The sequence below is a fragment of the Elgaria multicarinata genome, chromosome 8 (genome assembly GCF_023053635.1).
Source record: "Elgaria multicarinata webbii isolate HBS135686 ecotype San Diego chromosome 8, rElgMul1.1.pri, whole genome shotgun sequence".
In the NCBI taxonomy this organism is placed as follows: Eukaryota; Metazoa; Chordata; class Lepidosauria; order Squamata; family Anguidae; genus Elgaria; species Elgaria multicarinata.
The window spans coordinates 29559316-29631404 of record NC_086178.1 but is presented as its reverse complement, the minus strand read 5'-3'; the positions used below and the strand labels follow the sequence as shown (position 1 = coordinate 29631404).

At 41.7% G+C, this 72089-nt stretch overlaps 1 protein-coding gene across 1 annotated transcript; it reads right to left on the bottom strand.

Annotated features, from left to right (window-relative positions):
- Positions 1 to 36658: 36658 nt before the first annotated feature.
- On the bottom strand, positions 36659 to 50694 carry CCNL1 (cyclin L1). Its single transcript, XM_063132056.1, has 11 exons — positions 50367 to 50694; positions 49868 to 49942; positions 49448 to 49557; positions 43323 to 43443; positions 42949 to 43013; positions 41334 to 41433; positions 41119 to 41223; positions 39845 to 39986; positions 39226 to 39337; positions 38940 to 39038; positions 36659 to 37423 (listed from the first exon to the last, which is right to left on the bottom strand). Exons 1-11 carry the CDS (start codon positions 50637 to 50639, stop codon positions 37075 to 37077), a joined length of 1551 nt encoding a protein of 516 aa, XP_062988126.1. The 5' UTR covers positions 50640 to 50694; the 3' UTR covers positions 36659 to 37074.
- Between the last annotated feature and the right edge of the window lie 21395 nt (positions 50695 to 72089).

Here is a 72089-nt window from a genome sequence, read left to right as displayed (position 1 = left end):
AGATAAAGGTCAGAGCAGGGACCGTTAGAAGAGGTTGTCCACCAAACCACTGTTTGTCCAAATGCACATGGAAGGGGTGGTGGTGCAGGACTACAATTTCCCCCAACCCTATACACTGTCTATTCAAAGATACCCCAGTTACATGGATGGAGTGTTCATGGTGCATACTTTGTATATGCTCTCTCACACATTCATGTCCTGCTTCCCCTTCAATATGTGTTCAGACTTACATATGAATAGTGCTAATGACTTGTACCACAGGGAGCTTTGGCTATTGGGCGGTATAAAAATGCAATAAATAAACAATCCCTAAAAGGGTAATGCAGAGCCATTTTTAAAAAATATTTCCTGCCTCCCCCTCCGCAGGGCTACTATACTATATAGCAGCCTTCCTCAAACCACTGCCCCCTAGACGGTTTGTACTACAACTTCCACAATCCCTGCTTGTTCGCCATGTTGGTTGGGGCTGATGGGATATGTAGTCCCAAACATCTGGAGGGTACCCAATTAGGGAAGGCTCTTACATGGAATCAGTCAAATGAAAGAATAAGGGTTCATTGTCACCATCAATTCTTCTGAAGCAAAAAAAAAAAAAAACCAGCTTCCTCCTCCTCCTCTTCTTTCCTTTTTCTTAGAGCCAAGCTGGATCAACAAATGTGGGCCGTCTTGGCAACACAAGCTGGTGGTTTTGGACAGGAAGGAAACACAATTAGACCAGCCAGAAAACTTCCATAGGGTGATTCACACCAAGGTTCATCTTGGAGCACTGAATGGAGCACAAAGGAGTTCATATTTGTATTAGTAGGTCCTGTGGAAATCAGGCAAAGGAGATGCGGGGAGTTCAATCAGACTGCTACCAGATTAGGGCAGGACAGCCTCCCCCAACCTAGTGCCCTCCAGATGAATTGGAGTACAACTCTCAGCCATATGCTGGCAGTGGTAGAGGATGCTGGCAGTGGTAGGACTCATTTTCTATCTAAACATGCATAAGATTGCGCCTTAAGCATACGTTAAGATGAATGACTTGCTCCCCAAACTCAAATTTGGATTGTTCTGCTATTTAGGGGACATCTATGCGATGCTGCTTTACCTACTGATTCCTCCCCAAACCCCACAGTATCACTGCTGCGAAGTGCCATCGATAGGATTACATGGCAGGAGTGATTTTCTGGCCAGGAAAATCCGCAGCGCCTTTGTCACATGGCAATAAGGGACAGCAAATATCAAGGGACCAAAATCAGGCAAACCTTTTTTGTCTGTTTTGTTTTCTGGCAACTCTGCGCAACGTCGCACCTTTGAAAGTCTGTATCTGCGCATCTGTACTGCTAAGTTCATTGAATTTATGTGTTGTGCATAGTAACTGACCTTACTTTCGTTCCAGACTTTAATATTGCCATAGCGGCCATTACTAAATCCTCACTGGGGTTTGTCCAGCCCATCTCTGTCCCCTGCCCTGTATTCCTGCATCTACCCTGCACTGGGATCCACCCCTGTCTACGCCCACTCTCTTAATTCAAATTGAAGCCACCCCTGACACACAAGCAAACAAACATGGTTATATAGGACCAATGTAAAAGCTCGCGGTAAAATGAGACATCGAAAATGCACAGCTTTGCAAGGAACAGCACAATGTGGCTGTGAGTTGGCGGCTGCGTCATACAAACAACAGGGTGCAACTGCACAGCCATGACAAAGTATATAGAGTGAATAGACAAGCCCTTAGTTATTGGTTTCTGAATCGTGCCTTTTAAAGTGGCTTGTTGATATAGTTCAACATAGCTGCCTGCAATTTTGGATAGACCTCAGTGGGGGGAGCATTCCATAATCAGGAGGCCACCACTAAGAAGGGCCACTCCCTCGTTGCCACCTTCTGAGCCTCTCTCAGAGGAGGCTCTCAGAAAAAGGCCTCTGATGCTGAGTGTAGTGTCCAGGTAGGCTCAGGTCAAGACAAGAAAGGTGCTCCATCAGATATTGTGGCCCCAAGCTGGGATAATGTGATGGATGCAGAAACTGGTGATGGCCATTAACTGTCTTACCATCCACATGCCCAGAAACGGAGGCAAGCTTTTCGAGAACCCTCAGGATACACTCGAGGATTTCTGACACGGAGGTGGAATGGCAATCCGATTTTTATTTCCAGTTCAAGAGAGGGAGTCATAAGTGTTCAAGAACGAATGGCAAGTCAATTAGAAGCCTGAATCTCAGTGGGAAGCATAACGGAAGGGACACATTGTCACTGTTAGGTTACATGTGCTGTCATCTTGTTGTCATGGTATTGGGAATATCATTTCCAGTTACATTCCTACTCAGCAACTGTTTCTGGATTCCCCACCCCGTGTTTGTTTGTTTGTTCTGGGACCCTGCAAATGTACACTAACTCTTATTGGGTGCTAAAGCTGGGGATACCTGAGGCCATTTGGTTCTGCAAACACATAACTTCTTCATAGCTCTGTGTGGAGTGGGATGAGGTCACCCCACTACAGTTTTATGATGTAATAATTTAGCCCGCAATAAAGTGGCTGCTCTTCAATAAAATAGTGAACGATCAGACTCACTTCAGCACAGTAGTTCCATTGCTCAGGGGTGAGGTAAAAAAATTTAAGGGGTAGGGGTAGAAATAAGAGCCGCAGATTGCCCTCACGTCCCATTTCCATTGGGATGCTGCCGGGGGCACAAGTATGAGAGAGACTGGAAGAGGAGCTGCTCTCCTCCGAACTATTGCTTTGCATTGATTGCCCAGCACGTTCAACTGGGAACTGAAAGTGTTGTTATAGCTTCATTGAATCTTTGACACTCACACACACAGCCTTGGGCAGAAATTCTCTAAGCAATGGTAAGGAAAAGCAGCGTTTATTAACTGGACACTGGCATTGTTCTTTTAACAGGGAGAGCCAGTGTGGTGTAGTGGTTAGAGTGTTGGGCTGGGACTCGGGAAATCTGGGTTCTAGTCCCCATTCGGCCATGAAGCTCTCTGGGTGACTCTGGGCCAGTCACTGACTCTCAGCTTAACAAACTTCACAGGGTTGCTGTGAGAATACAATAGAGAGGAGCAGGATCATGTACCACACTTCAAGAAGGATGCAGACAAGCTGGAGAAGGTTTGGAGGAGGGCAATGAAGAGGATCAGGGGTCTGGAAACAAAGCCCTGTGAGGAGAGACTGAAAGAACTGAGCATGTTTAGCCTGGAGAAGAGGAGATTGAGGGGAGACAATGATAGCACTCTTCAAGTACTTTATTATTTATTTATTTATTTATTTAGCACCATCAATGTACATGGTGCTGTACAGAGTAAAACAGTAAAATAGCAAAACCCTGCCGCATAGGCTTACATTCTAATAAAATCATAATAAAACAATAAGAAGGGGAAGAGAATGCACAGAGGAGGGCCAGGATCTCTTCTCGATCTTCCCAGATTGCAAAATACAGAATAATGGGCTCAAGTTACAGGAAGCCAGATTCTGGCTGGATATCAGGAAAAACTTCCTGACTGTTAGAGCAGTATGACAGTGGAACCAGTGACCTAGGGAGGTCGTGGGCTGTCCCACGCTAGAGGCATTCAAGAGGCAGCTGGACAACCATCTGTCAGGGATGCTTTAAGGTGCATTCCTGCACTGAGCAGGGGGTTGGACTCGATGGCCTTATAGGCCCCTTCCAACTCTACTCTTCTATGATTCTATGTATGGTGCCTTGGGCTCTTAGGAAGAAAGGGTAAACAAACAAGGAGACATAATTCACCAAAACAATTATGCCAGCCTTGGTATACAACAGGGTGAAATGACTTGCTTCAGATACCATGTATCAGTGGGGAGCAATGAAGGACCAAATTGGTATCTGAATGGTGCTGGGGTGGTGGTGGCATTTGGGCTCCACTTCAGGCAGCAAATGCCTTGGGCTGGCACCCCTTTAACAATTCCACAGTGCTTTAGAAACCAACAGGTCAATCCTTTCCCCATTGCCACTAGGGGTGGACATATTTCACATATGATCATAAGTCTGTTTTGTCCCATTATTTCCCCAGTTACCCTCACCAGCCGCAGGCTGTCATGATGTCTGAATCCAGCGAGGATGGCTGGTTGGGTTGGTTAACAAATCACCCAGAATCCATGGCCTGTTATAGGGTTGTGGGGTACTTAACAAAGAAGCCGCCCTCACTGGGTTTGGACATGAGAAGCTGTGATGGAGAAGTCACAGTGAATCGGCAATCTGGTGCCTGCTGGCGTCACTATCCACCATGGCTTGAATAAGCTTAAATAAAGTGTTGGTCAAGTCATTCTATTGCTGGCATTATACAATGCTGGCAGTGTAGGATTTTTTTCTGTTTAGGCATGTATAGGATTGTGCCTTAAGACCGGTTTAGCCTTGCATCCAGTTACAGAGGGCCCAAAGGAGTTTTGGCACTTTATTATGCCCGATGGGCCCCTTAGCATTTTATTTTTTGGAATACTATGGGATGGGGGCATGACTGGGCTAAAACTGGAGGTGAGGAGTCAGGGGTTGGACCAGTTTCATCCACGCTGGCAGGTCAGTGTGGTCAGTGTTATTACAACACTTTTTAATGCAATATAATGCCTTATCCAAAACCTCTCCATTTTAAGACAGTCCTCAGGTCCATGCAGAACACATTGTACCTCTTGGATCAAAATCACTCCATAAGTGCTCTCCGGCTTAGCTTTTCAGTATTATTGCAGCAGTAACTTCAGCTATAAAGTGCTTTGCTTTTTAAAAAGTATTTGCACTGTCCCTCCAGTTATGAGATTTGCAACACAGATATGCCCACAGGCTACTGCACAGCAGTGATGAAGAGTGGACCATATACAGCATCACTTTTCTCTGTCTGCAACAACCCTGATGCACTGCTGTGGAGTATGGGTGAATCAGACAAGGGTTGATCAACATTTGATTTTTGTTCAGATTTTGCACTTCTTCAAATTCTGCAATGCAGTTCTAGGCTAAAAGTTCCAAGATGCATTTTAAAATGCATAGTTTAGGACAAAGTATGCTCATAAATATATCCATATGTATTTTTAAGGCATCTTTATATACACATTTCTGTGCTTTCTTTTTCTTTCCACATTGAACCAGTGCACGACCAGCATGGCCGGGGGTGGTTAATAACCCAACGTAGGTTATTAACCACCTTTGTGTCATATGAACTGGGCCTGCATGTATAATGTACAGGAAGTGGGATGTGTGTGGATTCTGTAATTAAATAGTTTTATCCCTAGGTGGCACCTGATGCTAGCTTCAGGTTTTTGAGGGCCATGGACAAGATACCCCTTCATCAGTGAGTCTACATTTTTGTCACCATTGTCACGAGCTGCTATTGCTCTGAAACCACTTTCTTGTCTTGTCTTGTCTTGACAGATAAGTGAGCAAGTAGGCAGTGGTATCTACTGCTCCTCCCTCTCATCACCACTGTGTGGGCTAGAGTGAGAGGCAGGTGAACAAGCAGGTTGCCATGGTGAAGAGGAGGAGCAATTTGTTAAGTATATGAAAAGAAATACTTGCTTAGTCATTAAAATTGTGTGTGTATGGCTATCTCAGGGTTAAACAGAGAAAGTCTATCTGTGGGCAATTACCTTGAGATAGAGGCTGTTCTGGGAACCTTGCCAAGATTCTAAGTTAGCCTCATCACAGCTGTATGTAATGTAGATAAGAATTGTGTAAGATGTGTATATAGTTTCTCACTTGTGTAAAATGGAACTGATCACTGATTACTGATCACTGCTCTCTGATCACTGCTCTCTGTGTATGCCTCAGTGTGCTGATCTGATTTGGACTGCACAGAAGCCTGAAGGAAATAAACCAGCTCTGCTGTGTAAGACCTGCGTGATGTGTGTTTGTTTCTGAGCACAAACAGAGTTCCAGAGAGAGAAAAGTTCTGGCACAATAACCCAACAAAGGTTATGGGCCCAGTCTAGACCAGCCTAGTCCAGTCTAGCCTAGACCAGCCTACGCCAGCCTAATCCAGGCAGAAGAACCAGAACTTGATGGAAACGGTGCAGTACCAGAACCAGGAGTCTGCTAAAACAGAAAACTGTTGATGAAGGAAGACATCAAGCTAAAGCCAGTGCTGCAAAGTGAGGAAAAATCTCAGTCGGCTGACTCTGAGGAGGACTCTGAGCAGGAGGACGGTGAGATACCAATTCCTAAAGCAGAGGAAATGGCAGGAGCTAATATGTCTGGTTTGCATCAATTGTTAGAAAAGCTGAATGACTCTAACTATGCATTATGGTCTTACAAAATGCAAATGTATCTGATTCAGGCTGAACTGTGGTATGTAGTCACAGAGGATCCACCAGATAGAGCAGATCCACAGAATGCTAAATGGTTTAAGGACGATGCAAAAGCAATGGCAGTTATTGCATTAGCTGTGGAAGACTCTCAAATTTCCTTCATTCAGTTTTTGAATACATCAAAAGAGTGCTGGAATGCGCTACAAGCTGTATATCAAAGAGAAACAGCGGGCAGTAAAATAATTCTAACCCGGAAGCTGTATGGAATGAAGCTGAAACCAGGGGAGTCTATGTCAAACCATTTGAAAAGCATGAGAGAAATCTTCAATCAACTCAGGGCACGAGGGATGGAGTTTACAACTATACACCAAGTCTATGTGATTTTGTCAAGTCTTGATTCATCGTACGACGCGGTTGTCACCATGATGGAAAGTCAAGAGGAGAAAAATTTAACCCTTGAGTATGTAGCTGGAAAACTACTGGAAACCTATGAAAGAAGACAAGCTTCAAAACAACAGAGCCTTAAACATCCTGTGGCTGAATTTCAACAAAGCCATAAATCTTCTGATGTGGTGGCTGCATTAAAGGCAAGGAAATGCTTTAACTGTGGTTCCACAGAACACTTAAGGCGGGATTGCAACAAGAAGAAGAAAAAGCAGTCAACAGCAAAGTGGAGAGAAGAAAACAACATGAATGAAGCTGAATCAACAAAGAAGTGTCTTCTAGCAAGAGTCAAAGAAACAATGAATCCTTGGTTTTTGGACTCTGGGGCTTCAATAAGTATGGCAAAAGACAAACTTTCATTTGTAACCTTGGAAACTTCTACTTCAAAGCAAAAGTGTGTTACCCTTGCAAATGGAACAAAAATCCAGATTTGTGGTGTGGGTAATGTATATTTTGATTGTCTGGGAGTTGAACTACAAAGTGTTTTATATGTACCAGAATTGGAAACAAACCTTCTAAGTGTGTTTCAGTTAACAGAAATGGGGTATGAGGTTTGTTTTACTGAAGAAAATTGTACTATAAAACAGGGAAACAAGGTGTGTGTGCAAGGAATAATGAAAGAATCTTTGTATGTGATTAATACTTGTACAGAAAATGAAGTTGTAGCCAGCAAAGTCACAACAAAAACAATAGCCAATTGCAAACCACACCAAGAGTGTATCCATTTAACTCATAAAAGGTTTGGTCATGCTAACTATAAAACAATTTCTAAGATTCCAGAATTGTGTGAAGGGGTGAAAATCAAACCATGTTCTAACTATGTAGAATGTAATGTATGCAGTGAAACCAAGTGTCATAAGTCAAACATTCCAAAACATAGTGAGAGAACAACAAAAAGAATTTTTGAATTAATACATGCAGATCTTGCAGGTCCTTTTGAGACAAGTCAAGGAGGAAACAGATTTTTCTTGTCTATTGTTGATGATTACAGTAGATTTGGATTTGTGTATGTGTTAAAACAGAAGAGTGAAACTTTTGGAAAGTTTAAAGCCTTTGTTAAGTGGAGTAAAAATAGATTTAAAGAACCTATAGCTAATCTAAGAATGGACCGGGGAGGTGAATTTCTCAGCAACCAATTTAAAAAATTCCTCAGTGATGAGGGTATACAACATGACCTTACTGCTCCATATTCACCATTTCAAAATGGAGTTGCAGAAAGGAAAAACAGAACCTTGCAGAACATGTTAAGAGCTCTATTGAAAGAGTCAGGATTGTCTAATCTGTTCTGGGCAGAAGCTTTGTCCACCTCAAATTATTTGTTAAACAGGCTTTACCACTCTGTACATGAAAAAACTCCATATGAAATGTTTTACAAAAGAAAACCTAGAGTGTCACATATAAGGGTTTTTGGAAGTAAATGTTTTGCTCATATTCAAAAAGAAAACAGACCAGGAAAACTAGCTCAGAGAGGTTTGGAATGTAAACTGTTGGGATATGATACACAAACAAAAGGCTATCGTTTGTGGTCTCCATATCACAAAAGTGTAATTGTGAGCAGAGATGTAGTTTTTCATGAACAAATGCAGGAAACAAAACAGTATGTAAGTTTGCCTGTAGAACAGAAAGCTGTAGAAACAGAAGAAATTCCTGAACAATCTCAGCAAGAGAGGGAGGGGGAAGAAACTGTAAAGGAGGAAACTGTGCCTGTAACTATGCCAAAGCGACCAGAAAGGGAACGCAAAGCTCCAATTCGTTATTCAGATGAATACCAAAGCAAACAGGTTTCTCATAGAGCTTTACTAATAGCCTATGAACCTACTTCATTTGAGGAAATTCAGGAAATGGAACCTACAGAAGCTCAGGGCTGGCATGAAGCAATGTCAGAGGAAATCAGAGCAATGGAAAAAAATGAAACGTGGGAGCTAGTACCTTTACCTGAAGGTCGTAAAGCCATTACCTGTAAATGGGTATTCAAAGTAAAACAAAATGAGAAAGGACAGGTGGAACGTTCAATGGTAAAACACAAAGAGATGCTTTAAAGCTAGGTCTCAGATTGTAACACAATTTAAACAACATGCGCAAGAGGAGGACTGTTAAGTATATGAAAAGAAATACTTGCTTAGTCATTAAAATTGTGTGTGTATGGCTATCTCAGGGTTAAACAGAGAAAGTCTATCTGTGGGCAATTACCTTGAGATAGAGGCTGTTCTGGGAACCTTGCCAAGATTCTAAGTTAGCCTCATCACAGCTGTATGTAATGTAGATAAGAATTGTGTAAGATGTGTATATAGTTTCTCACTTGTGTAAAATGGAACTGATCACTGATTACTGATCACTGCTCTCTGATCACTGCTCTCTGTGTATGCCTCAGTGTGCTGATCTGAACTGAACTGCACAGAAGCCTGAAGGAAATAAACCAGCTCTGCTGTGTAAGACCTGCGTGATGTGTGTTTGTTTCTGAGCACAAACAGAGTTCCAGAGAGAGAAAAGTTCTGGCACAATAACCCAACACAATTCCAGGGGATTATCATCAGTGGAGTGGAGGAGCCCAGCCCTGCCCACCGTTGATACTAGTCAAGATATATTTAATCTAATTTTAAGATCCCTCAGTGTGTCCTTTTTCATTTTGTATTTCTCAGAAACTGAGTCAGTTCTTGAGAAATGTTGCTGTTCTGTTCTGTTGCTCTTCAGTTCTGGTTGGAAATAGATAATAAAGTTCTTGTCTGGCTTCCTAACTAGCATGTCCAATAAACCTTTCTTAATGCGAAAGATAGGAAGCATTTAACCAAATCCATAAGATCCATTCCTAACTCCCAACCGTGTCCAATAAACCTTCCATAATGGGAAAGATAGGAAGCCTTTAACCAGATCCACAAGGTCCACCCCTGACTCCCAACCTCCAGTTTTGCCCAATTATGCCCCACCCCATAGCATTCTAAAAAATGAAATCTTAATGGGGGAATCAGGCACAATAAAGTCCTATGGATGTTTAGACAGAAAAAAGTCCTACAACTCCCAACATTCCCCAGCCAGCCATGCTCCCCCGCCAACAATGCATGGTACCGCTCTGGATTCGGGCCGAGGCAGGCCAAATCGGCCCGCGTCGCTCAGATCTGGGAATTTGGGCTGAGATGGTGCACAGCCCTATTAATTCCTGCATCACGCGTAAGTTCTGTATTGTACAATAAGTTCGGATCTTTGCTATTGTAAACTGGGTGCTGCTTTGCTATAATGCGCTACAGAAATGCTAGTAATAGGGACACAGTCTGGGCTGACTCACTCTCACACCTTTTAGAATGGAAATGACTTTCATCCTCTGGAGTGCTAAGGCAAAGCTGCTGTGTACAGGACAGAAAGTGAAACAGACATTATAAAACATACAACCGCCTCCCCACGCCCCATGCCGATGTGAATGAGCCTTAATTAATTTGCCGTTTCTGAGAAATGCAAAATGAAAAAGGACATGCTGAGGGATTTTAAAATTAGGTTAAATATATCCTTTTGTTTATTAACCCAAACATGATTAAATGTATTCATCAGTGATCTGGAGGAAGGCAAAAAAACAAAACAAATTTACTGCTGGTCACTGCAAAGCAGCAGCAGATGATAAAAAGGTTGGTGTAGAAAATGATAATGAAACCATGCAATGAAACAGCTGGCCTGCCTGTGTAGCTTTCCGCCTTCAAAGGGCACGTGTTCCGGCACAGCCAAAATGCAAGGTCACCTATCAAGGGATCATGTTTTAGAACAGGCAACAGCATGGGATATCTTGGACTGCAGTAAGGAATAAGAGATGGGTTCACCCCTTGCATAGAAGCAGGGAAGTTTGGCCATGGCCAAGAGCGCTTTTTATAATCTCGTTTTTATAGGCTTTTTATAGCTTCGTGTGGCGCAGAGCGGTAAAGCAGCAGTTTCTGCAGCTGAAACTCTCCCCACGGCCTGAGTTCGATCCCAGCAGAAGCTGGTTTCAGGCAGCCGGCTCAAGTCGACTCAGCCTTCCATCCTCCTGAGGTCGGTAAAATGAGTACCCAGTTAGCTGGGGGAAAGGTAATAATGGCCGGGGAAGGCAACGGCAAACCACCCCGCTATAAGGCCTGCCAAGAAAACGTCAGCAAAAGCTGGCGTCCCTCCAAGAGTCAGTAATGCTTGCACAAGAGGTTCCTTTCCTTTCCTTCACCCCTTGCATAGAAGCAGGGAAGTTTGGCCATGGCCAAGAGCGCTTTTTATGATCTTACTTAATCATAAATAATTATTCCAAAGTAATAGGTTTCCCCAGATTTTCTGGGGCAAGGGAAATCAGTAATAAGCGAAAGGATGGGACTAGAGTGCTTCTAAGTATTTTTTGCCCCCTACTGCATGATACAGGATAGGCAAAGCTATGTATCCCATAAATAAGACTTCTACACCAAAAAACTTGAAAGATTGTCACACAGAGGAGGGCCAGGATCTCTTCTTGATCATTCCAGAGTACAGGGCCAGATCTACACCAAGCAGGATATTGCACGATGAAGGCAGTATAAAAGCAGTATGTAAGAGGCAGGAGCCACACTACTTCTTCATAGCGGTATTGAAATGCACTGACAACTGTTGGGGCCCATTGACACATACCATGTACCGCTTTCATAGTGCTATATCCTGCTTTGTGTGGCTCCTGCCTTTTATATACCGTGTTCATACTGCTTTCATAGTGCTATATCCTGCTGACACAGAATAATGGGCTCAAGTTAACAGGAAGCCAGATTCTGGCTGATCATCAAGACTCCGCATTGGAGGAAACAAAAGCCTTGTTTCTGAGCCTGACCACTAAAAATATCACTTTTCTCCCAACCTGGCTTCTGAATTTTTATTATTTTAATCATTGGGGCTCAATCCTACGATTGTTTCGATGGGGAAAAATAGGCCTACAACTCCCAGCATGGCTGGCTGGGGCATGCTGGGAGATGTAGTCCTTTTTTTCTGTCAAGACATGCATAGGATTGAACTTTCAATCTATTTTGTATCCTGCCCTTTTATGGAGCTCAGAATGGCATGTGTGGACACTGTCTTATATTATCCTCATGGGAACCCTGTGAATTAGGTTAGGCTGAGCAATAACTGCAGGCCAGTGATCAGGTGGGCTAGGGATTTGAACTCCGCTTTCTCTGCTCAAGTTCCAACACTCTTCCCGATACATTACCCTAAGTCTTCACGCACTGGTTCTCACCCTTCCACATCTTTCCTTTCAGCCTTAAGGACCACGTTGTTTGCAAAGGTACCGCTTGTGATCCTTTAGATGTGAAAACACACCATATTTCAGAGAACCAAATTTGTTTGCCCTCTTTTTTTTCTTTTTCTTTTTTTTAAGGTTTACCAAAGCTTAAATTAGCACATCCTGGATCTTGGCATTCCCAGTCTAGTTTCTGTTTCTGATTAACCATAACAAAATAGAGTTGTCAAGACAATGTTTTATTGTTATGGTTGGGATGAAGCCAATGTTTCTATGTTGCCCAGTATGTATATATGTGTGAAGCATGTTTATACATTGGGGTGTGTGTGTGTGTGTGTTTTGCTGTGATACAAGTCATTCATTTTGCTGTTGCTTGGGTAACTAAAGCTGGCAAACAAATAGCCCAAAAGTTTTATTGTGTCACGGGACAATATTGTTTATTTTTTTTGCGTTTGGTTTCCTTGATAGCAAAGCCATTGTTCTGGCATCTGTTTCATGATATTTGTCTAGGAAATAGTCACATATAGGAATACGTTATATGAGCAGATGCACTGAAGGGACAAGCAGCATTCAGAGACTTATTATCAACTGAGTCACGAGACAGAAGAAAGCTGCAAGAGCAATTTAAGCTGCATTGCACATTTTAAAAGCACACCTCGGCCGGGAAATTGGTTACTGAGCACAATGTACAAAGAGACCATCTGCAGAAAGGGAATTTATCAAAAGTGTTCCTGTTTCCTCTTATGTTTGAGTTAACTCAGACATAATTGATTTAGCAATTACTCATAACAGGCTGTAACAATATCAAGAATCCCAGACATATTGGAGCCCTGGTTATGCTGTAACGCTAACGATACCCTGAGCGAACAGCAAGCCATTTGTGTTATTAGTCATTTTATCATTTTTTTTCAAAGTATGAAATGCACTACAAATTAAGAACAAGTTAAGAACATAAAGGTCTATCTAGTTCAGAACATAAGAAGAGCCCTGCTGGAGCAAACCAAGGGTCCATCTTGTCCAGCACTCTGTTCACACAGTGGCCAAGCAGCTGTCGACCAGGGACCCACAAGCAGGACACGCTGCAACAGCACCCTTCCACCCATGTTCCCCAGCAACTAGTGTACATAGGCTTATTGCCTCTGATACTGGAGGTAGCACATAGCCATCATGACTAGTAGCCATTGATAGCCTCTCCTTTAGGAATTTATCTAACCCCCCTTTAATGCCATCCAAATTGGTGGTCATCGTTCTGTGGAGAATAAGAGCAATGCGTCAAGATGGCTCGTCAAGATGGGGGCTGAGTGTGATAGATGGGGAGGGGGGGGTTGGTGCTGCTGCTGAGGCTTTGGAATAACTTTCCCATCAAGATTCACCCAAATGCCACTCTGTTTACTTTCAGACAGAAACTGAAAACAGATTTATTGAAACAGCCTTTTAATAAGTAGGTCTTCTGCTATGTGTTTTTTAAAAAAAATATTTTAATTGCTGCTTTTCATTGTTTTTAATTCTGTCGCTCATAATGTTGTGTGTTTACTTTCTAACATATTACAGTTCCCCCCTTTTTTGTAAACAAATCATTCATTTATTAATTTCATTTATTATTTTTCTATACAGCCCAATAGCCCAGGTTCTATGGGCACTTTACAAAGATTAAACCCACAAGAATACAATACAGTTATATAATATAAAAACATTTACATACAAAAATATAAAACAAGTTTAAATAATCAACAATGGAAAAATCCCAGGACTGGTTAAAAACCTTATCATATGCTGTCAAATGACTGGGAGTAGAGGAAAGTTTTAACCTGGCACTGAAAAGATAATGTTGGCACCAGACAGACCTCACTAGGGAGATTGTTCCATAATTGAGGGCCACCAGTGAGAAAGCCCTCTCCCTTGTTGCCATCCTCTGAACCTTGCCTGGAGGAGGAGGAGGAGGAGGAGGAGGACCTCAGATGATGGCCGTAGTATAAAGGTAGGGTCATGCCAGTAAAGCTGCTCCACAGGAATGGGGATCTTAAGCCATATAAGGTTTTATAGGTGGACACCAGCACCTTCAATTGGGCTCAGAAATGTAAAGGCAGCCAGTGCAAATGGGCCAGAATCAATGCTATATGTTCAAACCTTCTGGTCCCACCATCAATTTGTCTGCTGCATTTTGCACAACCTGCAGCTTCCAAACTGTCTTCAAAGGCAGCCCCATATAGAACGCATTGCAGTAATCAACCTTGGAGGTTACCAGAGCGTCGGTCACTGAAACCAGATAGGGGAACTGGACTACCAACTGAAGCTGGTAGAAGGCACTCTGTGTCACTGAGGCCACCTGAGCGTCATGTGACGGTGATGACTCCAGGAAAACCTGCTCCTTCATGGGGAGTATAACCCTCATTCAGAACAGGTTGAATGAACTCCATATTTATTGGTAGAAGAGTGAAATATACATATTAAACAACAACAACAACAACATAAATTGCATGAATCTAGTGTGTGTGATTTGTTCCATGTAAAAACTGTGCATTCCTTTATACGTGTACACAAAGCAAAAGATCTCCATATACACTCAAACTACACGGGATTAATGTAATCTCATATCTGGAGATAATTTCAGTGAAAGTTATCATCACCTGGTTCTCATTTCTCCTTTTTCCCCCTTCAGTAAAATAGCCAACTAATTTAGTTCTCATTTCTCCCCCACCCCAATAAAATAGTCAACTAATTTGGTTCTCCTTTCTCTTTACTCAGGAAAATAGTCAACTGATACAACAGGCATAAGATTTATCAGCTGGAAAAAATATCTGTGTTTTCTTCAGAATCTTGGCACCAAACTAACTGCTATAATTTCACAGGAAATCTCTCATTAAAATGTCTCAGTCTTTATTGACATAGTAATTAACATTGATGGCAAATATTTCACTTAGTCATAGAGGAACCAAAGGAGAAGCAGCGGGTGGGTGGAGGGAGGAATTGGTTGAACTTGTTTATTTTTAAAAGGATGTTTGCATCAAAAAGCAGCATGTTATTTACAATTGTTTTTTTTAATGTTTAGGAATACACTTACTGCTCCTTTTACTAGGATAAATGTGGGATATGGTCAAGTTTGGGTGAAATCTGATGGGCTAATTAGAATTTTGAAGTTGTGGTACATTTGGAAGGCAATATTTAGAGAAGTCACAGTGGAAAGTTCTTGCTATATTTGTTAGCACAGAACTTCAAGCATGTTTTTTTTAAAAAAAACACCCTGCAATTTGTGTATTTTTTGCTTGTGTGTGTGTGTGTGTTCAACCCAATTTTAGTTTCACGTGTGGGTTCCTGGCCTAATCATGTAACTGTAGCCATGGCTACTGTAAAAGCCCAATCACGTTTAATCTTGTTCAGCTTAGGTAATAAACATAGATATTTGTGCTGTCAGCTGCAGCCTCAGTTGAACTCTGGTTACTTGAGCAATAATGGAGTATTTTTCTTTCTAACAGTCTTTTTCCCCTTCAAAATGCCAAAAATAAAAATATGCTTGACTCTCTGGTCTTACATATCTAAGTGAGAAGAATGCCACTCAATTCTCAAACCTGATTTTGGAAGCAGGCACATTTTTGGGACCTTTCACTTGGCCCATATTATTACACTAATATGGACTTTAGATACATTTTTTGTCAAGGTCCATCCCTGCCCCACCTCCTTTAGAGAGGGAGGAGGAAAGGTCATGGCCAATTCTACATGTTGTGTCATCTGTCAGAGATGCTTTAGGGTGGATTCCTGCATTGAGCAGGGGGCTGGACTCGATGGCCTTGTAGGCCCCTTCCAACTCTGCTATTCTATGATTCTATGATCATTACGATCCCATCATGGTAGTGCAATATCCCTTCTCACATTTATACCTCACAGGACACACAATGACATTTGCTGCAGTATTTTGGATAATGTGGAATAAAAAGCAGGAAATAACATTATGACAGCAGTATATAGATTGCATAATATGCCCCAACAGTTTTCAGTGAGCCTCGTGTGGCGCAGAGTGGTAAAGCAGCAGTTTCTGGAGCTGAAACTCTCCCCACGGCCTGAGTTCGATCCCAGCGGAAGCTGGTTTCAGGCAGCCGGCTCGGGCCGGCTCAGGTCGACTCAGCCTTCCATCCTCCCGAGGTCGGTAAAATGAGTACCCAGCTAGCTGGGGGAAAGGTAATAATGGCCGGGGAAGGCAACGGCAAACCACCCCGCTATAAGGCCTGCCAAGAAAACATCAGCGAAAGCTGGCATCCCTCCAAGAGTCAGTAATGACTCAGTGCTTGCACAAGAGGTTCCTTTCCTTCCTTCAGTAACACTATAAAGCAGTAGTGTAGATCTACTCCACATGTTAAGGCGCATAGATCCAGTTCGCACATTCCTCTGGAACCTGGCTTAGTGTATACAGGCAGCCTTCCCCAACCTGGTGCCCTCCAGGACTCCAACTCCCATCAACATTGGCCATACTGGAGGAAATGAAAGTAGTTGTAGTCAGGACATCTGGAGCTCAGAGGTAGAGCACGTGCATGCAGAAGATCCCTGCTTCATTCCCCTGGAAGAGATGGAAGAAACCGTGCTTGAAACCCTGCCAGTCAGTGTCGACCAATGGGGGCTGGTGGTTCCAATTTCAGTGGGGCTGTGAATCCATTCTGGGTTTCAGTCAGAACCAGCCAGAACTCTAGAAGAGCTGTCAAGGTGCTGAGCTCATTTTGGAGATAGGATTCACCACTTTGGAAAGCTCCTCTAGAGTTCTGGCTGGTTCTGACTGAAACCCAGAAGAGATTTATAGCCCCACCTAAATTGGAGCCACCAGCCTCTACTGGTACTGACAATACTGGCCTAGATGGACCCATGGTCTGACTCAGTATAAGGCAGCTTCCAATATTCCTATGAGGTTGAGGAAGGCAGCTTTCAGGTCTACGAACGTCCTCCGGTTTTGATTCTGAGTCAAACCTAACTGCCGGAGTGGGTGAACAGAATTGAATAGAACTGAACTGGGTGAACTGGACTGGATTTTTGCCAATGGGTAACTTAATCAAGCAGGCAAGAAGAAGTTGACAGCTGCTTTTTATATGTCTTATACTTTAAAAGGGAACTAGGAGGCCTGAAATGGACACATCAGATCTGCAGCACCCACACATGCTCTAAGTCTTCACCCGAGAAGGTTGGCTACACCCCACGGGAGGTGGAATGTACTGCAGAAAACGAATGTGCCTAGAGAGGAACAAAGAACGACAGGAAATTTCTTTCCCTCTGTACCCTTTCATTTGTGAGGCTGCTCAGTACTGGTAGCCCTTCTGTTCCGGGAGGCAGCGTGTCCAATCCCTTATTACTATTATTATCACTCGCAGGCACTGGATGCATCCTTTGCAGGCACATGGGCAGGCTTTGTAAATACTTAGGCTTTTGTTCATTAATTGGATCAGCTCCCCCCTTTTCTCTCTGGCCAGTGCAGTGCATGCTGATCCTGGCAGTTGGTTTGGACACGGCGACTCCTCCTCAGCAATAATATGTGTTTGAATGTGTTTATCCTTTTAGGTTTGCAGATAACAGGTAATATTTCTCTTATGGTTTTGGTGGATATATTTCCTCTAGCTTGGATTCTTTCTGCTTTTATTATTATTCTTGGGCATTTCTTTAGACATCAGTCAGATGGCCCACCACTATCGGGATATTCAGCTGTGGCTGGATCTGCATTTATTTATTTATTTATTTATTTATTTATTTATTTATTTATTGCATTTATTTATTGCATTTATTTATTGCATTTATATCCCGCCCTTTTTCCTCCAAGGAACCCCAGGCGGCATACATAATCCTTCTCCTCCTCTCCACTTTATCTTCACAACACCAACCCTGTGAGTTGGGTTGGGCTGAGAGTCTGTGACTGGCCCAAAGTCACCCAGTGGGTTTCCATGGCTGAGTGAGGACTAGAACCCGGATCTCCCAACTCCCAGTCCAACACTCTAGCCACTACACCATGCTGGCCATCCGCTTTGCCTCTTGAACCACTGCAGCTCTTTGGAATGCTACAGGCCTTCTTAGGCCCAGGTCATTTTATGGGCTCATTGCCTTTCTCCTAGCCACCCTACTTTCTTTTCTCTCCCACTTTAGTCACTGTGCATCTCTGGATTAAAATAGTTCCTTGTAGTTATGGAAATGCGTATTTTGAAGGGACATGTTTATAACACCACAGAAATAGGAGTCACACTTCCTTTTCCTCAGTAGGGACATCATGGGGTAATGTTTAGAAGTCCACCCCATAATTTCCCAGCAGTTCTAACATATCACCAAGCTACTGAGGATTCTGTTCCTCTCCACAGACTAGACTTGGGGCCTGTTCAGACAACACGCCGACCCACTGTTGATCATTCAAATCACAATCCATGGTGGGTTAGCGTGACATGTGGCGGGTGTCCCCCCCCATTGTGTTTAAACTATCCATGCCCACTACCCACCTTCTGCAGGAAGGTTAGCGGTGGTCCCTGTGTCGTGTGATGGGAACTCGTGTGATGGGTATTTGGCATCCAAATGACAAGAAAATGAAAAAATGGCAGCAATCGCAGAGTCTGTCAGGAAGAGCAACAACCACTTCCGGCAACGCTCTTACTGCATCATACATTTTCTATGGTCGCACAGCCCTTTTGACATCTGGGGAGGCTGCTGCAGCCTGAGTCGCACCACAGCACCCATGGGTGCTGCAGTGGGGGGAGGCCGCAAATTTATGCAAGGAGCTGAGAGAGGCATCATGGTTATCCTACCCCTCCCCGCTCTGTGGATACTTTATCCTCCCTCCACCCATGATCATGTGAATGGGGCCCTGGTCTAGCAGCCATAACAGACACCAGTAGGCCTCTAGGTTATGCTTCTTCCTAAACTTGTTTTAATAAAGCCATACTCTGCCTTGAACACTTCCTGGCTTTCTCCTGGGTAGATTCTGAACAGACCCAAGAGTATTCAAGGCAGAGTATAGTTTTATTAAAACAAGTTTAGGAGTACAGAGGAAGCTGCCTCATACCAGGCTAGACTATTTGTCCAACAAGCCCAGCCTTTTTCATCTTGGAGCCCTCCAGATAGGAACGTAGAAAGCTGCCTTATACTGAGCCAGACCATTAGCCTATTTAGCCCATCAACACTGACTGGCAGCAGCTCTCCAGGGCTCCAGACAGGTGTATTTCCTTCCCGACTTGGAGATGCCGGGGATTGAACCTGGGACTTTCTGCACGCAAAGCAAGTTCTCTGCCACTGAGCTACAATCAGTGCTAATCAAAAAATTGAATGCGGACAGGGCCAGCCCAAGACATGTTGCTACCTTTGGCAAAGGACATTCCACATACTGAAGCCAACTGGACTGACAGTGGAATCTCAATACTAACAACAGAACAGAACAGTACTAATCCTTCCTTCCTCTGCAATACCATAGGGCAGCAGGATTGCTTGGGTGGTGCACAGCGCAGGCCGCATGATGCATAGATCTGACCTCCAATTGTTTCCCATCACCTGGCATCTACCACCGGATGCGGTTGCCTCATTCTGTGACGGTATGTGCAACTCTGATACTCAACTTGATTGTGTAAAAGAATAACCTCAACACTTTCAAAGGAAAGCTATTTTTTAAAAAAAACAAAGCAAAAAGAGCAATGCAATAAAGGCTTTAAAGGTTGAAGATTGCTCTACCGAAGAACGGGGAGGTGGCCTTGTGACATCACAGGAAGTGATGTCACCAATCAGCATGGTGCACAGCCAGTCTCGGCTGCAATCCCAAGGTATGGATTACCACCACCACCACCACCCTCAAATTCAGTCCTTAAGAGGAGCACATAAGCCAGCCAGAATGCAAGTCCACAGCCTGTTCACTACTCAAATGATGTATATCTGAACGCATTCTTCAATTTCCAAAAAGTGCAATAGAAATAGATCGCGTGTACCACTTGATTACTACTCTCTTGTTATATTGCCTTGAACGTAATAAAAATCGTAATTCAGCCTAAGTTGGGAAGAGATAAAATTCCTTGATGAGCCATAGTCCCCAAATGAGATATATTTTGAATGGTGAGGAAATGCATACACTTCTTCCTCTCTCTTTTTAGGCTGAAGAGTGAGGTAAAATGAACAACAAATGAAAATAGGAAAATGTGTTCTCCATTAAGTGAGGAGGTAGCTCACCAACACAGAGATGTGATTTGCATCCTGATTTGAGTTTATTTAACCCATCAGGTGTTGAATTCTGGGTTGTCCTGATGTGCAAACCCAACAGAGCAAATGGTTTGTTAACCACAAGCCAGAAAGAGAATCCATGGTTTGTTGTTGGATTGTGAACTCTAGGTTGTTTAAAACATGAGTTATCAGTATGTGTGAACCCAGAACTTGTGGGTTGTTTTGCCAAGCAACACAAGCAGTAGGTAAGATGATGGTTGTAAAAAAACAAAAAAACCTGCCACTATACATGCCAGTAGTGTAGTTCTGCGAAGGCATTTGGGATCCAGGGAGGGAGGGAGCAAAGAAGAAGGAAAACAAACAACTGAGAAGGCCTTTTGGTGGGAAAATAGCCTATAAATATGAATATAATGTATTACAATTGCCTTAACTGTATCTCAAGCTGGCTTTTTGGACTTGCTTCCAGGCGTCCCAGTTGAGATCACTTAATGCCGATGTGACCTCCCAAGCCCAGGGCATGCAGATAAATGCCTTTAATGCTACCATGATGTTCTCCTCTGTACTAATCCTATCTGGATCTCCAGAGTTCTGGGATGTGCCTTGCCTTGGAGAATGCTCTGTTCATTGTTTGTTTGGTGGCCATAAATTAAATGCCACAAACGTGTAGTGGAAGCGCTTTTATGTTTGCAATTTGGCTGCTGCAATTGGAAAGGAGAACTCCTTGCCTGCCAAGAATGGTGAGTGACGATGCCCTGATGGCTCTGCCACAACATGACTGACTGGCACAAAGTGAAACATGTTCTGTCATCCTCCTTACAGGCCAAAGGCGTACTGTGCTGTTTGGGAAGCCACCCGCATAAGGAATAATGATATACCTGCTTCTGGCCCTGGCAACAGACTTAAAATCCCGTGTGTTCCAAGAAATGGCCGGCTCTGGAGTATTTACTCCTTCCGCTTTTAGAAAACTTTGTGCTGAAGAAAGCTGTTGTCTCCTAGAATGGGGGCAAGTCCAGTCAAACAAAGGCAGGGTCTACACTGCTGCTTTAAAACGGTTTATAATGGTATTGACAACTGTTGGGGCCCAGGACGTATGCAGTTTTCAAGCCGTTTTCAAAGTGTTATATCCTGCTTGGTGTAGATCTGGCCTATTAAGTAAACTACAGACAGGAAATGTCCCCTCTGCCTTTTAGCAGATGACAATAAGAGAGGGTGACCATATGAAAAGGAGGACTTCAGATTAACCAGAAACAAAAGAGGGCAGGGCTCCTGCAGCTTTCACTGTCACCAGGTGCTGCATACATACAAATGACACCTGCTGAAATTCCCTTTTCTATGCAACTGTTAAAAGATGCAGGAGCCCTGTCCTCCTCTCCATATGGTCACCCTACAATAAGATATGCTTGCAGATTCACAGTGGGGCAATAAGTAAGGGCCAGTAAATCACTTTCTATAGTCTCTAGCGACATACGTTGCCAAACAAATGTGGAAATAATGGAAGGACAAAAAACAAACATTTCCAGACAATCTGGGAGTTAGTGTGGTGTTGTGGCTAGAGTGTCATGCTGGGAGTCGGGCGATCTGGGTTCTAGTACCCACTCAAGCCCACTGGGTGACTTTGGGCCAGCCACAGGCTCTCAGCCCAACCTACCTCACAGGGTTGTTGTGAGGGTAGAAATGGAGAGGAGGAGGGTTATGTGTACCGCCTTGGGTTCCTTGGAGGAAAAAAGGCAGGATATAGATGCAATAATAAATAAATAAATAAATAAAATAAATAAATAAAAATGTGCCCCATTAGTGATAACTGCAGTACAATCCTGCAATAAATGGCTGGTGTAGACTCCTATGTCAAGGTGGAGAGGGCTCGGGGGCAAGGCCTGTTTACAGTGATTATCGTTACTAAATAGATACATCTTAAATATATGCCAAACACACTTTCCAGTACATTTATCTGAACTTTACGGTGCATTTCAGACTTCACATTTGCTGCCAGAAGTGCATAACTATAGCTACATATTACTTTAAAGATGTAGCTCCTAGCTACAACTGCAAGCCTGTACTCACTTTCCTGGGAGTATGTGCCATTAAACTCAATGGAGGTTACTTCTGAGTAGACATGTATAGGATTGCGCTAGACATCTTTATGGTTTTCTTTACAGTTGTGGGGAGGTGTCTGATTTTTAGTGGGGTGTGTGTGTGTGTTCTTATACAAAGGTTGACTCCATATAAACAATAACAAAGAAAAGCCCAAAGGTCACATGTGAAACAACTCTAATAACACTGAAACAAAGACAAATTGGTCTAGCCCCAGCTGTGCATGTTGTGTGGGGCAATTCACCCTTGCTGTCCAGGAGCCAAGCCAATTGTGAGTCCAAAGTCAACATCAGCAGAAAATTACTGCAATGTCACTGTTGTTGCGAATGAGGCCACAATCAACTGCATACAGTCTGTTTGTATCTGATGCTGAATGGTATGTTCCAGTATTAGGTGCAAATGAAACGGACACCAGCAACCAGCACACTCAGTGAAAAAAAAAGAGGCACTGTGACTATTAATAAGTGGGCACAAGTGGAGTTGAATATATTAAATAAGTACAGCTGCTATGGGAGATAATGCCATGCTCTAATACAGAGAGGGGAAAGGGATTTGAAGGGGGAACTGATAGGGGGAAAACTGATAAGGCCAAATGCTAGGGTGACCTATGGAAAGGAGGACAGGGCTCCTGTATCTTTAACAGTTGTATCGAAAAGGGAATTTCAACTGGGGGCATCTACACGGCGTCCTGAAGGCGCTTGCGTGCGCCTTCAGTGCGCCCCAAAACTCCATGTGTAGATCCTTGCCTACCTGGTCAGAAGAGGCGGAGGAGGAGGAGGCGGCCCCGCATCGCCCCTCGCGAGGAGGAATGGCTCCAAGTGATTGACATCGTTGGGGCCTAGAGCGTCCTTGCCGCCGCCCACCTCCCCGCCGGCCTCCTGCTGCCGACGAAAGAGCCACCCGGGGCGGAAGAAGGCGGGGGTGGCGGCTTCTTCCGCCGAGCTCTCCGCCCCGGGTGGCTCTTTCGCCGGCAGCAGGAGGCCGGCGGGGAGGTGGGCGGTGGCGGCAAGGATGTTCTAGGCCCCAACGATGCCAATCACTCAGAGCCGTTCCTCCTCGTGAAGGGCGATGCGGGGCCGCCGCCTCCTTCTCCTCCTCCGCCTCTTCTGACCAGGTAGGCAAGGATCTACACATGGAGTTTCGGGGCGCACTGGAGGCGCACGCAAGCGCCTTCAGGACGCCGTGTAGATCCTCCCCAGGTGTCATTTGTATGCATGCAGCACCTGGTGAAACCCCCTCTTCATCACATGCATCTGGTCGCTCTAGTGTAGCTCTTGCAGCTTTAGCTGTTGTGATGAAGAGGAAATTTCACCAGGTGCTGCATGCATACAAATGTCACCTACTGAAATTCCCTTTTCTATACAACTGTTAAAGATACAGAAGATTTGTCCTCCTTTCTATATGGTCACCCTAAGAATGGAAAACCCTAGAGGGCTGTGTCTCTGGCCTCAGAGGACAGTGCGCAGGTGTGCTTGAATACAATAAACCTACTCCAATCTTAAGGAAACAACTTCCAGATGAAAGGAATGCCATTTGTAGCTGGCTGTGCAGAAACCATCTCCATACGTGTTTACAACTAACCTGCTGCCATTAACTTGTTACGCTCACCTCTGCCACTGACTTGTTCCTTGACAGAACAGCCCACAGAAGTTTTACCTGCTGGGCTTTAAAGGGATCGGAATGGACGTACTGAGCAGGTCACATATTTCTGCCTGCAGCGCATTGCTCAGCTAGACGACTTGACCCAGCTTCAAAATATATCAAGCTGCTTGCTTTATTTGTGTCAGTCCATTGTGCCGTCTGGCCCAGTAGTTCTCCAGGCTCTCAAATTAAGGTCTCCCAGCCAGGGGCAGAAGATGGGACTTCGAACATGTAGAACATATGTTTTACTCTACTTTTGAGTCACAATGACCCATCCCACGGTTGTTGTGAGACCTTAAGCTGAACACATGCAAAGGGGAAGGCGCTCCAGTAGCTGCGGCTATGTTGCAAAACTGCCACCTACAGACCAATAGTCAGAATTACGTGAGATAATTTACTAAGGGCGCAATCTGATGCATGTTTAGACGGGGAAAAGTCCTACAACTCCCAGCCTTTCCCAGCCGGCTGGGGAACGCTGGGAGTTGTAGGACATTTTTTCTATCTAAACATGCATCAGATTGTGTCCCAAGCCTCATCTCTGGAAGCACACTAGGACTGTGTCGTTTGTTTATTGCAGGGCTGATATTTGAACCGGGATTTTTCAACTCCCACCCTGAGGTAATAAAATGCAGCAGCTCCCACATGCACGGAGAGTGGATGTGGCCCTGGCTCAAATCTTTAGCTCTGGTTCTGCGGGTGGGGGAGCAAACATTTGGCCACCAACTCATACACAGTTGCCTCGTACCAGGTATTTGTTAGGACAAGTAGCCTTCAGAGTCTGAGGCAGAGCCCTGCCCCAACACCTGCTGCCTTCGCTCCTTTTAACAGAGGTTGCTCCAAGCCTGTGCTGTACTGCTGAGCTCTAGACCACCCCCAGCAACCTAAGTGCAAACAAACGGCCAAATGTATAAACAGTACTAGTACAGCATAGGCTTAAGTTTAATTTGTGCTGGCAGCTTTCTGTAAAAATATTCTCATTCTTCCCAGGATGCATGGGGCAGTTTAAAGTATTTTGGAAGGCTTTATCTCTTGGCTCCATCTCTGATGCTTTGGCTTGCTCACACATGCATCGCTGACAGCGCCACCATCCAGTGATGAATATGCATGTCTCAATTGAGTCTCAAATTCCTCCCTTATATAGAATGGGGATTATAGTACTTAAAAAGAGCCCACACATGCACAGAATAGTTGGCTGCCTATTAACTGCTTGCAAATGACAATGGGATTCTTACTTTCGTTGTGCAGCAGATGCATGAATTCACATGTGTTAAAAGAGTTAGATATGTTCTGACCACCTGCAGGCATCAGAACTTATAGGGCTGGCTGGGGATCATAGGTCTTGTAATCTAGCACACTTGGGGGCAATAGGTGGGGGAAGCTATTGTAGACTATAGGCATGATGGGCTTGTTCACACAACACGCTAACCACATTCAGTGTGGCTTGGACAACCCAACAACAAACCATCAGTTCTCAAGATGGCTTATGTGAGAAAAATAAGCCACACTGCATGGTTAACAAGCCACCCTGAGGAAAATGTCCTGAGTTCAGACAACACGCTAACCCACCATTCAACAAACAACCCACGGTTCAACAACATGCCACACTCAATCACTGAGTGTGGGTTAGCGTGTTGTATGTACCCAGTTGATGGGGCTATCTATATGCCTTCAAAGCCTTGTAGTGGCTGCAAATCGGAGCTGCATTGGTTATACGATGCAGCTGCTGATTTGCAGCCCTCGTGGAGCTTTTCCTTGAAGCCGCAGTGTAAAAAAGTCATGGACTTAAACTGACTTTTCCCTTGGAAGCGAGGTCACCATGGCTCTTCTGCTGTATGACCTCGCTCAGGGGTCGATGCAGAGGTATTCCCAGGCAGAAGATGACCCCTGATTGGTTGCCAGAAATCTGGGCAGAGGGTGGGCCAACGAGCTGAATGGCCACCAGAAAGCCTGTGTTGCCTTCTACGGGAGGATTATCTGCAGCCACCCCGCAACAGTGGGGGTTTCAGAAAAGCAGAGGCAACCTGGCACCGTCAAGGCAACCCCAATGTCTCCCCAGCCCCTCTTTAGGCAGTATATGATAATAAGCAACACTTCATTTATTTCAACATGTGGTAAGCCATGCTTACCTGTGCTTGGGGCTTTCCTACTTGTTCTGTCGAGTGGACGTCTGGACATCTGCCCGAGTCCTGTCCCAAGCGCACCACTGAAACTAGAAACTTTCCGAGTCAAGAAATGGCCTTTCAGCTAACAAGAATACTCATTTTAGTGTACAAAAGTAGCCAACATCTTGCTAAAGGTATGAAGGTTGAACGCCAAATCCAAATGCACAATAAAAGTATCAGAATAATGTGGGAAACACTGGAGCTGTCTCCTTGGAAAGGCAACAGCAAATGATGCGTGGGGCAGCCTGTGAGTTTAAGAAAACGCCTTTGAAATGCTTGTTCAACAACCTTTCAAAACTCTCCAGTCTAAATCCTGTCTCTGTACAAAGAAGATGCTGACCCTAAAACATAATGGAAAAGAACATTCTAAAGTGATCACTCTGAACTTCTCTCTCCCCACCCCAAACACACAGAATTAGATAAACTTTGAAAACATCTGTTAAAAAAAGAAGTCCGTGTTCTAAGCAACATCCTTCTAAAATGTTTGTGTCCTAGAGACAATGTGGTGCCACAGCCCAGTTCCCCTCCATGTACCTTTTAAAAAGGTACACTATGTAAGCAATGCTAACCGCATTACATTTTGCTACTGGCTGTACCTTAAGCTACATCTTTCCTGCAGTGCGGCAAGAATAATGTGTTTCCTTAACTGCAGCTACGTTTCAAAATGGGAGGGGGGAGATTTAGGGATATTGTCAACCCCTCCTCCAACCGACAACTCTATAGGATCTTTCTGGCTTTATGCGACACAGCAGATTTCTATGTGATGGATGTTTCCTCTCTGTCTTCGTTTTCTTTAAGGTTCATTAGGTTACAGCTATCTGCTTTGAACCGCTCTTGCTGTTTGTCTTGCCTTGACAGAGTGAGCAGAGGTTTTTCTGGACATGACAAGCTTGTTATGCATCCTTGCGAAATGAGCCATCCTTTGCAAACTGATATATTTGCAGCCACGTATGGGAGTGTTGCAAGGAATGCCAGAAATACAGTGATCCTTCTAAGGCGTCACCAGAAACGATGCCTGGCATTGTAGGCTTAAAAGAGCCTTGGCGTGGATACACTATCCTGCCTTATGGGAGCAAGAAATAAAGTAGCTCCAGTTTATTTTGAACTGTGGTTTGAAATGACTAATGTAGGCCTCTAAATCATTCCTTTTGGAAATCTTAGGCAGTTGACAGCATTGTGCTGGTAGCAGTTATGCTAAACCACTTTGCAAGATACATGATGGATATAAATTTCTGTTTAGCACATTCTGGCCAATTGTATACAGTATGACACCATTGCACATTTAAATTAGCAAACAAATAGATTTCAGTAAAATACAATGGGTTGTATCCAATATTAAGTTAAACTTAAATCCCTTTCATTTCAATCAGTTTACTCTATGTAGGACTAATATTAGCTATAACCCATAAAGATATATCTTGCAAATTAAAATAGCATTTTTTAAAAAAAAAATGTTGTGGCAAGCTAGTGATATTTTTTAATTTTTTTATTTTAATTAATAAATGTGTTTATAAATTAGACATAAATACTTGCAAGAAAAAATATCACACAAATATAAAATCTTTTACTATTACCATTCCACTCATTGATAAAAAGCATATTTTAAGCAAACTATGTTTTATAATGCTCCTGATGAAGGAAACAGCAGTGCTGTATCATGTACTTTGTTATTCCAAAACAAAATAAACTCCTTCTTTCAATGAAATGGTTCTCATGTGGTCTACCTTCTCTTGCCCTACTAACCATATCCAAAACCCTTAGGTACCATTCAGTCCAACAGGGAAAATTAATCTTCATCCTTTTGAAACTATTTGTTTAGTGAGATACAGTTAATAAATTTACCATAGTTTCAGCAGCTTCAGTAATGCTACATTTTTGACGCAGCAGCTTCATCATGGGTTCTATTTCCTTAATAATAGTGGTCCAATATGTTATCATTTTAGGGCATGACCCCCAAATATATATTAAAAATATCTGCTCCGGGGAAATCACATCTTCACATTTCTCATTAAGTCCTGAATTCATTTCGTTGAGCCTAAGTGGACACAGATATCATCAAAACAATACTTTATAAAAGCTCTCCTTAAGACTCCCAGAACAAGCATGCTGTGGCACATTTCTCTAAATCCAGCTACAAAACATCTCTGCCTTATATCTCATAACAATTACAGCAACATCATCAACACAGGTCAACCACTGCTCTTTTTTTAAACACACACACACACACACACACACACACACACACACACACACACACAGGATTTGTACCACTGCCAGTGCCACACCTGTTGGAAAATCTATATAATGAGCGGTCTTCCTTCATCTAGAATTCCCAAACATCTCAAGGTTCATGGAAACAGATAAAAATGACAGACTAGGACAAATAACAGGCAAGAAACCTACAAATAATATTGATTTGTGATGGAATTATTTAGTAACAATGCTTCCTGTTAAAAAAGGCAGCTAAGCAGAGAGAAAAACAGAACAGGCATTTACCAGTCCCATATGCACACCAGGAGAGCGAGAGCGAGAGAGTGAGCACACCCTTCATTAGTTAAGAAAAGAAGAAAAAGTTTATATGCAATATTCTTGCATAAAAATGCAGGTACAGCACTCGTTACTGGCCACTCACATTCTTTTGCAAGCCCTTTTAAGGATGCTGTCCACCTCCCGAGTTTCTCCTGCTCCTTCTGGTCTTTTTTCCAACATAAAATAAAACTGAGAAAACCCGATTTTGGGGGCTGTGGCAAAACTTAACACCATTTCCTGCTGTGTGCAGGAGAAGCAGTGTGATAAAAAAATACCCACTGAAGGGCCACGTGGTCGTAGCTTGCTTCCTCTTTCTTCCCTGTGTGAAGAAAGAGGAAGCTGTTCATCCCTATTGTGGGACAGCAGAAGGAGGCAAAGCGACAGTAGGGAAATGCGATTTCCACTCCCCCACCCCCCGTTTAATGACGCTCAGAGTTTGTTCAGTCCATTTTCTTTGCGTTCTATTACACTGGCAGGAGCAACAGAGCACGCTATGTGCTCCCAGCAATAAAGGAAGATCGGGGAGGGGGGGGAGGAAGTGGAGGAGTAGGAAACCTCACTGTAGGCTATAGAGATCCTAAGACTACCTATGCCATGAATTCTTATGCATTAACTAACTGCAGCACTGCCCCCTTTCTGTAGCTTGTTGTTATAGAGTTTTGAAGATGTTCCTTAGCCTCCAAACACGATGGACATAAATTTCTTATGAATAAAAATGTTTATTTAGAACAGGCAGGGCCAGCATCAAGAACAGTCATGGCTGAGGGTCCATACCTCAGCAGGGGCCCACTGACAAGAACTCTCTGGGACAGGCGGCTCTCTTTCACTACGGCAACCTGCTTGTTCACCTGCCTCTCGCTCTGGCCCAGACAACCGTAGTGGTGAGAAAGCGGAGCAGTAGATGCCACTGCTTGCTTGCTCATTGGCTCTCTGCCTATCAAGCAAGCACGGGGCAGAAGTGATGATAAAGGATGGGGAGCAATAGCAGCTGGTGACAATGACAATGAGAAGTTAGATTCACTGAGGGAGGGAGCCATCGAAGATGTCTTGCCCAAGGGCACTCAGAAACTCAGAACAGCCAATGAGGATGGGGGTGGTGGTCAATTTGTGGTCCTCCAAATGTTTTGGTCTACGACTCCCATCAACCCTAGCCAGCCTAGTGGGATGATGGGAGTTGTAGCCCAAAAAATCTGGATGGCCACCCCTGATTTAGGATTTCCTACAGAGTCCCAGAGCCTCTGACTAAAGTAACTCCAGTAGCCAGTTCTTTACCAGGAAGGTTGAGAAATGCAAATTATAGTTCCAGACTGATTACATCCATACCCTGCTGGTGGGATTTGAAAACACACAAATAACTATTGGAGTCGCAGCTTTTTCTTTTTCCTATTCAGTTCATGCCAGAAAAGGGGCATGGCTTCCTAGAAACCACCCATCCAAGAAGTTCTTGTTGCAGGAAGTCATACATGCAAATCATGTTTAAATAACGCTTTTGTATGTTTATTGCAACACAGAATTCATGGAATCATTGATTGCATTTTTATACGGCCCAATAGCCGAAGCTCTCTTTTCATCTAAATAAATCAAATCTATGAAATAATGGGTCATGGCTGAATTATTGGGGTCCATTTTGCTTATGAAAATAGCCTTCAGTGATGCCATACTAGTATTTAATATGGCACAATAATATTAATCCCAGTTCATGCTCTAGAATGTGTATCAATATGTATGTCCATGTAACTGATTAGAACAGCAGTTAATTAAAATATAGAACCAGTGAGTTGGTCAGTAACATAGGTCCTCCAGAAGAATAATCCTATTATTAATTATTATTATTATTATTTAGTTACAGCATCTTTACCCTGCTCTTCAGGGTAAAATATTAATTGTGTGTTCCGCAGCATTTCGGCTTGCTGTCTTTTTCAACAGTTGCCCTCCTTCTTGTTCTAAAATTTGACTGGAACATACAGAATCCTGGCTTTTTCTAAAAAGGTTAGCATATAAGCCCTCTTCAAGCATTTGAAGAATGTAGTTTCTGTATGTGAGGAGGGAGAGTGGAGACAGGAGGCCTAGAGGTGCATGTGTGGTTGCGGACAGTCGCTCTCTACACATGGAGGGCGACAGAGTAAGGGACACGCTGGTTCTCATTCCTCCACCTAGCATGTGCTTTTTAGATACCTAGTAGTGCTCCAGTGGAGAACTTAACAAGTTAACACATAGAAAATGGCTACCTGTAGTCATAAGACAGCATTTCCCACCCCCAAAATGATGGCCTTCTGCCTCAACCTAAATCCTGGCCTACTTCAGGAATTCTCTGCGGCACAGACATTTTATTTTCCTTGTACCAGATAAGGCACAAATGTTCGCTGGTCATAACTGCACACTTCTAATTTTCGACCGCTCTAACATGATCAACTCATTTGAAATGTGGTGTTGGAGGAGAGTTTTGCGAGTACCAAGGACCGCCAAAATGACAAGTGGGTTGTAGAACAAATTAAGGCAGAACTCTCACTAGGAGTAAAAACGCTGAGACTATCTTACTTTGGATATTTAATGAGAAGAAATGACTAATTAGAGAGAGATAAACAGTAATGCTAGGGAAAGCGGAATGTAGAAGGAAAAGAGGAAGACCAAACAAGAGATGGATTGACTCCATAAAGGAAGATACGGAAATGAAGTTACAAGACCCGATTAGGGTGGTTTACAACAGATGCAACTGGAGGTCGCTGATTCATAGGGTCACTGTAAATCAAAGTCAACTTGAAGGCACGTAACTAACAAAGACAAAATTATTGTGGTTGCCTGCGTTTTGTTAGGTGAGGCAACACCTACCACACTCTGTTACACTTGCTAAAAGTTCTTCAGCTTTCTGTTTCTGCAAAAGATAATAAATGAAAACATTTTTTCCTTTTTCACTTTGCTGCGGCTCTGCTATCAGGGCGTGTGATCATGACTGTCACCTCTCACTTTGACTGCACAAACACTATAGGTTACCCAACCACTAAACTCATGACTGCCGTCAATGCATGATTTCAATTGATGGCTTTAGTTTCTGGGAACTTATCTCATGACCCACTGCGACTGCAAATACCAGCAGGAAGCTGTGAATTCTCAGACTCAGATGTGTTGTCTAAGATGAGGGCAGGTTTTTTTGTCAATGTCAAACCAACTATTCTGGGGAGGTGGGGCGAAAGGTGCTATCACAGAACTTGGGAAAGGGGCTTTGGGGCTATATATATCCTACCTTTCCCCCCATTATACCACCTTTTTCACTTTCAAGGAACGCAAGGCAGCTTACAAGGTCCCTCTCCTCTTTTATCCTCACAAATAGGGTAGGTTAGGCTGAGAGTCAGTGACAGGGTTCACACAACACAACAACCCATACTCAAGGTTGAGTATGGATTAAGTGTGGGTTGTTGATGAACCCTGGTTTGTTGTGCTGTGTGAATTCAGCTGCACTAACAAACCATATTAACATTCAAAGCCCTAAACGGCTTGGGGCCAGGTTATTTGAAGGAACGCCTCCTCCCATACATGCCTGCCCGGACCTTAAGATCATCCACAGGGGTCCTTCTCCGTGAGCCCCTGCTGAAGGAAGTGAGGCAGGTGGCTACTAGGAGGAGGGCTTTCTCTGCTGTGGCACCCCAGCTGTGGAACGAGCTCCCCAGAAAGGTTTGCTTGGCGCCTACATTGTTTTCCTTTTGTCACCAGCTGAAGACCTTTTTATTTTCTCAGTATTTTAACTCCTAATTTAACTTAAATTTAAACTCTGCTGTTTTAATTTATTATTTTAACCTATATCAATTTTTGCTGTGTGGTTTTATCCTGGTCGTGCTTTTTATGTTGTATTTTGTATTTGTGTTTTTAAATTGTTGGTTGTTTTATTATGCTCTTCTTGGTTTTAACTTTTGTGAACCGCCCAGAGAGCTTCGGCTATTGGGCGGTATAGAAATGAAAATAAATAAATAAATAAACCATGAACAAAAACCCTGGTTTGTTGTTGGGTTGTGAACTTGGGTTGTTTGTGGTTAACAAACCATGATTTGTTAGCATGACTGAGTGCACACAACACAACCACGATTCAACAACAATCCATGTTCAACCCACAATCAATCCATACTCAGCCTTATGGGTTGTCATTTTTTGTGAACCCAGTCAGTGCCTGGCCCACTGTCACTGGGCACTAGAACCCAGATCGGTTGTATCATCCTTCACTGAAATATTTGTAACCTACTTTTCCTATACTTGAGGAAGCTTCCACCCTCTCATATCTAGCCAAAAATAATGTTCACACTAAAACAGTATAGGAGTGCCCTTGAGGATTTTAATGTTTTGTCATTATAGTAGGTCTGGGGTCTCCAATATGCTCAAAGATACTTCTCTTGGTTCCCACTAGGCTGTCTGCTCCTCCTGTTTTTCATTTTCTTTCTTAAGAGGAAAACATATCACAAACTTGCACAAGGGACAGACAATAAAAGATACACAAAAGCATTTTGAGGAGCATATTACTAATAAGATGATTAATAAAAGACATTTTAAAATATATCAGAAGCAGGAAGCCAAGTAGGTGACAATGGAGATAAAGGAGTTCTAAAGGAGGATAAGGAGATGGTGGAGAAGCTGAATGAATTTTCATCTGCTTTCACTGCGTAAGATTTAGGGCAGATACCTGTGCCTGAACTGATATTTTCACAATAGATAAAGTTCTTAACCTTCTTCTCAAATTCTTAACCTTCTTCTCAGCTAATAAATCACTGGACTCGGATGGTATCCACCTTAGAATTCTTAAAGAAGTCAAATGGGAAATTGCTGATCGTTTAATGAAAATATGTAACATAAATATAAGAGCAAGTAGGAATAATGAAATAATTTTATCTGTATGCCACCCTGAGATCCTAGTGATAATAGGGTGAGATACAAATGTTTTAATAAATAAATAAAAGAAATGCAGCAAATTTCAAACATCAAAACCTGGTGGCTTCCGCACGCTCCTAACATTTACAATACAATCCTATACATATCTACTCAGAAGTAAGATCCATTGGGTTTGATGCTTACTCCCAGTTAAGCGGATGTAGGATTGCAGTCTTAGCAAACTTAGGGATGAAAGCTTTGAAAAAAGTTTGTTTGTTTTTGTATTCTTCAACAGCTATACACCAGTGTCAGAAATCTCTTCAGCAGAAATACACCAGTGTCAGAAATCTCCCAGTGATTCCTTTTAATAAACACTGTCATCTAGTGGAAAATAGCTGAACCAAAGTTGATTCCATATATGCATCTATCAGTCTGCCTATTGATTTTAGCCTTATGTAGTCAGTGATCACAGAGATATAAATCAGGATCAAACAATTCATAGCTGTGAAATAGCTTGTTTCAATCCTACATTCTGCAATTATACACTGCATACAAGATGTACTTCCACCTCTCAAAGCTCATCAAGCAAGGTTCTTTACTATATTCCTATAGCCAAAGGCATTTACCTCTTTCTTGACTTATACAATTCTGCTGGGCTTGCATGGGCATCATTTGCCATAATCATGTGAGAACTGGGTCTCTTTTGCAGTTGATGTCACTCTAGTTATACAGCAGTTGCTGTAAATACCAGGCTAACAGCCAACAGATATTAAATTATGACACCTTTAATCTTTAAAGAGGACACCAAGGTAAAATGTCAGAGTTCATGGAATAGAGTATGCAGTCTAACTTTGCGGGAATTATGGCCTTGATTTCAATGAGACATGAACAGCACTTCAGCCTCATATCAGGTTATTTCTTAACTAGCTTTTATTTGATTTCCACAGAGCACACAAACAAGACTCTTGTTACCGACTTGGATTTAGAACAGGGACTGAGGCATAACCACATCACATCAGTTAGCAGATCAGTTCTACACACAACAGATGTCATAAAAGCAAACTAAGAATTGCATTGCTTGTCCCTCCAAGTGTCTGTCTTCGTAACCTCCCTTAGAAAACCAGTTCTATTGTTAATCCAGCCATTTCCTGAATTTTATTTGAGATCCATTAATTTCAGCCAGCCGTGGTTTCCTATGCTGCTGACTTGTCTTGCATTGGAAGTGATCACAACTAATTTCCATCCACATCTGTAATCTAGCCTTCAAAATATTCTCTAGCTTTGACTTAAAGCCCAAAGGAACCCACTGTGAATGTTTACATCCATGAAAAAAGCAAAGATCTAAGCCAAGGGTGAGCAAAAAGTAGATCTCCAATGCGCTTGACTCCCAGAAACCCCTGACCACCTGGCCAATGTTCAGGAATGCTGGGAGTTGAAGTCCAAAACATCAAGAAAGCTATTTTCTGCCACCCCTACTGTAAACTACTTCCTAAAGTACTAGTCAAATATAACTTTCATAAAGTTCTTGGGTTGCAAATATGGAGAAGTCAAAATTGCTCACCTAATAAGAAAAATGCAGTGTTATCAATTATACCTACTACTTTCTGCAGAAATTGTTGCTTCTAGAAACAAATAGGTGAAAAGCACTTGTCAGATTTTGTCCTAAGAAACATGAACTACATTTAAGATGCAATCTTCCATCCACTGCCTGAGACAGGGGACAATGTGTAGAGTGGCTGGTAATTTAAATGCCCAGGAAAAAAAATCCCCGAAAGGCCATTTTTGCTTTTTTCTGAAAACCTTAAAAAAAAGAACAGCTTTGGATTATGAAATATTTTCTTTTAGAATTTAAGATGAAGTATTTATGTATTGTGAAGTATTTATATATTGGTATCCAGCCTTTACTCCCCACAAAATTTCTAAGAACTATGTAACAAGAACACATTTATAGAAAGACTAGAGATGTAAAATGTCTGGAAATAATGAAACCATGGGGGGAAATGTTTTTTTTAATCCTATAAGATTCCCAACATAATTAGTTCTTTCATTCCTTATTAAAATTATTGATCTAAAGTATATTTACTGATAAGAAATTTATGCCCAATTTCCCAACATTTGAGTAGTCACCATTGTGTACTCTTAACAGTAAATGTGCATTCTTGAGTGTTTCTGATGCTGTAGCAATCTTTTAATGTAGTCCTAATCTATTCAGACAATAATTACAAATTTACTGAGTTTATTTTTAGAAGTTTTAAATGTGATAATTTTGAGCAAACTAAGTTATACATAAAATAACTCTAGAAACAGAAAGGCTGCTTCATGTTCCTAAAGCAGCCTTCCTCAATCTGGTGCCCTCTGGATGTTTTAGCTGTGCTGCCTGAGGATGATGGGAACTGAAGTCCAAAATATCTGGACAGCACCAGCGTCTTAAAGCAACAGACTTTAAATCTGTAAAGAGTGCTAAAAGTATTTTTTTTGGGGGGGGGGGGGAGTTTAGATGTTTTTTCCATGGCCTCAAAATGTTGGAAATTTTACATCTCTAGGAGTGGCTCTTTCTTATAATACGAAGATTGTAAAGCATCATTTTTGCTTGCCTGGTTAATTTGCCCCACACAGCCGAGAAGGGTTAGCACCTTTCCAAAGATCACCACTGGGAACAATTTTGTGGCAGAGAAGAGCAATCTTTTCAGCCATGAGGTATTGTAGGCAGACTCCCTCTATAGCTAACTCATCGTTTCAAGGTTCAGTGCAGCTACAATAGCTCTATGGTATTTCTTTCTTGATGGAGAAGGAATAAATGAAGGCCATCACCTTCTCCTAGCGATTATCTGCTAAATTCAAGAAATATTTGTTTTGGCAATGTAATATTGTTTTGTTTCCTGTCATTAGCAAGACCATGAATTTGTTTAAGTCTACATTTCTAGTCCAACAGATTTTGAGTTTCTAATTTTACAGCAAAGATGTCTGGTTGAGGTCTGTTTTATTACTGCAGCAGAGCAAACAAGTCTGAAAGAAACTAATCTAGATTTTATGAAGAGTGGGGGAAATGACAGGACGGGGAAAATAAATGCTTCTTAGTAATGTAAGTGAGAGTCTAGTGATCTTCTATCTAACGCATTATCACTATATGAATCTTATTCTAAGCAAAAATCAAGCCATGCTAATTTCAATGTTCTGCAAGTCTCACCTAGTAGCTTAAAAGTTTCAATAATACATAAAAGTAAACCAGTTCAGCTTGTGCCAATGTTATCAAACATTTTTTAAAACTAAATGGGTGGGGGAGGCAATTTGCTACGGAAACTTCAGATTGAGGTAACAGTTTGATGAGGCCTTCAACAGAGTAATAAAACAGCGGTATATTTTATTTTTTTGGTAAAAAAAAAAAAGTACACATGCAGACTAAAACCAGTGTAAGAAAGTATCCACCATTATTTTAAACAAATAACTGTACTTAAATAGAAATGTCTGCAATATGTTTGTATAAAAATAAGGTACATTTGTACAGAAACAGATTCTCCAGTTTTCATATTGATACAACAATTCTAAACACATACAATATAACCTGATCATTGTTTTAAATCAGTTTGATACTGCTAAGGTATTTTATGTGCAAAAAAATTCAACACAGTTCTTTAAAAAAAATCCTACATATTGAAGGTGTTGGGCTTCAAATTAAATCTTAATCGATGACTTTTCAAGTTTCAAACGGTCCCATTCATTGTTTACTATCCAAAAGTAAGTGAAAAGCATTGCCCCATATTCAGCGCCTGTGCCTGCTATGTCCTGAACGACTACCACTGTGGTGCTTGCCTTTGTGAGATCTCTCAAAGGAGCGAGACCTTTCCCGCCTGTCTCTGTGGTGTCCTCGCTCATGCCTGTGTTTCTTGGCAACATCTGAATGGTCCCTGGATTTGCTCTGAGAACGTGAGCGGGACTTTTTCCTTTTGTGACTGTGTCTATTTGCACTTTTCAACTCTTCTCTGCTGTGCTTGGGTTTTAGGTGTGGTGATCCATGATTATGATGTCTCCGAGGGCTTCCGCTGTGACTACGTGATCTGCTTCTGGATCTTGAGCTGTAGGTTCCAGAGAGACTCCGCCTATTGTTGTAACTTGAAACACAAGGGATATTAAATTCCTTAAACTTGATACACAAAACAGAGTTAAATCATCTACTGCTTATATTTTATTAAACAGCATCAATCCCATTATTCAAGTAACTATTATAATTTAACTTTTACATTTAATTATCAAAAGAAAAATGGCATTCAAATGGAACATTATGCCCTTCACTTCAGACATTTTACTTTTGTTGGTAAAGCCAATAAATACACTTGGGTTTGCATGATCATGAGAGCCCACCATGGCTTGTTTAAACCATGGCATGTGCCAGCTGGAAATTGGGCAGTGGCTGGCCATTGGGCTGAATCGACCCAACTTTGACTCGGATTCGAGGTTTGGGACTGAGGCAAAACATACCCTTTTCCAAAAGGTGCTTTCCCCCCACAGTCTAAAGTGCACAACTGCAAAGCTGCAAATTCGCACCAGTGAAATTGTGCCATTTAGGCTATGGGAGAAATCCACATTTTTGGCTGTTTTATTTTTGCTTATTTTCCAAAGGTTTATTTGTGCCACCCCCTTTTTGATGCATTTCCCCCTCTTCTGGGTATAATTGTGCAGGATTTTGAAGGTCGATTGGGAAGGGAAGGCGTTATATTTAATGGTCCCAATCCTGCAAACTTCCACAGATTTATTAGTGCCACCCCTTTTGGTGCACCCAGGATTTTTCCTCCTCCAGGTGTAATTGCACATGGTTTGGTTGTTGGATCGGGTGCCTCCTGATTAGGACTGTGTGTGAAGTTTGGTCCCGATGCTACAAGACCCCAAAGTTTGATAGCAACCCCCACTTTTTCAGTGCACTTGGGATTTTCGCTCCTTGGTGAGCAGTTGTGCAGGCTTTTAATATTGGATTAGGCCTCCTGACTGCAAACATCCAGCACCTTAGAGGTGAAACAGCGCCACTGCTCAGCCAGGAGGACCGCAGCAAGTTTGGGCAGGGGTGGTGGTGGTGAGCCAAATTACACACAGTAGCTTAATAAACTACATACAGTAGCTTATTTGCCTGTTCCTGTGGCAGTAGATTGAGGACTATTTCAAAAATAAGCTACAGTGCGTAGCTTATTAACTCATCATGGGCCATCATGATGTCCGAACATGGAATTCTTCATTACTGTATAATTAAGATACATATAATTCATGTAATATTTCTACTTATTTAAGTAAGATAGCAGGATTAAGCATACTGGGCTGCAGTAACTAGGCCACACTGCACTAAATCCACAAAGAATCTTGTCTATTATAGCACGTATACTATAGTGCTATTTATAACTTCTTACAGATTTCCAAGAGATTACAAAAGGTGACCAACTTGGGATATATCATAGTAAGAATTACTCGAACAGCTTTAGTAAATTTCACAATAAGCTTAGAACAGAAGACCAAAATTCCCCACCTGAAGCATATTATGTTCATTATCACTAACCTTCCTTAAAGAATTATACAGGAGAATGGGAGCATATTGTAAATTACATTTTCCAGTTTTGAGATAACCGTTTTTATAATACTCACTGTCTCCTTGGAGAATGGGATCTGGACCGTGATTTTGTTCTTGACTTTGATCGACTAGCACTTCTACTGCTTCTACTTCTCTTGCTCTCTTTTCTCATACTGGATTAAAAGAATGAGCACTTCATTAATTACACAGAAATGCAACGGCAAATAACTTAAGTAAACTGCATATTTCAGCATCTTGCCATCTATATCAAAGTAATTATATATTTATCTCTTACATTTCTATACCACCCATCAGACAAAGCTCTCTGGGTGGTTTACAAAACCAAAGAATGTTACTTACCCATTGTAAGGGCTTTTGGAAACCACCTGTCTGTCTTCTGGCTCTTTTTTGATCGTTTTTGCATTGATACACAGTGGAGATTTCTCTTCTGTTTTCATTTCTCTTGGAGAGCCTAAGGATTAAAATAATTCAGGGTAAGTATGTTCAAGTGGCAAAACTTTGACCTTTCACCTGCTAAATACAAGTATCTACGATTAGCATCAAATGAAAACCAGGTTTTGATCATATGACAGCATAAAATTTAATCTCTCATTTAATATACCACCTTCCTGTTTTTAACATTATGTTTTCAACACCTCTGGCAATAACACTGGTCTTCTTTGAACAAAACTCGAAAATAGTCTATTCCAATTAAGCTAGAGAAGTTGTTAACTCAAATTATTTATAGCACGCTGCTATTCTTTGAAACAAATGATATCTAAACCTCTTAAATAGCAGAAAATTTGCTTTCCAGATCAGGTACCACAAATGGATTTTCATTCCATTAACCACAAGTCAACTGATTGCACCCATTAAAAATAGAATCAAAGTAACTAAGTAGTGGTCAACATTTCTGGCAAGTGTGCTCTATCAAGCAGCACAAAATCAAAATGGAGACATTCGTTATAAGGAAACTTACAGGGCTTAGAAGCAGGTGAAAAGCCTCCCAATGTTGAAAGAGCTGGCGTTCCATCTGGGTTTAATCCTTTTGCTTTTAGTTTAGCTTCCTGCAGTGCCATTTTTCTCTTTTCTACTTCCTTATCAAGTAATTCATAGTTCGGCTGCAAGGAGATGCAGAGTCCAGAAGTCAGAACATATCAAGACAGAGTGTGTGAACGTACGTACGTACCTACATATATCCCCCCCACACACCATTTAGCCTAATATTCCCTCTAGTATCAAATGCATAGACTGTTATGTGCCTCTATCACAGTTTGGGCAGGGGAAACCAGCCCCAAATAAGACAATGAGTTCTATATACTCAGGATATGCCCTAGGTATGCATAAGAACCAAGTTGTGAATTAGAAGAAAAATGCCTCAGAAGTCAGGCAGACAGAAAGTCTACTAATTAATTCCATGGCTGGGAGCAGTTTGAGCCATGGAATGTTCACATGTCAGTGGAAAACAAATAAAAAAGAAATGGCGGGCAGAAGAGAAGGAATTGACCTGCTGATAATTTATGATAAATATTTGGGAAGAGGATTGGAGGGAGGCCTTTCTCATCTCCAGAACTCTGTGTACTTCACAGCTGCACTATACAACTACAATACACTCAAGGTTTTGGGATGGCAGTCCTCTAGTATTTCATAGCACAGGAAGGAAACGTGTCTTGTTTTATCTTGACCCCACCCCTGAAACAGAACAAAGGTTCTTTTCCATGCTGTCTGGAACCACGAGAAAGAGTACTCATCTAATGCAACTATTTAGAAGAAAATGAGGACGCACAAAAACAAGGCAATATTTCTACATATTTGGGAGGCTCCCTAGATACCTTCCTCACATTTTTTCCTTAAATTACAACATCCAAACATAATTTGACAAAGACTTTGTGAGATGAAAGAACAGTATTAGGAGGAGTGCGTGTGTTGAGAGAATTATAGTTGGGAGGATTGTGAGATTCCACTGCACAGGAATGTTTCAAGAGGAAAAAATGCCCCCGCATGCTTTTTCCTTTTCCCATTCTTCAGTCCTCACCCCCACCGCACCCCGGTACCCTACAGGTTTAACAACCTCCCTCAAACCTGAGCACTCCAGCAACATATACTACAGTATGGGAAAGCTGGGAGAGGTGTCCCCCTCCCCATCTCCTGAGATGCCTGAATCTACATGGCTCTTTCTGGAGTTCTCTTAAGAGGAATGGAACACTCCCAAAATCTTGTTGTTGTTCCACTTATGAGTATATTGAAAGTTACCTTCTTTCTAGTGTAGAGCTTAAGCATTGTTAAGCATATTTCCTGAATTTCTTCTTCAGTAGTTCCAAAAAGCAAAAACCAATGAGGACGGTTAGGTAAAGGTATCTAGAAGACAGAATATTACAGAAAAGGTGGTAAATCTGAACACACACTAAGCATTTTTAAGAACAACAACAAAGCACTTGCGTATAAACATGAGACAGACAAATACTTACTTGCAGAGCTCTAGCAGCAAGGTAGATACAAGCACATGCTATTGTCTCTGGCTGAAATCGAACAAACACATTGGTTCGAAGACAGTCATTCATGTAATTCCTGAAAAATATGAATTTGAATTGTATCAAGTTCTAAAGCCTTCTATGATATCAAACATATGAAGTTGGAGACTCAATCTACTTTATTATTTTTTCTTCAACTTTATTCCAGTAATTTACAGTGCCCCTGGACCACTGTAACAAACAGGCTCTTGTCATCTCTCTAGAACCCTGAAAGCACAAGCCGAGTTTTACTTTGAATACAGTCTTTATCACCACAATGAGGTGCAAGTCAACATTAAGACTATACAAACTATTATGTAGTTCATATTTATGAATATTCTATGAAGTGTCCATTAACTAACTTCAAAATAATTCGTTTGCATGACCAAGCTAATTATAAAAAATAACTACACACTGCTCTTTAATATGTTTAAAAGGTTAATTCATCTTTATTTAAAATAGATCAGGATGTTATCTTCTACAGCATGTTTCTAGATACTAAAATTACTGGCTGAATGCATCACCCAAAATACACTGCAATATAGGATATTGGCCAGACAGTGGAGCACTTTTGCATCCCACTGACATGCTCAACTCTCCTATGGCTGGAACTTGCCATATAGATTTTTTAATCAGCAATTTCAATAGACTTTAATTTGTTATGTACAGGGTTGCAGCCTCTGGGAAAGTTGAAAGACTTCATAAAGTGAATGATATCTGTACAGGTATCAGCTCTAAACATACTATAGAGTCATGTTCTAACAAAATAAAAACATTCCTTACCATCCAATATGGAGTTGCTCAAAATGGCTATTTTACAGATTAGTAATAGTTTCACTTCTGAACATAAAGGAGAAACCTCCAAACATGCCAGTTGATCTACTGTTGATCTGCTGTGTGTAAAACTATGTCCAATACAAAGACATTAAAAATGTTTTTGGCATGTGCTAGCTTTTTATATGCACAGCAGCGCAAGAACTATTTATCCTCAAACTAAATACAAATTTAGACAAAACTGGAAAAGCGGTTAATTAAGTATCATGTCAGATAGAATTAAAGTCAATCCAGTTTACATTAATAGGTCATGTCATAAACCATAATAACTAGGAAAACAAATATACATTTCATGATATGTATGTTGAACAGATACTTCTAGAATCAAATATACAAATCCTTTTGACACCCCGACAGAACTAGAAGATGCTGCCAGATGGATATGGACCACTTCAGTAAATCTTGGCTGAGAGCTTGCACTGGATTGGCTGGAGAGAGAGAGGCAGCCAATCAGGCCATCCTCAGGTCATGAGCTGTGGTGCAGAGGGCAGAGTTCTATGACTTACCATCAGGGGCTACCCTTTAATTAAAGAGTAGAAAAAAGAAAAAAGTTAAATTGAGTTCTCCAAGCAAACGTTTTATGAAAGCCATGAAAATAGTAAGCAGAAAACAAGCAACACACACTTCACTTCATCAGGTATTTATTTAACTTACAGTTCATTGTTTGGCATATGGGACATCAAGCTTGTTTGTTTCTGCTACTATTTTCCTGGCTAGGTGAGAGAAGATTATAACTTACCAGGCTGTTTGGACGAGGGTTTGATTACGTTCACATTCTAAGACTTGTAAGTACATAACAATGATCTGAAGGAGAGAGAAAAAATTAAAGCATATTAAAATAGTATTTAAACGTTAACACTCTACTTCTTGACCATAAACCAATAAAATACTATTTATATACTCATCATCTATCAATATCCACTTCTGACAAAAAATCAGAATCTCCCCTTATTCCAGTTTACAATTAGAGAGGTTACCCTCTTCCCAAAGACAGGCATTCTGCTTATGCTATACAATTAGTGCCGACTCTCGTATCTGGGTTTTTACCTTTCCTGTCACCATCAAGACATATATGCAGCTCAATGTGGGAAAGAAGAATTTTAGCAGACTCACCTTATGTGGATGCTTGACATGAACACAAAATCCCAATTCCTTCAGCACCCTTCTTTCTGCTTTGATTACTTGATTTTTGGTGTTTATGTAGTTCTGATCAAGTATCAATGGGCTTGGAGTCCTATAGTTTGTAAGAAATAGAGTCAAAACGGTTTTCTATATCGAAGACAGCGGCTTCTCTGTTTTCCCTTCCAACCAACTAATGGCAACAGAAACCAGATTTTAAACTCCTGCAAACAAGTTTAAGCTTTAATCTTGTGCTGTCCAAGTTAATTAGATTTACTACCTACAACTATGTAACTAAAAAAGTTTCCCTGCTTTCCAGAGACATGTCACTTCATGTAAAAGGACAGTTGATCTGCAAGGCTGAATCCTAAGAAACTTTAAGCGCTCTCTTACAACAAGATTCCAGTCTCTGAAAAGGAACATAGTCGTGCATTCATCATTCAAATTATCACTGCCAGTTTCAACATCTGCAAAAGAAATGTGTTATGCAAGAGAATAAAACAAAGCCACACTTCAGTAATTCCCTTTGAATGACAACAGCATATTCTTCATTTCTTAAATTGTAAGTCTAGCAGCAAGAAATATTTTAATTGCTATAACATATTCTTGCCCTACCCATAAGTCTCTACTGTAGACAGATCTGTTTCATGACATGTCCATACCATAATTTGGATATTAGAAATTTAGAGTTGTATATAACTTTACTTTATTAACAAACTAGTTCATTTGTCAAGACTTGTTATACTGATCTCAATCAGTTAATAAGAATTTAAAAAACAACCATTGGCAATGAATATTTTAATGTGAATGAAATATTGTGTTTAAAGCTGCTTGTAACCAATATAATCGCCTTTTTACATCTTCTTTGAAGAACAGAAAGATGCACACTTGAAACTTTAGGAAAAGTAACATTTTTAGGTTGCTTATGAATGCAGGTTTGTACATTAATCTGGCTTCCACGTGCTGAAATTTAGATTGCAAATTCCTTGGGGCAGGGACGTGTCTTCCTATATTCTAAATCACCATGAATTTAAATCTGTTGAATTTTAATCCTGTGTTCTACATGAAATTCAGCATACTAGGTTACTGACTACAAAGCTTAAGAAGCACTCTTCAAATACTTGAGAGGTTGTCAGAGGAGGGCCAGGATCACTTCTTGATCCTCCTAGAAAACAGGACATGGAACAATGGGCTCAAGTTACAAGAAGCCAAATGACTGGACATCAGGAAAAACTTCCTGTTGGAAAAGTACGACAATGGAACTAATTACCTAGGGAGACAATGGAACCAATTACCTAGGGAGGTCGTGGGCTCTCCCAAACTAGAGGCCTTCAAGAAGCGGCTGGTCAACCATCTGTCAGGGATGCTTTAAGGCAGATTCCTGCACTGAGCAGGGGGTTGGACTCAATGGCCTTATAGGCCCCTTCCGACTCTACTATTTTATGATTCTAAGCATTGGAAAAGGAATGTATGTTTCAAGCCCTACCTTATATAAAAGAATAATAAACTGTTTAGAGCACTATAATGTGAACACTGCTTTTAACTGGAGCAAGGCAATTAAGAGACCTCTTTTTAGCTATTTAGAGTAGAATAGTATCATATCCATGAAATCTTTGTAATAGCCCACTGAATTTGTGAGTGTACAGCAGTGGAATAGAACTAATTCATACAGAACAAGCTAGAAGTTTCTATGTGACATCCACTTATAACAATTGTCCTTGAGGTAAAAATACGCCTCTCAACTTAAGAATTTGGTATGCTTGCACATAAAGTTATTAATGTGCAAGACAAAAATGATTATGATTTCTTGTTAGTATACCAACCTAAGTAGATTCAAATATTTTTAAGGTAGTAGTTTAGATTTACTATGCACTTCTCATAGGCAAGTTCATATTACCACCTTGCCACCAAAACACATTCTCTGTCTTCTTGCTGTTACCAACAAGCACATGCAAGTTACTAAATGCATGCATTTCCCCTCATCAGTCCTATTAAACTTTTCCTGACATATAAATATGGATTTTTAACTCTTCAAATTGACTTCAAACTGTTCTTAACCTTATTGGCTTTAACAACTTGCTTCATAAGACACCTGTAATATTTATTAATATATATGGAAAATGATTGAGGAAAAATAGCAGATTACATCTATAAAGAGCCAAGAAAAGAGTACAGAAAACTAAATGTATCACGATAAATACCAGGTTTATAAAGACTCTTCCTAAACTCATATTTATTGTGATACCATTTGATGTTATCTGGCTTACCCATCTTATTTGTGTTACTTAATCAGTACTTGTAACTGTGAGAGAAAAAGAATTGAAAATTCTGGAAAGGGATGAACCATTAATGACTTATTTGGGTTGCAAACTACTTGCCAGGTTATTAGCCATGTGAATGTGACATGTCTCAAAAAGATTAAAAGCCAAATTACTGTTGATACTACATAGACAGAATAAATGGCGGTGTGTGATATATGCAAACTTCGGGATAGTTGTGCATATCACCATACTATTAAAAATATTGATGTAAAAAAGGCATGTTCATATCAAACCACAAACATCAATACATGATCAGCACCTACAACAGCTATGCTTACAACTGAGAATCATTTGATAGCACTGATGACAGCTATGGTGTTGCACATATTTTAGAGTTGTGGTAAGTAATGTAACAATTACAACTTTAAGGCGGACACTGAGGGATAGTAATTTGATGAAACAAGAACTTGCCCATATTTTTCCAACAGGTTCATCACCAGAATAGGAATAGCCCAACATTTCATACCATAGTATCCAACTTAAGGGAAAGCATTCATACAAGCTAGAGTTTATTTTTCACTAAACTGGCAATAGATATCTAACATCTCAATTCTAGTCAATGGTGATTACTCCAAATCCCATCCTTGTTTGGATTTACTCTCAAGTACACAAATAAGATTGGACAGTAAATCTGTCAGATTTATATGGTTGCATACAATATTTTAGCACTATACTTTGGGATGTTATATTGAACGAGATACATCAACAAGTATATATTTGTAGACACAGTATGTGCTTAATTCAAACTCTTAACATAAAGCTCTCCTTACAAGCATGGATTAACTCACATACAGCTCAGTGTCCCATCCTGAATTCAGTTAAATCCTCAAGATGGTTAACTGATTAAAGTACTAATCTGTTTCATGTTTGATTTTAAACTTGTAAGACCTGAGGGTAGTGTTCTGTGCAATCATACTACATGCTGCACACAAGAACAAGCTATATTTGAAAGATATTCATTGATGCTAGGGTTTGTTTTTTAGTGTAACGCATCTGTACTCTAACTGTTTACGGTAATGTTCTTTGAAATACGTAGCCCAGTGCAAAGCTATGTTGAAGTTCCAATAATGGATAGACCTTATGCACTTCCAAAGGTTTCCCATTATCTTTATTGTTAGGGAAAATAGAAACTCTCAAGTTGTCTGACAATGGACATATAAAACTGCTTTATACAGCAAGTCAGATCATTGGCATTGTTTAGCTATCCAGGATTTTCCAGCCTTTGTGATTCGACTAGGGAGACTCGCATTCAAAACCCCATTTGGCCATGAAGCCCTCTGGGTATTCTTGGGCCAGTCATCAATTCCCTGTCTAACCTACTTACAGGATTGCTATGAGGATAAAAGGGATAAAGAACCATGTATGCCATGTTGAGTTCCTTGAAGGAAAGGTGAGATATAAATCAAGTAAATTGGGGGGAAGAATCATTTAACTGAACCTTTCAACAGGACGTTTGCAAGGAAAGCGTATACTGAGTTGGGGTCTCCCAGCCCCAAATAAGCAGCTCCCACTTCTGCACAGAGGCTAAAATATTATTTTAGTGCACATATTTACCCTATTACACTGTTCTAAAATAAAAATCAATAAACCTTTTAAATTTCCAGTTATTGAAAAACTTTAAATTAAACCAATAGCATGTACACAAAATTCCTTTACGTTGATAAACTCATTGTTAGCAGTTGGATATTAAACGCTATTTGTATTTAAGTAGGAATTTGTATACTTGTGAATATTAATACTTCAAAAAAGGATAAAAACTGGATCTTAAAGCATTCGCTAGAAAAGTAATAATCTAAAGAAACATTTTTGATGCGTACTAGATTAGAGTATGCAATATAATGTAGTTGTGGATAGAGTGAACTGCTTTCAGGGGTAGAATTCCACTGTACATACTTCATAAAATAAAACAGATTAAAATGTGACAAAACAAAACTACTCAGCATAGAATACTTAGATGTGCTGGTTAAAATTCTAACACACACTTTTAACTATTTTCCAAAAACCTGGACAGCAAAGATAAAAGCTTAACACAAGATACAGGAGTTCTTCCAAATGGGTCACCAACGGCCAACCTGTCAGTCCCCGATTCCAGTGACCTATTCTCAGAGCACTGGCTTCTCCTTGGGGATTTTCGATACGTCACTCACTGTTGCCATGACGACAGCTTCATCTCTATGAACCACTCCACATCACCCAGGCTTTGGTAAATGTAGCTGGTCGCTGTATAGTCGGTTGCAAGGGAAAAAAGAGCTAAAGTTAATAACATGTACAACAGATTTTTTTGTAAAATTGTAACACGCACAGATAAATGCTTACATTCCGCTTTAAAAAATGATCCTGCATGCCAAGTTTTCATACAGATTTGTTCCAAAATGCTCAAAAATGACATTTTTTAACAAAAAAGCAAGTAAAAAGCATAGTTGCTTGGATATGACATGCCATACATTTTAATGGGAAATTTTCATTTAATTTAGAGAAGTTGACAGGTTGTTAACTACCAACCAGGCAACTTGATCTTATCCTGCCTGACCAAAAATATTTTAAAGTTAACAGTTAGTTACAACTTCATTTGAAATCCAGACACTGAGGGAAAGTCCTTGCTGCAACTATTTCACTCAAAACAAAGTTGATTTATCATTTATTAAAAAAAACTTGAAAAGGAAATAGGAAAGATAAATGCATGTGTGTATGCACTGACATACCATTTTAAACAGCAGCTAATGTTGTCTAGATATAATCTAAATTTCATGGCACAAATTTGTCTGTCAAGTTTGGGATGCCCCATCATCCCACAAGATACATCAGAGAAAAATAAGTCATTGGAAAGTTGACAAGAAATCACTGAAGTCAAACCTATCTTTACCAATATGAAGATGGCTTCAAGAAACAATATTCAAGGTAATACGAATTACACTTCTGTTATTGTAGAAGGTTCCCTATACACATTTGCTTAGACTTTCTTTCACTTAAAAAGCTCTTTCTCTAATTTACACTTTGTTTTACATCTAAAAGTTGGACAGTTCAACAACTGGAGACATCAATCTACATCAATCACAAAAGCACACACAAAATTAAGACTCATCTGATTTATAGACAATCATGCTGAATGACAAAAGTCTTGTTCCTGTAATCATAGGTTCTTTCTCATGGCTTCCAGGATTCCTTTGTTTACCTCCTTGAAGATATTATTAAAACAGGTATATGCTGTAAACCAAATGCTGTCAGCTTTCCCAACCAAAAACTCTACAATAAACTTAAATTAGTTATATTCCAGCCTTCTGCAAGAGGTCAAGACACAATATGTAATCTCTAGAGTCTAACATGACTCAACCAATATTTCCAGTAAAACACCTAGTAAAAGGTCTCTATAACAAATTTTGCTACAAGATTAGCCATAAATTAAGGGAGGAAAAAAAAGGAATTCAGCACTACCAGCTCAGACCCAAGACTTCCTTCCATGAATTTCAAACTCCACTCAATTAGGGATATGTACTTGATGCTTCAAAACACTAGACACAATCCTATGCATGTTTAGACAGAAATAGGTCTGAGGAATATGGGATTTGTAGGACCCTTTTCTGTCTAAACATGTACGGGATTACACCCTAAATCATAAATTAGCAAAAAGTCATGCCTATGAAAGTCAGCTACAGAGTTGTTTATGCACAACTCAAAAGATCACCCTTCTCAATCTAATGAAATAAACCTACCCCATCAGAACCTCCACAACCTTTAGACTACATTACAGAGAGACAGTGTACAGTGTGGTACATTATATACATCAAAAGTGGAGCTTACCTTTTTGCTCTTAACTGGCGCAGGTGATGGAAAACATTGATCACATCTCTTATGCGACGAGGTGCTTCTTCAATTTTGGAAGCAAGATTGATGCAGGCCATAGCAACAATCTGAAAAGAAGCCCATTGCCGTAAGAAGGTAATTTCCAATTTCAAACACAGCATATTTCTACATAGCCAGACCCTATACCAGGTACTACCCCAAAATAGAGATGCCAACTAAAGTATGACCCGAGCCAACATGTTCTAGAAATGCCTCTGTGAGAAAAGGAGTGGGCAGATTACTACTAACCTGAGTGGGCCTGTCGCAGAGAACCCACTCTACTTCTCATATTTAATTTTGAAAACGTTCACCACGCTTCGCCCGCCACCCTGGGAAACTCCTTAAGTGCTGCTTGCATCCCATACCCCTATAACTCACCTCGAAGCTGTGCTTGACAAAGGACTTTGAATAGAAGAAGCGATGAAACAACACCTGCCCGGTCGCCATCGCCACCTGCGAAAATAATCCCCAAGCGGGGAAGAGAGAAAAATTAGCCATGGCAGTAACCGGCAAGCACCGCATGCGCAGAAACCGGCTCAGCCTCCTCCCTCCCCCGCCCGTCCCGGAAGCGGCGTCGACGCCGGGCCTGTCAAGCAAGCCGAGGTCGCGAAGCCGCCATTTTGTGTCCGGCGGCGCCTCTCTCAGTCCCCCCTCACGTCAGCGCGCTCACGACCTTCAATGGCGGCGCCATCCCCAGCCTCTCCGGCCGCGCCAATGCGTGCCCTCCCGCTCCCCTTCCCTCGAAACTGAGGGCGAAGGCCTGGGCCGTCCGCTAGGCCGCAGCTGAGTCACGGCGTTCCTTTAGCGAAGCGGCCGGTCGGCCTTCTCTCCCTCCCTCCCCAGCTTGCCCAGTCCACACGGCTCCGCTGGCGCTGACCTGCGGCAGGCGGAGAAGGATGCCGGCGGATTGGATGAGCTCGCAGCCCAGAATCCGCAAGTCGGTCTCGCTCTGCAGGTCCAGCCCATCTTGCATGGAGGGCGTCGGCGAGAGCCGCTCGTCGGGGATAAGCGAGTGGTCGATGGTCAGCGACACCTCCGAGTACAACCGGTCCCCGATCAGGATCCCCGCGGGAAGAGACGGCGGCGGAGGCGCCGAGCCGAGGGGAGCGCCCGTGGCGGCAGGAGAAGGATGAGTCCCAGTAGAGGCCATGACCAACAGCCACTGAACGCACGTCCGACCGCACCCGGAGCCGGCCACGCAGAGAATAACCCGTTTGCGCCCGGCGCCCGATGACGCAGCACGAAGCGGTGCGCGCCGGGAAAAGAGTCCCTATCCGCGGAGCAAATGACATGCGTTGTACTCCCAGCGCGCGCGCACTCCACCTACTTTCGTATGACGTGTTTGGCATAAAAAGTTGTGGGAGGGGTGGAATTCGAGGAGGAGCGCGCGCGCTATTAATAACTGCCGAAGCCTGGTCTAAACCCGCGGCTAAAGAGGTGGCAGAACTGTAAGGCTATAGAGAGGAACGTACTACCTCAGACCTCAGTACAAGGAGGGGGCATGTGCAGTATTGGAATCCTGCTTTCTTTGTGTAAAAACAATCTCCTGGTACTCTGCAAGCAGAAAACTAGCCCATTAAGTTTTTGCCCAGTCCATCTATGCTGTCCTAGTTTTCTTCTTGCAAGGATCTACATAAGAAGAGCCATGCTAGATCAGACCAGGGCTCCATCTAGTCCAGCACTCTGTTCACACAGGGGCCAACCAGCTTTTGACCAGGAACTCACAAGCAGGACACGGGTACAACAACACCCTGTATACAATTTTGTATACTTTTAATGTTTACTGTTTTTAACTTTTGTATATCACCCACAGAGCTTTGGCTATGGGGAGGTATATAAATGAAATAAATAAATAAATAAACACCTTCCTACCTATGTTCCCCAGCAACTGGTGTACATAAAGCATACTGCCTCTAAAAGTGGAGGTAGCACATTGCCATCAGGACTAGTGGCCAGCTAAAAAAGCCAGGGAGTATTAGACTTGGCATCCCTCGCCTACATTTTAAAGCATGGCAGTCTGCTCTGCTATCTCATTTTACTGCACGTCTATCCAGGGCTCCAGCCTCCACACACAAAATGGCACGTGACCTGTGGAGTTTGCCCATGTATTTTAAAGGGGGGCTACTTGGTGCTAAACATCAGAAGACATTGAACAACTATTCCATCTATTATCAGTAGTAAGAGAAAGAGTGATGAAGCAGTGGAATAACACGGGAGGGTTATGAGTATAAGATGATGTCTGGACAACCATCAATGAGACGGCAATTGCACCATAAATACCTTGTCTGGAAGCACCATTAGAGGCTCACACAATTTATTTGCATTCAGTAAACATTTGTTATACACTACTATACAAATAACAAAGTGGGTAGAAAATGTCTACTGAGGCCATTTCTGCACATGATATCTTAGTTTCATCTGCAGAGAACCACTGTGGTATAATGGAAAGTGTTGGACTTGAACCTAGGTTCAAATCTCTTTTCAGTCTTGAAATTCTCTTTAGACTTGTCACTATTTCTCATGGTCCTTGTAATCTAATAGGGAGAGAGCCAAGAAGGACTGAATAAAAATGTAGTGAATGTAAAACAAATTGTATACCCTTCCTACTCAGGCTTAGGATTCACAGACTGCACAAAAGTGTCTTAATATGTATCTCTGGAAAGCATTTATATGTATCTCTGCCCAGTCTTTTTCACAATATGGGGAAGTACATACCTTAACACCTAACTGGTCAGTTTGCAGAGGAAAAGGACTCATAATCCCAGCAATCTGTTCAGTCATGATTCATGAATGAGATAATGAAGCAATTATAACTATATATTCATAATGAACTTTCTTATATGGAAAAAGGATTTACAAAAATAATTTGCATTAAAAACATGCATGTTAGCATAGTGGATTAGCATTCAACCTACATTGATTTAGAAATTACACAAAGTTGCTTGTAAACAGCTGATCTGTGGCAAAGGAAGACAGTAACTAACCAGATTTGCTAATAACCTTTGTTGCACAATGTCTGGACAGTTTGAAAAATTTGTGGGTCAGTTCCTCGTTTCAGCTGCATATCCTAATATACTTCTCTTTTCTCTTTTTAAGATTGCAAATCTGTGGTCAGGAAGTGTCTTGTTTTGAATGATTTATATTTAAATCACTCTGGGAGCCGTTTTGACTGAAGAGAAGGATAAAAATGCTTTAAATAAATTGATTAATAAATATCTTCAAGCCATTCGTTCTGGAATAATCTCAAGTTCTTTGGGTACCATAGAACAGACTTTAAAATTTTGTTCGGTACCAAAGAAGTGTCACATTTAATAGAACGTTTCATAGTCTGAGCAATAATTGGGTGATGAAGTGTGTAATTTAAATGGCAGGCTATGGGTTGCTGCCAGATGAGCAGCAGCATATTGTAGACCTGAGTACGCATAAAATGAATTAAAAACAGGCTGGCTGCAAAGATGAGGAGGCACTTGGCAAGGTGCCCCTTGTTGGCACCCCTTCCTACAGATTTACATGGTGGTAGCTGCAGACAGTTGGAAAAATGGTATTTAAGCTTCCCACAATGCCCCTGAGATAGCAGTGTTCCAGGATCTGTAAGACATTTAAAATGGCTCCTCATAGCTGTCTGTATGGATGGCCAGCAGCAGACATCAGCACTGATGGGCCCCTCTTGAGATGTTGGGCCTCAGCAGCTGCCCAAATATGCCCTGATTAAAAACAAGACCATATATATATATACAGAGACACACACACAGCAAGACATGTCAGGTCTCTGTAAGTGCACAAATTTCACAATAGTTTCAATTCTTAGCATCTGCACTTAGGAAACCTATCTATAGCATTTAACATTTTATTTGAAGAAGGTCTTTATGGTCATCTGTTTTCAGACAATGTTTTTAGCCTATTCAGAAGGGGCCGTATGAAGAGCCCTGATGTATCAGACTAAGGGTCCATCTAGTCCAGCATTCTGTTCACACAGTGGCGAACCAGCTGTCCACGAGAGAACCACAAGCAGGACATGAGTGCAATACCCTCCTGCTCATATTGCCCAGCAACTGGTGTACATAGGCATATACTGTCTTTGATGCTGGACGTAGCATATAGCCGTAAGGACTATCGTCTTCTCTTCCATTAATTTCTCTAATCACCTTTTGAAGCCATCCAAATTGGTGGCCATCATAAGAACATAAGACTGGATTCCATAGTTTAACTGGAATGCTGGATTCCATAGTTTAACTGGAAACATTTGAAGAAATATTTGAAGGTTCTCAACCAATTGCAGCCAGAAAATCGTTGAAGATTTCATCCACTGTTCAACGCTCTTAGGGCCACATGTTATGCCGCATTGGGCATTGTGACAAGCCAAACCTTCTCCCCTCTCCTGACATCAACTTCCTAGAAATATCTTTCAACAAAGACTGTGGCCAGCCTAGATACTCAAATTTACAACTCAATACTTTCCAGAATGACGCTCCAGCTTCACCCCCTCCCCCCAAATCAGCTTATGTAAAAGTATTACTGTAGAAATAACCTGGAGGATGCATGACCAGGTCCTCCCAGGCTGTTGATCAGTCAATAGCGGAGTATGCAGGGTTGGGCAATACTGCTTGGGGGAGTTCTGAGTGCCTCTGAGCAGTTTTGCCATTACCCCCACTCCATTTTGAGACTATCTATCTAAACTACAGACTTAATGGCCATCACATCTGGCCAAATTCTTGAACTATTCTGTTTCTCCCTCCATTCCCTGCATTTTGTAGTACCTAGTTCTGGAGAACTCACACTTTGGGGTGATCCTAATAAAGATTTTGCCCAACTGTGGATCTTGGATTTCCCCCCGTTATGGAACAGCATGGCTATCTTTGTTTTTTGTAACCATTTCCAGAGGATAGCCATGTCAGTTTATTGCATCAAAACCAACAAAGAGTCTTGTGTTGCCTTAAAACGAACACATTTATTCTGTATATACAGTATTGGACTATGGCCTGGTTCAACATATGCACGAAGTATTACGGGGAATTCCAGGTTTTTATACAGTATCTTGGTGTGGGGGCGCCGGGGTTGTTGTAAAGAGTATGTTCAAAGGGAAATTCAATACAGAAAGTATTAGCAGTGTCAATCACATTATTAATAGCTGGATTTTATGGCTGCTAAATGGAAAATCAGACATTCTTCCCTTTCCCAATGTAACCAGAGGCAGCAGGAGCTTGCTCTAAGCATGACATGAACCTGTTGAGCCTATCTCAAATACCTGTGCAGACACCTCCTCCCACACTCCTCCTTGAGGCTAGTCTGAACTTGCAGACAATGGCTGAGTTCGGACAACAAGCTAATCAACGGTTGTTCCCCATTCTGTTCCTATCCCCCCTCCCCCTTGATTAGCATGTCGTCAGAACTCAGCATCTGACTTCACTATCAAGGCACTTTTTCTCTCCATTCCCTTCCTCCCCCCACCTGCCTTTTAGAACATCTTGCCTGATGAAGAGACCTACAGATTTCAAAAGCTTGCACAATTTTGCGTGAGTGGGTGATCTTTGGGTTGGCCTGATAAAAGTATTCCAGCAACATGAATTTTGGAATTTTTCTTATAGTCAACTTAACTATCTTTGCGTTTGCTATTGACAATGGTCATTTATAGTAAAACTTGCTTATAACACAACCTTCTTGGTACTAGGTGCATAATGTAGTATGATAAAAATCTACTATCCCATTCAAGCCTCTGACAATAGAATTAAGCACTGATGAATTCTAATACAGCGGTTTCCGCTAATCTGTAGCACTGATCTTAAAGTAGCCATTGTGGAGGAACCAAAGGGAGATTAGAGCCAGAGACTGCTAAATTAGAATTCAACAAGTTTAATTCAGTCGCTGGAGGCTTGAATTTGGATAAGGGATTTTTATCACCAAATGTGTTAATTGCCTTTCAAGTACAAGGAAGTTTGTCTTATCAGCAACAGCTGCAATGCAAATGACCACTGTTAATGTGATTGTCTGTGTCAATGTGCTTTCTGCGTTGACTTTCTGACCTCACGGTTTACAATTCTCTGCCCACCCGCCCCCAATATATGTACTGTTTAAAAAACTGGAATTCTCCATAATACTCCATGCATCTGATGAAGTGGACTATATATCTCACGGAAAAGTTATGCCAGGATAAATTTGTTCGTCTCTAGGCTGCCACAAACCTCTTTGTTATTCTGTTTTATGCAGATATTGATCCATGGCTTTCCTTGTATGAGCACTCGGCAAAAACCCTGATCTCTGCCCTGCAATTGAAAGCCAGTGAATTCCCAAGCTCAGCCCTTTCCCTCCAGTCGCCGTTACCCCTCCCGACTTTTCGCAACCCTCTGCGTAATACGGCTCGCACGTGGGAAATTCCCCACATTCCACTTCACTTCTCGGAATCATCTGCAGCAGCACCCATCTAGGCAGCACATATCCTTCCGCAGCCTCCAACCGGGACTTCTTTCGACAGATACCAGTAGAAGCAGAGATGAGGGAGGCGGAGGTTCGGCCTCCTCTCGGGCTCATTTCGCCGTCTCCGCTTTTCACAGCAATACAGGCCGCTGGCTTACCAAAACATTGCCATGTAATTACACGAATGCTGTTTGCAGCATTCAGGGCCGGGCAAAGCTGGTAATAGGCCCCGGGCCAGATCGGAAATGTAGGCCCCATTTCAAACTGCTCATTACATTAAGTATTTTTTTAACCAGTTCTAAATACATATGAACTAGAACAATTTATAAAAAAGGTAATGGCAAGCACTTTTGTTCAAGAAGTATATAAGACATCACTTCTTCACGTTCAGAAATGCTTTACGTGCTTTTCTTTGGACAACTTCATCCAACAACAACAGAAAAATCAAGCAACTTTGCCCAGGGCCCCTCAAAATCATAGGCCCATGCCAACTGCCCCCCCACCCCCCGCCCGTCCAGCCCTGGCAGCATGGACCCTGAACTCTCATTTGTCAGTGCAAGGCCACCATTTTCACAAATGGCAAGGCTATTAAAGATTAAGCAAGACATGAAAATGTTTTGTTTCCTCTTCATAGTTTAACATGTTTTGTTTTGTTTTCAATATTTGGGGCTTGTTTGTTATTTTTTTAAAGTCTAAAATACATGAAAAACATGGATGTTGTACGGTTAAAAGCTGCAGTGCTAAATCGCGACACAAAGTTTGTCTGAAATCAATCAAATGGTATTAAAGCAGTACAATGTTAAATTTTTGGATTTGCCACCTTTTTAGTTCAAGATGAAGGTCGAAATGTTCACTATGGAGAAAACCATCCCAGATAGAGGTAGAACGAACGAATCCTAAACATTTCATAACGATTAAATATACGGTTTTTGAGTTCATTGAGGCAATACTAACACTTTTAGTTATATAAATAATTGAATTTCTTAGGGCACAATCCTATGCCCGTTTAGACAGAGAAAAAAGCATGCTAGGACTTGTCTTTTATCTAAACAGGCATAGGATTGTACCCTTAGTTGCCTTTCTCTTTAAAAAATACCCAACCAAGGCAACTTACATTTAGCTGCTCTTGAAGGTCCTTTTTAGTGCTGAAGAAGTGGGATATATATTATGTAAAAAAAGCATTATACTTTTTTTTTTAAAATGAAAAAGTGTTTTAGAGTTCTAAATATACATCTGGGCTGTTGTTTTGACAGAGCTGGAGCCCCATGCCCAGGAGAAGAGGAAGAAACAGTAAGGATTAGGGGTGTGCACGGACCCCCCCGATCCGCTTCACTTCCAGATCCACGATTTGCAGATCAGGCCGCTCCGCCCCGCCCCCGCTCCGCCTATGTCCGCTCTGCTCCGCTTGGAGCTCCGGATCCGGATCGGAGCTCCGTTTCCCCCCCCCCCCCCCATAGGCTTGCATTAAGCTAAAAAAGTATACAACTTTTTTTCTGTGAAAGTTAGAAACCTCAAGTTTGGCACCATGACACCTCATGGAGGTATACACACGCACGCCGAGACTCAAGGTAGTCCCATCATCCCCTGATTTTGGGGGAATTTATGAAAACCGGGCACCCCATTCACACCCCTTTCCATAGCTCTGTCAATTTGCACTTTAGAAACCTCAAACTCGCCACCATGATAGCTTGTCCAGGGATACATAAGCACGCCAAGACTCAAGGCATTCCCAGCGGCACAGCCCGGTAAGGGACCAAGGGAGAGGGGGGCCTTACCTGCCTCCGTCCGCGGTCCGTCGGCGTCTTCAATTGAGCCCGCGGTTCCACCAGGAAGTCTGGGCCGCAAGCGGTTCCTGGTGGAACCGTGGGCTCAATTGAAGACGCCGACGGACCGCGGACGGAGGCAGGTAAGGGAGAGGAGGGCGGGGAGGGGGTTACCGGGCCCTGCCGCCGTCGCCACATGGGCGACAGCGACAGCGGCAGGGCCCGGTAAACCCCACTTACCTTTCCGGCGGAGCTCCGGATCGAGGCGAAGGATCCGCCTTCACCTCGATCCTCTTCGCCACGCTCCGCCGCCCCCCCAATCCGCTTCGCCTCTGCCTTAAGGGCAGGCGAAGCCCCCCACTCCGCTCCTGCTTCTCCGTTCCGATTAGAAGCGGAGCACATCCCTAGTAAGGATGACATTCCCTCTAATAGTTACAGATTTATTTATTTATTACACTTATATACCGCTCCCATAGCCAGGGCTCTCTGGGAGGTTTACAGATCTAGAGGAGCAAAAGATAGGGATGCAGTATGCCCCCCACCATGCACTCAAGCAGGTGCTGCCCTATCCCCCGGTAGATGCCTGTAGGGCACAGGGGGTCCTGGGGGTGAAGTGAGAGACAGCAAAGTGTTCTCCCTAGCAAGTAGGTTGCCTTGTTCCCCCATTGTTGGCTCCATGGGCTCCTGTGGCTGATTGAAGGAAAGGCACTATTATACATACCGAGTCATAAACTGGATATTAAAATAAGTCTGCAATCCTATGCATACTTCATTGAAAATTCAATCCATCAAAATTCAACATGGCTCACTTCAAAGAAAATGCACGTAGGATGGGATCATCCATGTAAAATATGCCATTATTTATCTTCTAGAAATTCTAATATATGGGAACAACCCCACCCCAAATGCAGTTTGCACTATCTGTACTTCCCCAATTAATTTTTCTGGGGTTGCCAGTGATATGGTATATTCTATTTTGCATCTAAATTGTTTTTATGCTTGTTAACTGATGACACCTAGGACTGTTATGTTATGGGATGGCATGCAAATGTTGGCAGTTGATCAATCACTCAATATGGGCAAGTACTCAAGTGCATGTGTACTGAAGACAGAAAGAACCCTCCCAGTTGTTTTTCCCAAGTACAGTCCTCATACCTGGCTTCAGAGCTTATTCACATGGTGTGAATGAGAAGTCAGGTGTCTCATTGGAGGTTTTATTAGAGGCCAAGATCCTCAGCAGAAAAGAGAGAAGCACCCAGACAGCAAAGTGGAGAATTGTACAGGGGCTGAAACTAAGGAAATTCGAGGCAAATTTATTTATTTATTGTTAAGAAATTATTTATTTATTTATTTATTAGGAACTTGCTTGTTTGTTTTACCTGAATCTTTTCAAGCTAGATAAAGAAAGTCTCAGGGGCTGATTCAGGTTGAGGTTTCCTTGAAGCTGGATATTTTCAACTCATCATATAAAAAAATGAATCCTTTTTATTACCCTCTTAAAACAATTATTTCTTTCCAAAATGGAACGAGCAAGTTCATATGCGCTAATGGACATGTGCAACCATCAGGGCTAGTAGCCATTGATAGGCTTCCCCTCCAGGAATTTAACCAACCCCCTTTCAAAGCCATCCAAATTGGTGGCCATCACTACATCTTGTGCTCATAGCCCACTTTTGGTGCACCTGACGTTTTTGCTCCTTTGTGTGTAGTTGTGCAGGATTTCGATAGTGCAGTGGGTGCCTTTGGACTAGGAGAGGCTGTGTATGAAGTTTGATCCCAATCCTGCATACATCCAGTGCTTTAGAGCCAGATAAGTTTTTAGTTTACTCGCTTTCTAGTTTTTGATAATCAATGATCTTGTGCCATCTAGTGGCATTATTTGATTTTACATAGCAACTTCTTACAAATGCGTTTGACAAATGAATTCTACTCATAGGCAGCAGGTGTTGCATCTGAGGAAACGGGGGCTTATTTCTAGACCAATCCAATCTTAAGTCCACTCTGTGTTCTGATTTAGAACCCAAAAAATTAAGAGGGTAAGAAAATTCTGCTATTCCTCAAATATATTCTGCTATTCCCTTTTTTCTTAATAATGCAAGCTACATAGCACTTTTCAGAAAACATGCAAGGGATAAATCTTGGTTACACAGTGCATACTTTGTATGTATAAATATCTAGGCCCAGTCTTTAGCATTTCCAGTTAAAAGTAAATGTTTAGTAACAGGATAAAGAACAATTTCTGTCTGTGAATTCTTGATGTTACTAAACTAGGCAGATCGTTAGTTTGATGATTATTATCGTATCAGTTTTATATGTTTTTAATCAGTTTTAGGTATTTTATGGTATTTGTATCTAATGTTGTACCCTACCTCGATCCAGAGGGAGAGGCAGATAAGAAATAATAATAATAATAATAATAATAATATTAATAATAATAAATGTCATAAGGCAACTTCCCATGCAAAGCTAACTAATTAAAAGAGCTAGAGCAGGGTTATTTGTATGTAATGCATAGATCTTTCTAGCAATTATACATAGACTTCAACAGAAGTTCAATCAAAATATCCAAACAAGTATCCACTTGAAGAAGGTGTCAGTGTTGGTTATTACCTTTAAAGCCCTACATGGTTTGGATCCAGGTTACGTGCGGGATCACCTTCTGCCGTATAACCTGCCCAACACACTCAGGTAGTCTGGGGAGAACTTAATTCAGTCAGTCAAATCTAGGCTGACAACTGTTACCCAGAGGACCTTTCCCTCTGTCACCCCTAGACTATAGAATGGCCTGCTGTGGGAGGTTCGTCAACTTACCTCTCTCTCCAAGTTTAAGACAGCTATAAAGACTAGCCTCTTCTGGCAGACCTACAGATGAATTTTACACCAAGAATTTTAAGATGTCTTGATTGTTATTTTGATATTGTATTGATTTTATATGCTCTTTTAATTAATTTTATATATTTTATTTATATTGTATTGTTGTACTAATGTTGTTCTCCACCTCAATCCAAAGGGAGAGGCGGGTAAGAAATCAAATTATTATTATTATTATTATTATTATTATTATTATTATTATTATTAGCCACCTGTTCAAATGTTGAAAAACTTGTAAGGGCCTCAGTCCATTGCATAATAGATAAGTGTTTATCCTTCCAACATTGTAATATTATTAGCTGTCAAAAGGGTTCAGAGAATTAATTTGCACTGATCATTTGTTAATTTTCATGAAGCAGGTAAACACTTTAAAAGAAGATGTGCATCAGTGAATATTAAAGTACAAAATTCATTTGTGTAACTACCTCCCCACCACCGAAAAAGAAGCAATTACTGGACACTGCCAAAACATTTGTTTAAAAGAAGGATTAGCTGTATTGCGCTGCCAGTAATTATTAAAGAGATGCTGTGGTGTCCAGAAGACACAAAACAAAAGTTTTTTTCTAAATTAGATGCAGCTTAAGACCCACAGACATAACAGGTAGGTGCCAAAGCAATGATCCATTGATTAGGCATTTTGCAGTGGTACCTACAGCAGTTTCTCAAATTCTTAAATGTGTCCATGGGTCCCAAATGGTTGGGGACCCCTGAGATACATTGTTGTTGTTATCATTGTTAATAAATAAATAAAGATACCAATTTTATGGCTCAGTTGTTCATGACCGTAACTTAATCAGCACCATTCTGTGCATCAGTCATTAGCCTAATGGCTGTGTCTGAGTTTCAGGGTATAGATAGTAGACGAGAGTGGTTCTTGTGTCTGTCACCTCAGGAGGTTTGGAAAGATATATTGGTTCTCATTGTTCAACACACAGTTTGTAGTTCTAGAGATAAACCTCTGGATTTTGGCAACATTGGAATGAAGACACAGCCCTAAGTTCTTCAAAGTGGCAGGAAAAAGTATTAACAGTCTTGGATATAAATCCACAGCAGGGCGATGCCTTTATTAGGACCAAACAACATGCCAGAAAATTGCGCAAACTTTTGAATTCTCCATAATTCATAATCAGGCTAGCTGGTACAAAAAGCTGGTGATGCGGGATCAAATAGAAAAATCCAAAAATCAGGTCAGATATGGTGGCCATGAGGTTTGCTGTTGAGATAAGACTCAGTGTCAAAATGGATTTGCAATCTGAATTAATTAATTAGTGGTTGGTGTTGCAAGTATCACATTACACCCAGCAGTGCATTTTGGGATAGAGAATCAATAGCTGATCTTTGTTCCTGAAACCTCAAAGGAGTATCTTCTCCAAGGAAAAGGACCATGTAAGATAATATGTTTTCTAATGGTTCTTGACCAATAGGACATAAGTTACTTGACCTTTTAAGGAAAAATGCTAGAGATCAGTGGCACTCTTATCTGGACCTTTGAGTGATTTTTCTGTCTAGATATACTAATTATTAGCAATAGTTATATATTTTAATAAATTCTGAATCATATTTCAACAATGAATGAATATTAACGTGAAGAAGTCACCTCATTGCTTCCAATGTCTTTGGAAAATCTACTCTTTTATTGTTAATGATTAAATATAATAATCCCTCCAGGACTCCTAAATGAAGTACAATTCCCATGCCATGCTCCTTTCTGTCCAGCAGGAGGCAGCATTCTACTAGAAGAATAAATCAGTTGAGCGTGCTGCTGAACCTGTAAAAACACTCCATTTAGGACACTTCAAAATGAACTATATATTATGGCAGGAATAGGCAACTGGATGTCCTCCACATATTTTGGACCACAACTTCCAGAATCCCTGACCATTGGCCATGTTGCCTGTGGTTTATGGGAATTATAATCAGCAGGGCATTAGATTATTTATTCATTTTATTTATTACGTTTTATACCGCCCAATAGCCGAAGCTCTCTGGGCAGTTCACAAAAATTAAAACCATCATAAAACAACCAACAGGTTAAAAACACAAATACAAAATACTGTATAAAAAGCACAACCAGGATAAAACCATGCAGCAAAATTGATATAAGATTAAAATACAGAGTTAAAACAGTATAATTTAAATTTAAGTTCAAATTAAGTGTTAATATACTGAGTGAATAAAAAGGTCTTCAGCTGGTGACGAAAGGAGTACAATGTAGGCGCCAGGCGGACCTCTCTGGGGAGCTCATTCCACAACCGGGGTGCCACAGCGGAGAAAGCCCTCCTCCTAGTAGCCACCTGCCTCACTTCCTTTGGCAGGGGCTCACGGAGAAGGGCCCCTGTACATGATCTTAAGGTCTGGGTAGGTACATATGGGAGGAGGCGTTCCTTCAAATAACCTGGCCCCAAACCATTTAGGGCTTTAAATGTCAATACCAGCACTTTGAATCAGGCCCGGACCTAGACTGGCAGCCAATGAAGTTGTAAAAGGACTGGCGTAATGTGATCTCGCCAGCCAGTCCCTGTTAGTAAACGGGCTGCCCTGTTTTGTACTAGCTGATGTTTCTGGACCGTTTTCAAAGGCAGCCCCACGTATAACACGTATAACACATTGCAGTAATCCAAACGGCAGGTTATCAGAGCATGGATAACTGTAGATTACCCACCTCTATACTATGGCATACAATTAACTTTGTGTATCAATTTAACAACCTAGTCCTAGGTAATGTGTCGTCTGAAGGTATATTAATACAAGGACACAAATCTTGTGCATGTGTCTACAATGAGCCAGCCTGGCTGCAATCTAATGCGCAGTTACCTGTCAGCAAGGCTCATGGAAAAGAATGGGACTTACTTCCAAGTAAACATACCGAGGATGAGATTGTGAATGGTAGAGATGCTGTGGACATTTGCCCAAGTCTGGCTTGAAAATGAACTTCCAAGATCTTTTAAAATGGCACCTCAAGGGAGAGGCAAGCTTTCAAGAACCCCAAGGACCTCCCTATGCCCTTCTCTTGCTTGTATCAATACCCCGGTCAGAGAACAATTCCTGACGGGCTTCCATTCCTCCACCCACCCACCCCACTGGTCCCCAAGGCACTGAACAAATTCCTAACCTTGACAAAACTGAGATACCCCTCTGAAAGCAACATCTCTCTACAAAATCTCTGAAACTGGACAGGAATGTGTCACATTAAATGGTAACTACTTTTAGGAGATTAAACACAGGGTTTCTCAGTCTTTTCTGTTCTTTGATTGAATTCTCAATGTTGCTATCAAAGGTGAAGTTGATCTACTGTATAGCACATACTGCCACACCCTTTCAAACATGTCTCCACATGTGATGAAGTGTCTGTCCGTCTTCTGCCTCGTTGTAGACATAAAAACAACGACAATGCATGTTGGCAGTGGAGAAGTGCTTGTGAATGAAGTAGCATGAGATTTCTCCAGTTCTGACAACAGAGCCACAATTATCTGGTTTTGTTTTGATGTTCTCATAGTCCAATAAATGTTAGTTGGCAATAGATCAAACTTTAGCATGTCTGCAAGTGATTCTCTTCTTGCAGTAGCAATGTCAATTATTTTCTGAGTGCTTGAGATGCTGTTTTGCTTAGCAGTTTTTCTGAGTAAAGATTTCTTACCATTCTCATTGAACGATGAATATATAAAATGAAAGTGAGCAAATTCACTTTCTCAACTGGATTAGTGAGGATTCCCCACCCCCCATCTCATGGACCAGCCTTTCATTCCAGAATCCAGTGCCATTTTCCATGAAACGAGGGATCTCATAGCTGCATCTGGATGGACTTCCTGCTTAGTGACAAAATTGTACATTTGGCTTCTCTGCATGAGGTGTAAAGATTCCTTCTTCGTACTGTGTGGATGGACCTTGACTACGCTTGCATGCTACTCTTGGTTTGTATTCCCAGCCATCTCATGGTGAAATACTGCTTCACAGGAGACCTTTTCAGCATTTGTGACTTATCAAGAGGTATTGCAGATAACTAAAACCTCATAATAGACCAGTCCATGTTGAGAAACATGCTTAATTATACCTTAACTGCTCTTCTGGGATCGCTGTGTCATTTGCTCCAGCTTTATGTGTGGAGTGACTCTATTAAAATGTTCCTGTTCTGCTTTACAACAAAATGGCCTGACCTGGATCAGACGTCCAGTTTTAAGATACTGCATTTTCTCAGTGTACCATTATATGTATTTTATTTAATGCTATAAAATAAATTGAAGATGAAGAATACTTTGCATTGTCTGAAAGTGACCTTCCTTGACTAAAGCAAAGAGGTTCTTCGTAAGTCAAGCAAGATCAAGAAAGATCCCAGTAAGCTCATGTTTGTGATTTCTTCTGACATGAAATCTTGTTTTAATTAACTGATTACAGATGGACTGCATGAAACTGTGCCGAGAATTGTGCAAAATTGCTTTCGTGGAATAGTGTTCCCAAATGCCTAATTGCACAAAGAATATCCAAATATTAACTACTGTCTGACACCATCCAGAATGCATCCCATGTCATACTTTGTATTGCTTCAGTTTGAATTAGCATTCCATGGGTAGACCTCACATAATGTGTACCATTCACACCACTACATTGATACCCAAAAATCCTGTTTCCACAAAAGCCTCAGTAACTCCTTCCCATGGAGGTATTTAATCTATACAGTGTTTATAGCCACAGGAATCAGGTTATAAAACCCATATGGTCAAGATAAAGCAGTATCAATAACAATGTGAGGAAAAGCTTTCATCACAGAGGGAGCAAAGTGCAGACTGTTTGAACTGTGACAAAATACTGAGGAAGTTATGTGTAACAGTATACACTATAGTTAGTTATGTGATGGGGGAGAAGATATGGTAGGACACCTTATTGTACATCTTCAAAAGGTTCACTGATACACCTTTGAGGGAGTTTCCATTGGCTTTGCTACGCCCCCAAATCTATAGCTTGACACAAAACCTATGGATGTGTAGTCACCATGGTTCATGAGATAGGTGCTATAGGAGGATCATCAGCAGCTATTTTGGATAATGACTTGCACAGATCTATGCCAACCTGCTCATGATGCTTACCCAAGTTTTTAATATTCCAAACCGTATCTTCTGTGCCATCTAAGTAGAAATTGCCATCATTAAGGGCTTACCTGTGTAACACTTACAGGGACAGTATTATAAAACTCATTCTCTTAGAGTACCTCTCACAATCCCAGGAACATACCTGAAGAATTGCCTAAATGCTGGAAGAAGATATATTTGTAATTCGAAAGCTCATACTCAGAATTTCATTCATTCAACCATTTAACATTTATGTGAAATGTTTTCTAGGCAATGTATAGAATTTAAAAACAACAACAAGACACTAACTGCCTACAGGTTTTCCTCATCTAATAGATATGATAAAAAAGGAGAAATGGATGGAGAGGAAACTGAAAAACAGGTAAATTCAGGCATTAATACTTCATAAAGTTGTGTGTGTGTGTGTGAGTGCTTGACGAAGACTCTGGGGAGGAAGTGATATAAAATGTATACTTAAAAGGTTGTCACACAGAGGAGGGCCAGGATCTCTTCTCGATCCTCCCAGAGTGCAGGACACGGAATAACGGGCTCAAGTTAAAGGAAGCCAGATTCCGGCTGGACATCAGGAAAAACTTCCTGACTGTTAGAGCAGTGCGACGGTGGAATCAGCTACCTAGGGAGGTTGTGGGCTCTCCCACACTAGAGGCATTCAAGAGGCAGCTGGAGAAGCATCTGTCAGGGATGCTTTAGGGTGGATTCCTGCATTGAGCAGGGGGTTGGACTCGATGGCCTTGTAGGCCCCTTCCAACTCTGCTATTCTATGATTCTATGATTCTATGTCGATCCCCAGAGCCTTAGGTGTTGCTGCTATTCCTAGAGCTGTTCCTTAGCTGCCTGTGCACAGAAATATATTTAGCTACCAAGATCAGGCAGCACCAGAGATTTTGACTCCTAGACATTAGGCTCAGTGGGACATACTCAATGGTATGTACTTTTGAATAGACAGATATAAAAAATTGCATCCAGAAACTTTCCCTATCATTGAAATACAGTGATAGAAAAATTCAGCTTCAGCTTGACTTTCCCCCCTGTTGTGCAGGTATTATTGCATAGGAGGAGGGCTAGAAAAAAAAACACCTTGACACTATCTAGAAATAGAAAGCTTTGCCCAGCTCTAGCAGGGTCTGCAACATTGTACATGGATACATCTAAATGGGAAGTCACTGGCACTGAAGGACATCTGAGTAGGCTATTTTAAAAAGAGATGAAGGATAACCACAGCATTTTACTGTGTTTACCGCCACTAGAAATAATCACGATGACTAAATTTACTATAAATGAGTAAATAAATAAATAAAAGAGCCACCATTCTGGGGGGAAATAGATAGTATATATTATCCTGTTTTAAAGCTTGACTCTGCAGCCCTAAAAGTTCCCCCTCCCTCCTTCCCTCTCTTCCTCTCTCTCTCTCTCTCTGGAGTATGTAGACCCTCAAAAATTGCTCTGCGGGGAGCCATCCCAACATGTTAACATAGCAATATAAACATGATCTCAGCACAATACTATGCTCCAAATGACAGGATAGGAAAACACCACAACTAGAATTATGGGACTTGTCCCAAACGAAACCTGAAAGACAATTCAGCGATTTCCAGCTTCAAACAGGCAAACATAACAAGCTGAGTTTCAAGGAAATTTATGGGTGACCTGTGGACCTTTTGCTGGTATTGCACAAGCACTGTGCTCTCTGAACAGAAAGAATATTGTTCAGAACTGTGTTATAGGGTCTTGTTTTGGTTGCACAATGTAATTACCAGGACAAATTAATCCAAACAAATCCAGACAGGATGAGCTGTGCCCTTCATATTTGGCTCCTTCAGTAAACCAGGTGAGTGGAAGTTAACGAAAATATCTAAAATCACCTAGCTGTGACATTGTCAAACATACCCTGCCCCACTGATTGACCCAGATTCCTCACCATCTTCCTCATCTCAATGTTCTCTGCTTTCCCTGCCTCTCTTAATACTATTAGCCCATTTCCTTTGATGCTACAGTGGGCCTGTGTTCCTCTTTCAGGTATCTGCTTAGCAAGGCTTTCTGTGAGCTCCTTCAGACAGTGGGCAGGGAGGATCCCGTTCCCTGAAGCTGCACCTCTTCTGCTTCTGCAATGAGCTGCAATTTCAGTGAGGAAGAGAGCAGGAAGAGAAGCAACCATGTGACCCATTCAGTTTAGTGAGACAGCGGCCTCTAGTGGACATTTCATAGCAAACCTTCTGCACTTGGCAGAAACACCATGGCAAATAACATTATAGCTCAGAAGAGCCACGTGTAATGAAGATTATTTCATGACGAAAGAAATGGTGGAAGGAGCAGGAGAGGAGTGGGAGATGTGCAGGAGGAGCGTGGCGTTGTCAAAATGACCCATGGAGATCTGTGAGTGGTCAGTCATGAACATGCTTTAAAACGCTTGTCTGAAGAAGCTCTGTGACTTGTGGTGGTGATGGGTGGGGGACATCTTCAATTTGAAATCCCAAGACCTTTGGGGTTAACAATGCTGGAGTGTATTTACACCAAGCTATCATGCAAGTACAGGTCAGCACCTGGACAGAAAAAAGACATGGGCTGGCTGGTTAAACCATCTGACCTGGTGTATCAGGGGGTCCCAACTTTTTCAGACTGGTGGACACATTTGGAATGTTGTGGGCACTGTCACAAAATGACTGCCGGGGGGGCTCATTTCAGCACTCATTTCAAAAGAGGCAAACTACTGATGCTCAGAGAAACACACACACACACACCATCTCTACTCCACCATCTCTACCACCCTCTTCCCAGAATTTCCTCTACCATCTCCCAGCTTATTCTTGGGTACAGACACTTCACCTTGCTCCCCCAACCCTGAACTCTTCTCCTTCTTCCCGGCTTTTGCTCTCATTCCCGTTCTGCTGTTGCTTCTCTAAACCTCTGTTTACTTCTATGCTCTGCCAGGCTTATCCAATAGCAGCCTCTCTTGAGTTCCTACCTTATCTGTAACCAGAATCCTGCTTTGCTCTTCCTGAGTGGGCTTAGAGGCCAACCTCCACCTTGGCCTCCAAGCCCACTACTTCGCATCTGTAAAGACTGACTTCTAGGTTTTGACCTTTTGGTTTGAATTATGGTCAGGAATTATTGCCTGAACTTTAGCCTGGTCTAGGGCAATTTCTTCTGGCTTGTCTCCATTCATGAATAGCATGTTCACCTTGGTCCTGAACGAAATTGCCCTTAGCAACTCACCCCCAACTCCTGCATTAACCCCTACGGTAGCTTTCCCCAACCCATTGTCCTCTAGATGGTTTGGACTACAACTCCCACCATCCACAACCATTGGTCATGCTGGTTGGGGCTGATGGAATATTGGTTACAGTAAATGAACTTAGCACTTGAACCTATACCAGTCCAAATCCTTTTCTACTGGGATCCTGAGCACAGAACCACAGACTTCCATGACACATTGTTTCATGACCCCTCCTCCTGCACACCATTCCAGTTGTGGCCTGCTCTTGCACAATGCAATGGCTAACTGACTTAAAACATATGCTTAGACATATGTTTTCAAGTTGGGTCATGTCATCATTGATCCAAAAATCCCTTTTTAAATTCTAAATTGTTACTAACAAAGAGGCAATTAATGGGATGTCATCTTCATGTTCTTTTTGTTTTAATACCATTGCTGCTGTTTAGAGTTATATATTATGACGTTTTAGGGGAAAAGAGGACGAGAGGAAGAATGCTGTTTCCTTGGATAGTAGTATGAATTAAAATAAATCACTTACTAATAAAACGTAATGGATTCCATCATCTAGAACGCAGCACTCTGAGGAACTGAGAAGAACTGAGAAACTGAATATGGAGAAGGTTATTGATGACATTTTCCTTAACCATTTTAATGTGATTACTCTGGAGAGGATACAGAGTATAGTAAGCACCACTAAATTAGGCACTGAAGGTTGGAATTAGATAGGGCTGTACACATATTACATGACAACAAGGGTTTTTTAAAAAATAAATAAATAAGAGGAAGTTAAGAAGAGTCATACAGAATCAGACCAAAGGCCTATGTAGGTCAGCATTCTGTTTATGCAGTGGCCAACAGGCTGCCCATGGGGCGCCCACAGGTAGGACATGAGTGCAACAGCCCCTTCCCACCCATGTTCCCCTGCAACTGGTATACAGAGGCATACTGCCTCCATTTCTGGAGATGATATATAGCCATCAGGACTGGTGCCATTGATAGCCTTATCCTTGCTGGCATACCCATTCTGTCCCAGATGCTGGTGCTGGGCCTCTCTTAGTCACTGCCCCCATCACCTGGGCCAGATCTACACCAGGAAGGTTGTAATACTTTGAAAACGTTTTGAAGACTGTATATGGAGCGTGTCCTGGGTCCCAACAGTTGTCACTACTGTTATAAACCATTTTAAAGCAGTAGTGTAGATCCTGCCCTGCTGTGATCTGGGTGGTCATTTGGAGGCCCAGGCTTCAGTCCTGAGGTCTAGCCCTAGAAGCACCACAGGCTTTCAGAAGTTATGCTGCACTCACCTGGGGAATGGGGGAGGTGCCAGTAGATCCACCTGTTGGTGTGATCCTGCTCCCCTCCCTACACATGTTGACTGTTCACCCAGGCGGTGTGTGTACCATCCTGATGTTGCAAGGGGAACATGAGATTCCCAACCCCACATTTCCCTTGCAAGACAAATGCGGGAGTGAGTATTTGCAGGGGGGATTAAGCTTTCCTCTGCTTGCCAGTTCTCCTTGCAAATCAACTCCCAAGTTTTTTAAAAACCATTCTCCCCCCCTCCTATCAGTTAGATTCTGAAACCAGACATAAGCCCAATTGGGCAGAAATGTCCTTGGGGCAGTATTTGCATTAGAGAACTGGTGGGTGCCTGATTTTTCCCCATCTACAATGGCCTCCACATTCACATTAGCTCAGCAAATACTGATTTGGCAATCTTTTCCTAAGATAGTCGTCCTTTAAGTTGGATGAACTGGCCAAAGATGGAGTTAGATGTGAAAACATACAGTCCAAACTCAATTTGCTGAACATTGAGGAAGGCCAAGTCATCCTAGTTTGTTTGTTTTTAAACATCTATATCATTGTATAGCTGATTATGCTGCATAGAGCCAGGAAAGGAAACATTTTGCATATCTTCCAAGTTTTGGGAAGTAATATCACTGCTGCATTCAGCTCAAGTAAGAAGACCGCATTTGGAATATTGCATTACGTTCCGGGCACTGCAGCTGGAGAAAGATGTTGACCGCTTGGAAAGGTTTCAAAAGAGAGCTAAGAGGATAACGAGAGGTAGAGAAGGCAAATCCTATGAGGAAAGGTTGAGGTAACTGGATATGCTTTGCAGAATTGTTGACAGTTTTCAAATATTTAAAAAGGATGTCAGAAGCAAGAAAAGGAAAATATTCACCTTATTCACACAATGGATGAATAAAGGAGATTATATAGAGAAAAAAGGTCAAACCAAATTTTAAGTGCACGTTTTGACCTTTAAAGCCTTACATTTGGCACCAAATTACTTGAAGGTCCACCTTCACCTGTATCAGCCTACCCACACTTTGGGGATCATCAGACGGGAGGAAATCGCATTTATGTACCATTGCTTTGCTCCCCACTTCACTTCCACATTGCAGATAAGCTCAAATTACAAGGGGAGTGTTCAGGGACCACGTGGCCCCTATGGAACAACGGGAATAGTGCCCTTTATAGTGGAACTTTCCTGCACATGGCAGGAAATCCCAACAAATCCCAACTTATTTCAAAAAAGTTGGGTTCTGTGTGGCTTATTTTAAGACACAAAACTAGGGCAGTGGAACAGGAGACACACAGCAGGATCTCTGCATCATTGAAATGAGCTGCAAAGATCCATAAGTGGCCAGCCGTGAGCGTGGGCTGAACCCCTCATCTGTTGACACGCTTTAAGATCAGCATACAGGCCCTTCTCATCTATCCACCTTTGAAGAGATACTTGTAGAAGATAAATTCAGTTGTTGCCGTTAACTTGGCAGATTTGTAATTTCGGACTGATGACTATTTCAGAGCCATCTGATCTGAATTCTAGAGGGCTGAGATCATGGGTCGAAAATCCACACTAAGTGTAAGCAATTTGCACTGTCTGGCTTTTTGTTAATAAGTTGTTTAATTTTTAATTTACTGTTTTATATCTTGTTTGATTAATTAATTATTTGTTGTATTTCTATACTGCCTTTTGGGGGAACAACCAAGGTGGTTTACAAATTAGAAAAAAACATAAACAAATAAAAACATAGTAAATTGTTAAAACCAACACTAAAATCAATAACAACCGTTAAAAGGTTGCAGAGAAAGTGGGAACCAATTGCAACGCCAAAGGGAGAAAATTTCATAGTCTGAGAGTAACACAGGAGAATGACCTTTCCTACGTGACCAACCAACGGACCTTTATAAGTGTCAGTGTCTTCAAAAGATCCTCTCTTGCTGAGCTTAATAAAGCTTCATCCGAT

Excerpts from the sequence above, each read along its gene's own strand:
- CCNL1 (XM_063132056.1), bottom strand. The coding sequence starts at position 50,639 with ATGGCCTCTACTGGGACTCATCCTTCTCCTGCCGCCACGGGCGCTCCC. Across the intron at positions 43,014-43,322 it reads ATGTCAAGCATCCACATAAG|ATCATTGTTATGTACTTACA; the intron begins GTGAGTCTGCTA and ends TCTCTCCTTCAG. Across the intron at positions 39,039-39,225 it reads TCCAAAAGCCCTTACAATGG|TATGAGAAAAGAGAGCAAGA; the intron begins GTAAGTAACATT and ends CTTTTAATCCAG.